This window comes from Arvicanthis niloticus, chromosome 19 (assembly GCF_011762505.2).
Source record: "Arvicanthis niloticus isolate mArvNil1 chromosome 19, mArvNil1.pat.X, whole genome shotgun sequence".
In the NCBI taxonomy this organism is placed as follows: domain Eukaryota; kingdom Metazoa; phylum Chordata; class Mammalia; order Rodentia; family Muridae; genus Arvicanthis; species Arvicanthis niloticus.
In genome coordinates, this window is record NC_047676.1 from 45,251,908 (window position 1) to 45,323,996 (window position 72,089).

At 39.5% G+C, this 72,089-nt stretch overlaps 2 long non-coding RNA genes across 2 annotated transcripts; one reads left to right on the forward strand and one right to left on the reverse strand.

The window, feature by feature from the left end:
• Positions 1 to 2,661: 2,661 nt before the first annotated feature.
• Positions 2,662 to 47,842, reverse strand: LOC143435066 (uncharacterized). Its single transcript, XR_013105029.1, has 3 exons — positions 47,749 to 47,842; positions 3,053 to 3,135; positions 2,662 to 2,754 (listed from the first exon to the last, which is right to left on the reverse strand). It is a non-coding gene; the product is annotated as an uncharacterized LOC143435066 (long non-coding RNA).
• A 115-nt stretch (positions 47,843 to 47,957) lies between these two features.
• Positions 47,958 to 49,449, forward strand: LOC143435136 (uncharacterized). The gene is made up of 3 exons (XR_013105144.1): positions 47,958 to 48,210; positions 48,790 to 48,910; positions 49,134 to 49,449. It is a non-coding gene; the product is annotated as an uncharacterized LOC143435136 (long non-coding RNA).
• Positions 49,450 to 72,089: the final 22,640 nt, after the last annotated feature.

The window sequence follows — 72,089 nt, forward strand, 5'->3', positions numbered from 1 at the left end:
CAGCCTACCTAATACTCTATCTCAAACAATGAAGCAAAACAATGCTTATTCTTCATGCAATTTGTTTTTAAAGGGGGAGGGGCAGAGCTGTGGTTTAGCAGGTAAAGAGCACTTGCAGTACAAGTCTGATGACTTGAGCTTGATCCCCTGAATCCACATAAACGTACAAAGAGAAACAACTCCACACAACTATCTTGTGACCTCCACACATGCACTGCAGTCTGCATGTGTCGTTCTATCATATACACACACATACATACAATAATAATTAATAATGTGTTTCAAAGCAAAAATCAAAAAAGATTTAACTCTATGTAAATAGATTTCACAGGTAAAAAGTACTTAAAAGAAAAATGCCGGAAAGTAAAGAGGAAAATATTTACATTGTAGACAATCCACAAACAGATTTCTACCTGTGTTACTTTTAAAGTCAGTAAAATTAACTAAAAAAATATGCCTCCCAAGAGTAAAATAAACAAAGAACATTAATAGGCAAACCTTGGGAAGCAAAAAATTGCCCAGTCTCACTAACAATTTAAGAAATACAAATGAGTAAGACACTACTTCTGGGTCAAGTCAGCAGAGTTCTTAACTCCTTGAGTTATGGGAAAATACACACCCATCCACATTTCTCATGGAAAAATAAATGAAGGAGAGAAAATATCTGAAGAACAATTTTATAAAAAGCAAGGAACACATAAGTCAGGCTCTGTTTCTAGAAGAGTGTCTAATGGAAAGGATGCCAATCCAACTGCCAGGGACACACAATAATGTTTCACATAGCTAAACGTTTAAATTTGATTGGATACATGAGTGCTCGCTAATCAGAAGAACATTCTATTCTAAAACTTGCATTGGTGGAGAATATTTAATGGGAAGGAAAGACATTCAGACTAGTTTATTAAAAGAGAAAAATGAGTATAAGGTCATACCATTGATCAAGAAAACATAACATAGGTTGGCTGAGATATTAATTTAAATTATCATTCACTTGCATGGATGTAGCCAATAGTGGGCAGACTGTTAGTCGTAGTGGTGACACGCTTAGAAATAACAACAGAAGAAAATACACAGCAACTAAGCAAGCAGCAGTTCGACTCTCGTGTTAATAACAAAATTCAAACAGTTGGGTTTCTGCAAACCTTTCACTGCTGTGAGATGATGGGCCTGGTGACACGCGAGTGTGCGGTAACTCCCTCACTTCAGTGTCTTCCATCCAGTCCTTCTCTCTTCCTACTAAACTCTGACTCAGAGGACACAGGAAGACTGCCTGCCCTTTGACACAGAAAGGAAGAAGGAAGAAAGTGAATCGGCTATGACTACACCCTCCTGAGGACCTCCCAAGTTCTCCGGGAATGACACATACGGAAGAAAATGGGGAAACACTGACCCAGATCTGTGAGCTGGGAGAAGCTATGGTGACAGCCCTGGTATCATTTAACACAGGATACTCAAACACCTTTTAAGTGTCTTCTCTATCTCTTAACTCATGCTGATTACTAAGAATATAAGTTTGTACGAAACAGGGCCAGTGGCAGGCTCTCATTCATTTCCAATACAATGTTTCATCCCCAAAGACCCATACATATGGAGTCTCTGAAGACCTAAAAATAACACATGGGTAAGTTCAACAATCAAAAAAAAAAAAAAAAAAATCATACTACTAAACCATCTAGAACAGCACCTCTGCCGACCTGTATTTTATTCTTATAATTTTTACCTGGTGCTTACAACCAGTGACATTGACACGTATCAATGGGAAAGGCATGTTTCTATTTAACTCATACTTCCAGGTTAGTTGTCTTTGTAATTGTTAATTCCTTTACTCCCACTTTTGTGCTTTCTAAATTGCATTTTCTAAACTGCACACATGAGATCATTGAGAAGTACTAACTCTATACAGAAAGTGATTTAATGGGGGGGAGGGAGGGCAAGAGTGAGATAGCTTTCTGGAATGGGGAGGGGGAGAATGTAAACATCTACACAGGTGACTGTGTGTTTAACAACGGAAGTTATCTCAAAGGTCACAGACTGGGGTAGGAACTGTGCTATTTGCCAATGGTGGAGAAGGAAAAATCCCAAAGATACATAAAGCTCACTCTAAATATTTGCCACTCTATTTTACTTAAGACCAGAGGGCATTAGCAGGGGTGAGCTGAGAACACAGAGGTCTCCAGGCTACAGGATCCAGTTTCCTTAGTCAACAGTGCAGCGCGTAGTTAAGCTAGCAGTGCCTAAGGGTTTCAGAAGAACTACAGGACTCTGCTATATCACTGAGGGGTACCTATATTACTAAGCACAATCCTTTGGGAACATGGATTTTTAATTTATTACACTCTATGCCAGCTCAGTTATTTTAACTGGTTTCCATCATGATTTTGATGGAACAAACATATCATTTGTTTGTGATTTCATTCATAAAACTCACTTGATTCTATTCTGCTGATGTTTATAGTCACTTCAGAGAGAAGAAAATAACAAAAGGTATTTTGTAAAAGAGAGAGAGAGAGAGAGAGAGAGAGAGAGAGAGAGATTATTACCAGTTTCAGAAGCTAATGTTTGATGAAGAAGGCACCGTGCACATTAATTATATCTGACTTTTATTCATACCCAGAAATTCCAAGAACAATTATTTTAAAGCAAAGTAATCCACTTACCAGAATAACACAGAACAAACCATAGTGTTATAAGACCTGTCGGTATCTCTGGGAGCAGAATTATTAGTTCATAAATTTAAGGCAGACACATAGACACCTAATCCAAAAAAAAAAAAAAAAAAAAAAAAAAAAAAACCATTCATTTTTCTCTACAAAGGGAAAAAAAACCTTCAATCCTATTTTGACAACACACGCGCACGCGCGCGCACACACACACACACACACATCTTTGCAACTACATCGGTCAGAGGCTTAGCCTGTATGAGCAGGTTTTTATATATTCAGACCAAAAGAAAAAAAAAAACCATACACTTTCATCCTGAGGATGCTCGCTGGGTCTCTCCCACCCTCCAGCGACAAACATACTTCCCTCCTGCACATCTTCTCTTGCTTACCTTGAGCAGAAAAATCTGGAAAGGGAGACCTGCTTCTGTGAGCCAGCATCAGAATGTGGCCAAGGGAAATGAAATCTCAGTTCCTGCCAACAAAAGAAATCTTCGACATTCGATAGCAGGAAAATACAGGGAGCTGACACCCCATCTAATCTCAGAGCTTTCATACCAGATATTTTAACGAAAACAATTCAAGCCCCTGACGCAACAGAAGGTGGCCTTTGCATAATATTTAGTTTCTAGTGTCTCCAAAACATATCTGATATTTATTTATGATCCAAGTATATTAAGCCTGAAATGGAAAAGCTTCTAAAATTTCCAAAGTGCTTACATAAAACTGCCTGTGTAATTATTAGCAAGGAAGTTATCAGAAAACATATTTAAGTGCAACTTACGTGTCTGGTTATTGTGTGCCTTCCCCACACTTACCCCTGCATCATGAAAGTTTCTTGAAAGTTTTTAATGCAGAAACCATGAATGTATCTGTCAAAAATCTCTCTGGATCCAGTTTTTTTTTTTTAATGTCTGAAAAGAATCCTAGGAAAGTCTGTGCAATGTTTCAGATTTAAAAACAGATAATTCAAGATCGAAGATCCCATGTGACAGTCATTAAGGGGGCTTTATTGGTGCACAAAAAAGCAGGTTCCTTGTAATTGAGATTGAAAAGTGAGAAGCCATTATTATTAACACCAATTATAATAAATGAACAAAGCTTCTAGTACCCAAACAGTGTTGGGTGCACAATTAGATGTACAATTGAGTTGTTGACCAAAAGGGTCCCATGGAAATCTCCAAACAATGCAGAGAGCTGTCAAGCCAATAGACTGCTCTATGCAAATGAACAGCAAGGCACCATTGTTGACAACAGCACCCACAGGACTCATGGAACATGGAGTTGTCAAGCTAGTACCTCCAAAAAATCATCACTCTCTTTTCTACTGTCATTGGTCTGGGAAGGTTCTGTGCAGTCCACCAAAAAAGGAACATAAATGCTAACCCAGCCACAAAACCTTTGATCTACAATGATGTCCTGTCTGCAAAATATACTAGGGAAATGATGGCACAAACATGGGGAGTAACCAATCAATGTATGATTAGACTTAAGGCCCACTCAGTGAACTAAAACCCATACCTGGCACTGCTTGAGTGGCCAAGAACCAGAGGCTAGGTAGCCCAGAGACCTGGGGTAAAACCAAATATTTCTGGTTAAAAACAAAAGTGACAATAAAATGACTTCTGATAATATTCTGCTATACATAGATCATAGATTCATCTATGAATAGCAGAATATTCTCATCATCAGAGAAGCCTTTTCCTGCAGCAGATAAAAACAAATACAGAGACCTATCTATGGCCAGTTATTACTCAGAGAGAAATCTTGGAACACGCAGATCTAAATGGGTTGTCTCCATCAAATCCCTCCCATTAGAGCTCAAGAAATCCCACAGAAGATGATGTGGGAAGACTGTAAGAGACAGAGGGGATGGAAGACACCAGAACAAGGCCCTCTAAATCAACTGAGCAAACCTTATACGAACTCAGAGACTGGAGCAAGAAGCATAGGGCTGAGAGGGGTCTATACCAGGTTCTCTGCATTTAGTTTTGTTTAGTATTTTCATGGGACTCCTGAATCTGTGAACCTGTGGTCCCTGATTCTACTGCCTTCTCTTGGGGCTCTTTTCCTTCTGTTGGTTTGCATTGTTCAACTCTGGTGTATTGCTCTTTATTTTATCCTTTTTTGTTGTTGTTGTTGTTCATTTTGTTATGTTTGGTTGCTGTCTCTCAGAAGCCCGTGTTTTTTGTTCTTTTCACCCATGACAGACAGAAAAGATATGGATCTGGATGGGAGGGTAGCTGGGGAGGAACTGAGGGGAGTAGAGGGACGGAACCGTAAGCAATCAGGATATATTGTATGAGAAAAGAATCGATGTTTTTAATTAAGGAGGAAAATAAAAATAAAATAATAACATTCTATTGAAGTGGACTCTAAACAATTGTTCCATATACCATAAAATTATCATATTCATCCTGGCAAATTGACACAACATTACTTTTGTGTGTATCGAAACATTTTTACACTGTGTTCAAGGCTGCTAAAACAATATTAATTGTATTTTACTGTTTTTCTAATTCTTTTAAAGGTATTTTTACCAAAATTTCATATAAGGTCTGATCCAAGTTAATTGTGGTATATAATTATGTAATTAATACATCCCTAGACTATTTTGCGCAAAGTGAATCTCATAACAAGATAATGAGGGTCATTTAATTTATATGGCAGGGAAGGGAAGAATGGGAAGTCTGAGTGAGCTGTTTAAAAGGATAAATTTAAAATTCAGTTACTTTGTGGTGTGATTAAATAAAAACACAGGTTGAGGCCAGAAAACTACATCTAAAACTGGAATCACACATACCAAAACAAAAACAAACAAACAAACAAAAAAAGGTAAAAGAACTTGACTCCAGTTTTATCTAATGTCTCCTTACACTGATTTTATTTCCTACACTACAAAATTACAATGTAACTATAAAGTTTATTGACCTGGTACAGCTGAGCTATGAAAAGACGGCCATATGCATAATATCGATCGTCATCTGCAGACTATTGATCTGACTGTGCTATATAGATAACGTACTTCTCATGTTCCTCAATAACTAGAGAACTTTAGCCTTTAGCAAGTCATGAGAGATCTCTTACATCATCAATCCCCAGGAGGAATGAAAAGGTTAATTTGACTAAACTGTCCTGGTGTTAATGCTGTTGAAACCACTCTACTCCTAAAAAGGCAAAACTTCCAAAATAAATAGAGCTCAGTTGCAGATGCCAAAAGAAAAGTTCTCTTTTATCTCTAATTCTACTGAACCCTCCGCTGGACTCTCTACAGAGCCAAAAGGGGAGACACAATCAAATGCACTCTTAGTTTTGTAATGTTCTGCGGCATCACCGATAAAAGCATCCTTTAAAATGATAGTTTTATTATTTCTTTGAGAATGGCATACAATGCATTTTGATCTTACTTTCTTCCCTTCCACAACCCCAACTTGTTCCAGATCCACCTCCCTAACCAACCAACTTCATCACTCCTTCCTTCCCTCCCTCCCTCCCTCCCTCCCTCCTGCCCTTTCTCCCTCCTGCCCTTTCTCCCTCCTTCCTTCCTTCCATCCCTCCATCTCCTCCTGCTCTTCTCCCTCCCCCTTCCCGACTCTCTCCATAAAATCCAATTTGTGTTGCCCCAAAACTTTTAAGAGTCGGGCTTGACCCTGGAGCTTGGCCTACAAGGAGTCACACTCTTAAATTAACTCTTGTTCTCCCAGTAGTTATTAAACACCAATAGCTCCTTGCCCATGGGAGGGACTTCATGCTTTCCTGCCTCCCTCGTGGTAGGATTTTGTCAAGCTTGATCTTTCACAAGTCTTGCACATGTTGTCACAATGATCGTTAGTTTGCATATGCAACGACCCTGCTGTGTCCAGAGCAGTTTCCTTGTAGTTATCTACCAACTCTAGCTCTTACGGGTGCTCTCTTCCTTGAAGTTCCCTGAGCTTGTGAGGAAGGATGTGATAAAGACATCCTATTTAAAACTAAGCATTCCACAGTCTCTTATTCTCTGCATGTGAAGCAATTTTGACTTCCTATGTTAATTCTCATTTATTGCCAGAACTAACTTCTCTGATCACTATTGAGAGACACACTGATCTCTGGGTATAGCAATAGGTCATTGTGAGTTATTTTGTCGGTATGTCCATTTAGTAAAATAATATTGGTAGGTTTTCCTCTAAGACCAATGACATATCTAGGGACATGTTCTTGGCCTCATTGACAGTATAAGGTATGAGTTCCATCTCATGGAACAGGACTTAAACCCAATCAGAGAACAGTCACTCTCCTAATGTTCTGCCACTGTTGCATTAGTGGGTATGTCTTGCCAAGACAGTCATCATTGTCTCTCACATGGTTAGCAGCTGATTAATGTGAAAGATTCCTTTCATCCTCCAATAGCATGCATAACACCTTCCAGCATTATGAATGTTAACAAATAGAGATAAAGCTTCCAGGTTCCACCTGATTTCTCTATTTGACTCAAGAATGTAGTATCTCGTTTGCTGTGAAATTATGTCTTCCAGTAACTTCAGAAGCTATACCTATAAAGTCTGTCCAACATGATTTCTCAAATGGAAGCTGAACAAGGCTGATACCAATGGACTCGGAAAACCAGACTGGAGGAAGCCCACCAAGCCTTGATGCTACACACAAGGAACTATAGACAACGAAGGATAGCTGGGAGTGGAGAGGTGCTCTTTCCCAGGGAAGAGCACACCAATTGGTTGTCTAATGTTAAGTGATCAGCCTTGAAGAAAACATTCATATAAGTAACGTTTTATGGAGCAAACAGTTTATATTTAGAAAATATAATATATGTATATGCATGAAATAACAATTAGTGGAAAAGAGGTTATGACTTCAAAGGATTTCAGGGTAGGTTTTGGAGAAAGAAAAGAGGGAAATATAAATATATTATAATCTCAAAAAGGAAAAAGAAAACAATGTAGTGTCTTCAGCAATATTGTCTTAATGTCAAGATCTAGAGGGTAATAAAGAGAATGGCAACAGCCTACAGTGTTTAGGAATCTATGGGAACCCACCGGCCAATAACTCAAAAAGAGGAAATCTACTCCTGATACTGGGACTTTATTTGCTAGCATTTGGTATCTGGTTTGAGTATTCTCCCCCCAGTATTACTGACCAGGACACATAGGTAATGTTTTGCTTGTTGAAATTAATGTTGCATTAAAGCAAGATGAAACTGCTATTATTGTAAAATACAGATTACAATAACCAGGAATTTCTCTAAACAACATCAAAATCCTAGAAGGGTGACCAAACAGAGTTTGGGAGGAGTACTTATTAAGGCCAAAAGAGAGTTTAAACAATTACATTATAAAAGTTCAACAGTAAAATTCATAGTTGTGTTTCTTATCTCTACTCTTAAAAAGGCTAACAAGCAGTTAATTGAGAAAGAAGAAGAAATAACCTCAGAATATGGATGCAATATAATAATGAATACTCAGCTCCTGGGTTTTTATACATACCTAAGAAAATAAAAAATGCTACTTGTTCAAAAGCCCAGAATTCTCTTCTTCTTAATTAACTAAGTGCCCTCTCATCTTCAATGCACTCAATCACACTGAGTAACATTTTCAACCAAACTTGGAGGGGAACAAAAAGGCTAAAGCACAGATTCTTGATTGCACTCAATCCGTACTCTAAGAACCAACTGCAGAGCCTTTTCCCTGCATCCATGGATGGGTGTGGCCAGCCAGTCCACTAGCCAGCAACAGGCAGACACATATTTGCTCAACCTCAAAGAGCAGTGCATATTTTCCTACATTCCCCGACTCCACAAATATCCCATCAACCAAATGAAAAGCCTAGCTAAAGAAGACTGACTTTGTCATTGGAGAGTTTAAATTTTGGTATGGAAGAAATATTTGCGCACCAAATTTCTATAACGTAAAAAAATGCAGTGACTACTATAAATCTGGTTAGAAGAAAAGCCACACATCCATACAATTCCAGAGGCAACAGCTACATCATGAAAGAAGATTTGTGAATGTTTTAATAATCACTCTTGGAAATATTCCAGATTTTAAACAGATCTGAGAAAAACAAAGCATTATAGCTAAAGGTGGAAAAAAAATCAACATTTAAAATAATGAATTTAAACTAATCTTGTTGTTTTACTTTATGCAACCCCCAAAAATCCACAAGAAAGAGCCAAATTTCATGAATAAAACATTGTCTTAACTCTGTAAGAGAGGCAATTTTCCAAAACCAATAACCTTTAGATGAAAAGTTGAAGGGAAGAAATATCACTTTATTAGATGTGGACACTCTCAAATTACCCTAAAGATTCAAAGTCACATTTTATTTTTTTTAATTAACACTCTAAACATGCATGGTGAGGTGTCTCCTACCTTTGCTGTTTAATGATCCATCTCACTGAAGCTCAATCCTGTTACAGCCAAATCGGGAGAAAATGAGGCATCTGTTCTAAACCACATATAGCTTGTCTCTTCAAGCAGAAAGTTGACTAAATTCTCCTAGACTAGGAAGAGACTGGCATGTTTGCTCGGGCACATCAGAGGATTTAATTGCAAAGCTGGGAATTATTCCACAGATGTGAATAGATATCTAATTTATGTCACAAAGGAGAGATTATACTCTCAGGAGCGGTTATTTACATAGTCATTTCCCTAACTAGATTTCCACACACATGAGGATTTCAAGTAAGGAAAGTGTTGCCAAAAATGCCTCACCACGCCAACCAAGAGGAGAACATAAATGTCTTGTTAGCTGTAAATAATGAAAAAAGAGATCTTTGGGAATATAATTACAGCTGGCTTATCCTGGAGTTTTAAGTATATATTAGCCCAAGTAAATGGCAGCATATTAATCTTAATTAGTCAAATAAGATAGGTTTGTTGTGCATGTTTCTATAAATTTCAAAAGAAGTAATAAGTGAAGACGAGGGGGAAGATCACTTCTCTTTTTCTTTCCAATTTCATTTTCCTACTGTAAAATCCACAAAGCATCCTCGTCTGTGTAGGTTAATATATGTACTTCTGTCCTCTCCACACATGCACACTGCTTCACAGTAACTCTTCTGAACTTCTTATATAGAGTGTTCATTAGAAATGTTTATGCTAATCTTCTGACAAAATGGTTTATCAGAAAATTTGCAACATTTTATTTTTCTCCCCTACTCTTTCTATAACTCATGGTAGCTTATTATCTTTATCTATAGTTATTTAGAAGGTATTCTGAAGGCAAAGAGGATTGGACGTGAAGTCAGAAATATGAAGCTGGCCATGGCACTGGGAAGGCTATGTTGTTACTGTAACTATCTGTATCTATCATTTCGGGCTCAAATGAGAAGCACCCTGCTACATGATCAATCACTCTCTAACAAGTCCTAACAAGGCTAAATCTAACTGAAACTTTGGCTTTTAAAAATAGGAATTCACACTTAGATATCACTTGTCACACACACAAAAAAAAAGTTGATCTTTTCCTTGGTAGATATAAAGTCAGAAAACTACAAAGAACACAGACAAGAAGAAAGAGATGGAGGTGGGAAAGACAGAAAGCAGAAAGAGAAGAATGAAGAGAGGAAAACAAGCACCCAGCAGAGTCAGGATGCTAATCAGAAAAAAAAAAGCATTTAAAGAAAGAGAGGAGGCACTCCAGTTTGGGGGCAGAGATCGTAACCATGTCTCTGCTTTGAAAATTGTCTTAACCAGTTTCACTTCCTCCCACTTTGTGTGGGGAACCACAAAGCTGCTTCTCATGATTGTACACTGCTCAGTAGTCTTTCTTTAGATTTGTGGGTCTCAGAACAAGTAGTGACCTTTGATTAGCATCTGAATGTTAATTATTTAATCCTGTACATCAGCTGTTGCAAAGCATGGAAACTGCTGTGATGGGTAATCTGCAGGAAAGCAATATATCGATAACAAGCCCAGTGAGGTCTGGATTGACTAAGTAAAACTACAAAGAGGTTTGAGTCCCCGTGACCTCATCACTCTTACATGTTGTATGCTCCAAATTCTCCCACATTCTTCCAGCCAACCAGTTCTGTCAACGTAAAACTCATGGTCAGGTTTACTATAACAACAGCCTCACTCTACAGTACCAGTTTCTGAATTATTTACTTTTCTTATTGCTTGGATAAAATATATGATGGAAGCAACTTGGAGGGAGGTTTCCTTGGGGTCACATGTTCACAACAATGGAAGCAAAGCCTGAGACTCCATTGGTTGTGGCAAGAGCTTCCAATAAGACCTACCACATTCTAGTAGATTTGGAAGTATAGACTTCATTCAGAACCCACTAGAACCACCCATATATCCCTAAATCTCCCAGTTACCTAGACCCATTGTCCAAAAGTTTCCATAATCTCCAAATACAGCACCACCTTGGGACCCACTGTTCAACCCGAAGGTCTGTGGGGTTGTTTTACATTCATACTCCTGCATCTTAGCCCCTGAATATAGGCTTTTAAGTAATATTTACAAATATTCAAACAGAAAACTTAGAGAGAATTTTTATGTGGTAAAGAAAAGAAGCCTAATAACAATATGGCACAAAAATTGTTTACATGCACCTTTTGCAAACCAACAATAACTGCAAGTGTTTTAATGCTATTTCATCCTGAAAAAAATCAAAATATTGATACAAGAAAATGTTAGCCTTAAATTCTCCGTAAAGATTTACAAAGTGCCAAAATTATTTTCTATTTTGGTTTACTAGGCTGTAGATAGCAACAGTTTAGACAATGGTGTTTTTATCATAGAAAAATTAGATCAAGAGAAAGTCTAGCATTGTTAAGAACAAGGACCGATAGAGTAATAAAGGCTTCTTTTCTTTTTCTTTAAGATGGGGTCTCATTGAATAACCTTGGCTGATCTAGAATTTGTTATATAGATCAGATTGGCCTCAAATACACAGAGATTCACTTACTTCGGCCCCCTCTCCCCCAGTACTAGAATTAAAGGTATGTGCCACCATGCCTGGCCAACAGCTACATTATAAAGAGGTATATAAATCATTTGGAACTTGAAGATCCAGTATCATAAAACAAAAGATGGAAAGAGGGGTAAAATATGACCTGTGAAATCTCTTAAGCTTTGAACATGCATCAAGAATTAATTTCAATAAAAGGTTAAGTAACCATATCTTAGCTAACTATAATACTCATTTTTATTAGAATGCATTCACAAACCTATGGGCTGGTATGCAAGGGAAGAAACTAACTCATAAGAAAACAGAAAATTTCAGAGTCTATGAAAGAATAACAGCAACTGCCAGAGACACAGGAAGCAATTCTCTGGAAAACCATCATACCTCATTCCTACGCTATTGGCATTTACAGAACAATTGCAGTTGTTATCCACCACTGTTCCATGTGTAGACCAGAAGTGGACTTCAATGATCAACTGAAGTCTTACCACTCAGTGTCATGTGCTTCAAAACCCAGAGAAGAGGTTGATTGCTTTAAACATTTCCCCCCTGGAGAGTTTAAAATGTTAGCCCATCCCTGAAATTTCAGAGTCAAGGTCTCCAGGTGGTAGCTCTCACCCTTATCTTGGTTTTAAATTTCAGATCCGTCTTACAATGTAAGTGGAGTTGCAGAAAGTTGTGAGTATAAAATACAAAGTACCACGTATCTACTTCCAAAGAATAAGTGAACACAAATAGTTTAGGAGGCTTTTTGTGACTAAGGCTACAAGACCATGGGGGTCAAGAATGAACTAAAGCCAAAACCCATATTGGACAGTAAGCCTTCCCTTTCATTCTCCACTCTTGTAACACATCATATTGAGAGGAATTGTTCCCATATTAACATAAATCTACCCGATTAACAAAAATGTTCTGTGCTGTTCTCTCTTCATACCGCCAATATTTTTCTTATATTGTTGTACTTATATCTAATGAGGATCAATTATCTAGTAGAATAAACAATCTGCCATTTACCAATAGACTATTAAATATCATCAGCAAAACTGATCACCTATCCAAGTTAATTAACACCGTAAACAGGCCCTCTTGAGAACACACCATTCTTTGACTTCTAGAAAAACCTTCAACAGAACACACAATGATTTTGAAAATGGGGCCACCCTAACAGTGATATTCTAGCTTCTTGAAATACCACATGTATATTATACAGGTACCGGACACCCCATTGGGAAGCCACTATCTTTGAACAAAGTACAAGAAATTTATAAAATAAAGAAAAAGCTTGAGCTAACATATCCCCAGCACAGGTCAACAGACAGACTAAAAAGAAGTAAAACTACATTACCTCAAGGATTCAATCAGATAGCAAGACCTCTCCCTTCTGGTTTCTCTCATAGTTATAGAAGCCTCATCCTGCCATAAGCTTTCCAGAGAACATCAATTAAAAGACAGAAGACTTGACCTAAATATCAAAAGAAATCACTTGAAAAACCTTAACTATCAACCCATCCTTCTCTGTTTCCTCCAGAACATGCGCCTCTTAAAGGCTCCTTGGAAGTGGATGAAGTGGTAGTTTTATCTCAGTCTAACAATTGATGGTGACTCTGGGTCAGTACTTCCAGATGCTTTTGCACATTAGTCTGGCCTGTAACATCAAAAAAGCAGGTAACCCTTGAAATCCAAGAAAGAATCCCAGGCTCCAAGGTAGAAAGAGTGAGTTCCATAGTAATACATCCTGGTCCTAATATTCAGTTTACAGGAAAACATGGCTTAGCTATCCTTTATACCTAAATAGCGCCTGCAAAGTGGGATTTCTTTCAGAAATTAACACATCAAACTGGGAATGGGAAACTGTGTTATACAGTGGTGCTCAACAGTTACAAATGCTGTGAATGTCCATGAAAAAGAATTTCCTACTTAGAACCTCTCAGGACAATCCACTTGTTTATTCTGCTAAAATATTTAACTGTACATTGAATGTGCACCAAGCCGCTCCATGAACACTTGTAGGAACCATGGAAGCTATGCACTGTCTGGTCACTACTGGATTTTCTTTCTTTTCAAATCACCTCTCTTCTAGAGCAGTTTCCTTTTGGAAAATAGTTAAGAATATGTGTCATGTTTGCCTGCTTAAACTGTAACTACTCAGAGCATTTTGGAATGAAGCCCATTACTCCCTAGGCTTCATTACACATAAAAATTCCCACAGTTGGTGTTCTTTCAAGATGCAGCAGTCAGCACAGTCTCCAAGAAATGTTCTCTTTAGCTTTGATAAAAGAGAATTAAAATATATCTGGACTTCCTCAAGCCTGGCTTCAGGCTCTTATGGGAGGCTGCAGTTGGTAGAAAGAAATTAAATTATTAAAAAGGGAAGTTTCCAGTGGCCAAAGGAGAGATGTAGCCATGAGATTTACATAAAGATCATGAGTATAAACACACACCTGGACCCCTATGATGTCTGTTCTGCAATATATATGCACCTTTCCTTATTCTGTGGCCACTGAAAACCAGAATATCTAAATAGTGGTTCTGCTCAACTGAGCCCCTTGCTGCCATGAAATAAAGGCAGAGTAAGTTTATGTGAAGTTTGAAAGCACAGAGTATTTTACTTGTAGATAATTAATCACTCCCAAGGAGTTTGGGTTGATGCAATTTTTATTGGTTACAAATGAGCAATAATGTGAGCATTTGCAGGATTCTATTTACATTAATCTTGGGCAGTCACATATTTAAACTACCAACTAGAATGGAAGAATTGTAGCTTTTCATACAAGCAGTTGTGGTTTAAATACTAAATCTGTTACCTTGCAAAAAGGAGGCTCACTGGCTTTTTAAGACTGGGTCCCCAGCTGATGGATTCAATCTTTGAGAATCGATTGGATCATGAGGGCTCTGACATAGCAAATAAGTTAATTCTATGGTGGATCCATAATTGGATAGCATTATTGAGAAGTGGTGGTGACTTTCAGAGTTGAGACAGAGCTTGGTAAAAGTCACTGGGGAGCTTGTCCTTAGGACATCTTGTCCTGAGCTTCTGCCCACCCCACTCTGCTTTCTGGTTGTCGTGAGGTAAATGCTTTTTTTCCAGCATCATGTACCACCCTACCACATGCTTGGAAACACTGATCAAAGTAACCATAAACTGAAACCATGAGCCAAAGTAAACCTGTCCTCTTTTGACTTAACGTTCCTAGGTATTTTGCCACAGTGATGGAATCCAACGAATAAAAATTCCAATAACATAAGCTGACAAAGTGTTTAAACATGATGATATGCTCACTGGAAAATTGTTGGCTATACATGTTTGGTTCTACATGTCCCCAGTAGTTTCTCCTTGTTTAGATCCACATTAATATCCAAAAATAAAATGGCAGAGAAATGTAGAAATAGCATAATTTTCAAGTGATGAGATGCACAGGAGGAGACCAGACTGCTGAGGAGCTATGCATTGCAGGAGGACCCACATGCATATGGAGGGCTACTGCTCTTCTACATGATCCATGGATATGCGCTGGAAAACTTTATCTCTAGGACTGTATAGTATCCAGTCTGGGTGTGATACACCTCATAACGCTATCTTCTGGAAAGTGCTCCAAACTGGGAAACACCATGTTGCCTTTGAGCTAGTTCAATGCTAAGAAACTATAAGAAAAGAAAAAGCATCTAACTGTCTTGATAATTATTTAAGAAGTACTGTAAATAGGTGTAGACATATCTGAGACATTGAAAGATTTAATTCTGTAATGACAGACAGGAATGTTTTTCCATTTGGTTGATCTTCAGGCAAATGAAACCACAGGTGGAAATGCTTGATCAATCTTCCTGTCTCCACACCCACACATCTGGTGGAGCATATCAACAAGGAAAAAATGCTTCATCAAATTTCTATCAGTGAAATATACTGAGGAGAGATGCCTCCCCTTTGTCAGACTTTTACACATTAAGCCTCATCATTTACTTTATTTTTAATCTAAGCAATAACCTAAAGTTGTCCTTTATGAACAAGATGCCTAGACATTGAGTAAAAAACTTCTAGAAGACCTCAACCACATGACCAACCACTATCTATGGGTAAAGTATTCTTATCTAAATACTATAAAATGCCATGGTGGTAAGCATAGGATGCTTAAGATTGTACTCGAAGCAGGATCTCTGAACAATATGAATATAAAGAACAAGACCACTCTGGGTCCAAGAAACCTTAATTAGAATATGGTGATTTCCAGTCTCTCCTTTTTGCTCAAGCCAAGCCTTCAAATGGGGTCAGCACTCTATTTACAATATAGAATGACATACCTATAGTGACATCTTTTCCCCTAGGTGATTCCTAGGCACTCATGATTTTTGTATGATGGTTTGTATATGCTTGGCACGGGGAGTATCACTATTTGGAGGTGTGACCTTGTGTGTCACTGTGGGTGTGGGCCTTTACACCCTAGTCCTAGCTACCTGGAAGCCAATCTTCCACTAGGAGCTTTCAGATGAAGATGTAGAACGCTTGGCTCCTTCTGCACCATGCCTGCCTAGAGGCTGCCATACTCCTACCTTGATGATAATGGACTGAACCTCTGAACCTTTAAGCCAACCCCAATTAAAGGTTATCCTTTATAAGATTTGACTTGGACATGGTGTCTGTTCTCAGCAGTAAAGCCCTAACTAAGACATTTTGAAATTCTATGCTTCAAATGCATGGGCTCAAACAGTCTCTGTGTGTGTGTGTGTGTGTGTGTGTGTGTGTGTGTGTGTGTGTGTGTGTGTGTGTGTGTTCTCTCTATGAGCAGCCCACTACACAGCCAGAATACATGTTCCAGTCATAAGGTGTGGCCATGAAGGACTGTGGATATGGGTAAAGCACAAATAATCAAGCTGGTATATCCATAGAGACTCCCTGGATACAGTGGAGTCAGGGCAGGAAAAGGAAGATTAAAGCTAAGGGATTCATGTATTGTTCTACAGGTATTAGGATAGCCTCAATTTGGTTAAATCAGACAATAAAATAAATGTTATTTAGGGTCTTAAAGAAAAGTCTCCTCCCCACCCCAACTCTCTCTCTCATGCTTCTCTTACCAAACCATGGCTCTATTGGACATGAATGAACCTAAACTAGATGAATGAATGACAGCTCAAAAGATAAAACCAAGACAGACCTGAAAATTGGGTTATAAGTGTAATCTATCAACACCAAACTATAGCCAGCCCTCCCTTGAAATGAGTCCCCACTGACACTGAACCCAGAGCTCCATGAAGAATTGCCATCCATTGCCAGGCAGCCTTTTTTTTTTCCTCCCTATTAAATTTTCTCCCTCATTAGACAATGTTATGCACGATATACCCAAGAGGTAAATAAAACATCACTCTTTCCAAGTATAGTGGTGCCTTGGTCTATAACAAAAATCATCACATCTTTGCAGTTTCTGTGTGGTTCTGTAAGGGTTCATCTGTTAACGCGGTAGGATAGCATCCCAAGTAAAAGTATACAAGATGTGAGAAACCTAAAGAAACCAGAGAATCATCAGGAAGTCTTACAAATACTCCATAGAGGACTGGAGGATGAATTCCCAAAATAGAAAAGAATCAAAAACAAATAGTAAGCAGAAGTTTATAGAAAAACATTGTAGATGACCTTCCTGGAGCCATGCCTGCCCTGGCCTCTGAATACAGGATTTAATCAGAACCAGATGGTACTTTGCAGAAGTACACACCCTAAAGGAGGGGGTTTCTGAGAAAGCCTAAGGCCATATCTTCAGTACCTGGCTAATATGTCTTCCATGCTGCTCCTAGTTGAATTCCAGTAGACAGACTTCATCCCACAGAAGCTACATGGTACACCATGACAGAAATACACAATGCTTCTAAGCTGTACCATTGTGGACCACTGTTTACTCCAACCGTTCTCAAACCCAACTGTCTATCACAATGGCTCTGGGAGCATCGCTAACACAGAGATTCCCAAACAGCATCCACACAGAGCCTGAATCAGGATGTCCCAAATAATGATGAGACAGTCCCACTCTTAGTAAATAATCAAGATAATTGTGAAAGCAAAGTCATTCAAGCCCGGCAGAACTCTGTCAGACCAGGATGCTGTCACATCCTCACACTCTGCCTTTTCCCCCAGTGGAGTGTTATTAGAAGCATCTGAAGATGCTCTGCCCACCATTATGGCAGTGAAGCAGCACAATAAACGACCACCCTTTCCAAGTCCTGGCTAGGCTCCAAATGACTGCCAATTTCAACACATCCTGGAAGGTCTCTCTCTTCACTCTCACTCATGGAAATGACTTGAGCTTTATTTTATTAAAAAAAAAAAATACAAAAAAGTAAAGTAAAAAAAATAAAACTAAATATTTACTATGCAAGCATGAGGGCCAGTGTTCGGATCTCTAGCACCCACAGAAAATATTTGTATCCCAAGTGCTATAGGAGAAGTAGGGATAGGTGGATCCCAGGAGCTTGTTGGCCAGCCCCCCTTACCAACCGGTGAATTCTGAGTTTAGTGAGATATTGTCTGAAAATTTAAAGTGGAAAAGAGTAAAAAAATATCATACATCAACCTCTAGCCTCCATAGCCTCCCACACAGACAAGCAACACATATACAAGTGCAGGCATGTGCGCACACACATGTAGATACACACATATTTTAAAAACATAAATTACATACATGCAACAACATAAAATTTTCAGCATTACTGACAGCTGTCATTCATAGTCTATTGACAAAAGCATTTTTGTGAATTTGTAACCCATTTTTATCCTTCCCCTTCCCCCTCCTTATCCCACTAGCAGACATACTGCAGTCCATGATATATATTTTTATAAAGTAATGATTATCAATGAACTGGTGTACTATACTTCTAGAAGAATAGGCTTCTAGAATGATAATACCTCCAGGAAACCAATAAATTTTCTATTTCTGAATATGAACTGAGTGTTTTCAGGGTTGAGGAATAATTGCTTCCTTTGTTATAGGATTCAGCAGGGAGGAAATTACAGCAATCAATCAGCCTAAATTTTGTGTTTAACTGATAATGTACCACAGTCATAAATAACTTTAAACATGCATATTGCTGTCTTCAGAGAATGGCTGAAATAAGTAAAATTAGGGAAATATGACCAGGTTAAAGACCCTCCTTGTTTCTGAAAGGCAGACCATGGGAAGCTAGGCATCATTTAGGCTAGCAAACTGAGGATGAGTGAGCTGTTGACAACGCACAGGTTAAAGAGCCCAACACTCCCAGCATCCTTCTGAGGTTTAGTGGTACCCAGCTTAGAAAGGTAGTCAGTACACTGATGGACACTTCCCCCCAGGAGCAGTCACTACCTGTGCCTCTGGATCTCCTACAGATCTCAGGGATAGAGCCTTTCTGTGAATGCCCCCTGACCTTGACAGTCTAAAATCTCAACACTGTGTGATAATGATCCCGCCTGTTGAAGGAACAAGTCAATGTTCTAAGCATGCTATACTGGCTCACACGCAGAGTGCTAACATGGCTTCAGATGCCAGGGAAATGGAAAAGTAAAGCAAACAGATCAGAATCAAGGGTGGGCACTGTACCCATTCACTTCCAAGGGAATGGCTGTGCTCAGGAAGCATCTCACTGGAATGCTGTCCTCACACTGCTTCTCTGCTGATGTATGTCTCGTCTCTCTTTATTGTTCTTTTGTGCTAAGCTTCACACGGTTTTCCAGGATAATTTTTTTAAATGAAGCTAAGTGTTCTCCTTTTTTCGATTACATGTAAACTGTGTATAATTCCATCAATGCATACATTAAGTCATCATGAAATCACTTGAAACCAGTTTTAACAAAATGCATAACACTCACATTGGTCAGCTTGAGGTGGTCAAATATTTTTCTTCCTGCTACTCATCACTCTATTTCAAATACTACCTGTGCGCTGGTAGACCTTTAAAACAAGGTAGAGGTGGGAAATTCTAAAGTTATTTAACCAATGGAAACAATCTACACCAGCTAGTATTTCAAAAATTTAAGAGTAAATAAGTAACATTGGACTTTTGACCACATCACTTCTTTTAATGACCCTGTCTGCTGTTCATGTTCTTTTTCATTGCTAAGCTCCACCCACTGCGATGAATAAAAATCTATATCAGCAGCATTACTTTAAAACACGGAAATAAGATAGGCACAAATGATAGCTTACTGTCCTGAAATAGCCACAAATTCCACAAATCACCTCAGCATTGTTGAAGACAGACATCTTCACAGCCAAAGTAAATAAAGACTTCTATCAATGAATTGAAAATGTGTTTCTAAAAACCCCTTAGTGTCACAGATGACATTTCAATTGCATAGGTCTTCCTGTGTCTACCCTTAATGGTGACTACATAGCAAGTGGCAGACATTAGATGTATCCCCTAAGAGGATTTAAATTGGCTCTATTAATCTCTGCCTCTTACACCAAGACAATGCTGAAAAATTAATGCCTGGCTTAATATCTTACAAATACTCCCTTTGAAATATTAATTTTTCTTCTGTTTCCCTCAAGAGAAAAATCTGGCATTGAGGATCTAAAAGAAAACAACTCAATGAATTTAAACTTACTCTAGACAGCCTCTGTCTCCATCACTCAGATGTCTTCCTGATGCTGCTTTTGAGGGTCCTGACACATGGAGCTATCTCAATTTCAAGCTGACATTTTGACATGCCCCTTTGTCTACAGCCTCAATATGTCTACTGCACCTATTCTTTCCCACCCATGCCCTATGTTGTCCTCTCCCTGTGATCCTGTTCCTTCTTTGCTTTCCTCTCATTGTTTATTAAATAGGAATACAGAACCCCACCCTCAACCCCATACCATCTGCCCTTATCATGGAAAAACTAGGTATGCATTTTTTTAGGTATTTGTTTTATCAAGACCCTAGTACTTTATTTAAATTAAAATAAAATAAATATGTAATGATATTTTAAATCCTTTACAAGTAAAAATTAAGACACTGGAAGTTTTAGAGTTCTAATACACTACCTTGAGCCACACTCCCTTACCTCAAAGACAAGCTTTCTCTCTCTTTCTGCTGCTATTACTATTTTGAAAGAAAAATTCAGGGAGCATTAACACAGTCTGCACAGCCTCCTCTTGTCTTTGTAGTCTACAGCTAACCATTTCCAACCAAACTCTCCATGACTTCTGAGATTTCTCAGTATTGTTGATCTTCTTTCTAAAGCTCTTAGTTAGCCTAATTCAACCCATTTCTTCTGCACAAATTCCAAGTTAACACCAGAGAAACAGCCAATGGAACCACACAAAGCACTTCTCCACTTCTAAGTGCAGGCCATGCCCAAATTATCTCTAACCAGTCTCAAATATATTTGTGTTGCAGTAAACAACTTTATCCTTTACTTCCCAGGGATTGGGATAAGTTTAAATAAATTAGCAGTGATGTGCCTAAAGAAATGTTCTTTCCTATGTATTTTTATTTAAGTTTTTGACGTCTTCTTTCTCTTTCCCCACCTTCCCCCAGATTCTTCCTGCCCTCCATATCCATGCAACTTTGGAAACCAAGTTGGTTTCTCAAACAACTGAGAATAGTTCAACCTCATGAAAGACCCACCTCTACCAATCCTGGGCATATATCCAAAAGGTGCTCCACCATTCCACGAAGACACTTGCTCAACCTTGTTCATAACAGCTTTATTGAGAATAGCTAGAAACTCAAAACAACATAGAAGTCCCTCAACTGAAGAATGGATAAAGAAAATGCGCTGCATCTACACAATGGAATATTACTCAGCTGTTAAAGACATCATGAATTTTGCAGGCAACTGGATGGATCTTGAGAATATCATTTTGAGTGAGGTAACCCAGCCTCAAAAGGATATGCATGGTATGTACTAACTTATCAGTGGATATTAGCCATAAAATACAAGATACCCATGCTAAAATCCACAGACCCAAAAAAGCTAAAGAAGAAGGAAGGCACAAGTGAGGATGCTTGAATCTCACTTAGAAGAGGAAATACAATAGTCATAACGGGCAGATAATGGGAGGAAGCTAAGTGGGAAAGGGTATGGGGAGAGGAGTGGGAGGGTTCAGGATCAGGTGTGGAGAGGGACAGGAGGGATGGCCAGATGGTCATGAAAATGAATGGAAATCTGCAACTGATGGGAGTGGGGAGTTATGGGATATCTCCAGGAAGAGACACAAACTTGGGATAAATAAGAGAGAAGCATAAGAATCAATGGGAGTGTCCTTAACTGTGACACACAGTGTTGAGGATATAGAACCTGAAGAGACCACCTCCTGTACCCAGGCAGGAACCCCAATGGTGTAACAGGGACACCAACCCACCCACAGAACTTTTGACCCAAAATTTATCCTGTCTGTGAGAAATGCAGGGATGGGGAATGGAGCATTGACTGAGAGAACAGGCAGTCAATAACCAGCCCAACTTGAGATGCATCCCATGGGCTAGCACCAATCCCTGACTTTGTTATGCTTGCAGACAGGAGTCTAGCATGGCTGTCCTCTGAGAAGCTCCACCCAGCAGCTGACTCAGATAAATGCAAATACCCACAGCCAAACAATGGATGGAACTTTGAGACTCTTATGGAAGAACAGGCGAAAAAATTACAGCCTCTGGGGGATAGGAACTCCACAGGAAGACCAACAGAAGACCGACAGAGTCAACTAACCAGAACATCGGGGCTCTCGATTGAGATTGAACCACCAACCAAAGAGCAAACACAGGCTGGGCCTAGACCTCCCTACACATATGTAGGAGTTGTGAAGCCTGGTTTTCATGTGGGTCCTGAACAACTGGAACAAAGTCTATTCCAAAAGCTGTTGCCTGTATGTGGGAAACATTCTTCTAGCTGGGCTGCCTTGTCTGGCTTCAGTGAAAGAGGAAGTACCTAGCCTAGCAGAGACTTGAAGTGCCAGGGTGGGAGGGGAAACCCAGGGGAGCGCCCACCATCTCGGAGGAGAAGGGGAGGAGAAAAGGGGGGAAGGATTTTGAGAGGGAGGCAGTGAGCAGGATGTAAAGTGAATAAGTAAAGAAAAAAATGAAAACCCATTCATTTCCCCTTTGCCATCAGACACCAATTGCAAATAGCTTCTTGGTTGGGGGAAGGGACCCCAGATGTCAATAAGTATATCAGCCACCTTCGAGGCCAGTCCTCATGCTCAAGAGTAGTTGGCCAACACAAAGGACTTCCATAGTTTTGTTTGGTTGTTTTTGTTTTGCGTTTCGGGGTGTGTGTGTGTGTGTGTGTGTGTGTGTGTGTGTGCCCACTTTGTCTTGTCTTGGCATTTTTTTATCTTTTGCTAGTTTATTTTGATTTTCATTTTTGTGTTTTTATGAGTTTTATTTGTATCTTTTTTTTCAATTTTTTTGTTTTGTTTTGATAGAGAAAGAGAGAGAGAGAGAGAGAGAAAGAGAGAGAGAGAGAGAGAAACAACATTAAGCTGAGTGAGTTAGGAGTTACGAGGGGATCTATGAGGAGCTGGAAGTAGGGAAGGGACGTGACCAAAATATATAAAAAATTAATTTTAATTAAAATAAATAAATAGCCCAAATTAAATAAGCAAAAAGCACAAAATAAAACCAAGTTCATTTGTGTTACCTAACTACTCTTGAGCATGGGACCTGCCCTGGAATGCAGGTGATATGCCCAGTGTCACTCTCTCGATGAAGACTGATTTTTCCCTTTCCCAGAGACGATCTATTGTAAATAGCTGCCTGGTTAGGGGAGAGGCTTTGTTCTCACTTCCCTTTCTCCATGCTGGGATTTTGTGTGACTCATGTTTGTGTTGGTCACGTGCACACTGTCACAGTCTCTGTGAATTCATGTTGCATCAGCCCTGTTGTGATAGGAAAATTCTGTTTTGAATTCAAGATTTGAATTTTGAAGTTGTCCATCATCATCTTTGACTTCTGCCCCCCTCTTCTATATCCTTCTATATCCTTGATCCTAGAAGGGAGGAATATAATAAAGACGTCCCATTTAGGGCTGGTATTTTAAAGTCTCTCACTCTAAATGCTGCTGAGTGGTGGGTCTCTGATGAGAGCTGCTCTGATCTATGTGTATGTGGAATTGAGAGTCACCATATTGCTATGCTCCTTTAGACAAATAATAATAGTAGGCATTCCCCTAGGGCAAATGGCCTAAATAATCTCAGGTTCTTGGCCTCATTAACAATGTCAGGCATGGGTTTCATTTCATGAGATACCCCTTTAAGAACCCCTTTTAAAAAGTGGTTGCTTTCTCATGACATTTGTGCCACTGTTGTATTGATGTGCATATCTTGCAGGCAAGTCACTATGTAATTCCAAAGGTTTGTAGCTAGGCAATATTGATCACTTTTCTCATCCAGTAGTGTGTAGAGTATCTTCAAGTTCTATGAATACTATTCAGTAGTAGGAATGAAACTTCCAGCTGAGTAACAGTTAGATTTCTCTGTGTCCTCTATGTGGTGTCTTCAACAATAGGTAATCTTAACTAGCTTACTATCAGGTTGTGGAAGGTAACTAATAGTTTTCACAATAGCCTCTAATAGTTGGGAAATTGGGGAAGATCTGTTGGACCTCATGACCAAAGAAGACTCAAAGCTATTATCCTTTCAATGTGCTCTTCCAAGTCTTTCCTACTGCTTTTTGTGTCCTCAGGCCTTGGCCTTTCCCTGCTGCATGACACAGGAAATCACTTTCATCAGACAAGGATTCTTTCTTTACTCATCTTCTTCCAAAGCTTTCCATACTCTTCCTCCATAGTGTCTTCAAAGAAGTACTAACTCCTCAGGAAAGCTTGCTTCTCTTTCTTTTCCCTCCCCAGGCCAGTGAAAATAGGACTCTGCCTTCAACAGTGACAAGGGTCTCATTAAGGTCTCTAGTAAGCCCTCTCATCACGTGTAGGTCTCAACTCTGACTGTGTCTTCCTCCAATTCCTCCAAAAATAACTTACAAAAGGGCCCTCTCTTCCTGTCCTTGCTGTCAATCCTGTTTGGTCCCCCAGTTCCATGGCTTTTCCTACGCAGCTTCTTCCACCTGTTCTTCTTTATCTTCCCATTTCACAGGCAATCGTTTGTGGTATTCAGTGTCACATATGGCCTCTTCCTTAGCAAACCCACACATTCCTATCTTCAATTATTTTTTTACGTAGAAGACTTTTGACGCTGGGGCCTCTAGCCTCCAGCCTATTAAGGAGTTACTATCTCATCTCTATTGTCTGGGTGGTACCCTCAAGTAGAAAGCCTGAAGAATAGTGTTTTCTATGTCAACAGCTAGAGGGCTTTGGGCAACCCACTTGACATCTGAGACCTAACTTGGAATAGTAATAATACTTACTTCATAAAGTTAATGATAAAGATACAGTATATAAGAATAGGAAAGCCATTTACTTATGTTGATTTGTCAAACACCTATAACACTATATGTGGAGGAGGCTTGCAGTACAGCAGATTGCCAATTATACCTCCTTTGATCTTCACAAGAGCCCTGCAAGGCAAGCTGTTTTTATTATCCTCATTTCACACATGGAGAAACTAGATCACAGCTACCTTCCCTGAATTTCACAGTTAATAAATAGCAAAACCTTAATCCAACCAATGTGGGGTTGCTGCACCCTGAACCACTGCTCCAAGTTGCCTCCAACTGCACTGCATTTCTGACTGTAAAACCACTATAGAAATCTCAGTATCATTATTAAATGAAAAACCAGGAACATGAGAGCATCCTCGTCTTTCTGGTTTCCATTCTCGTTATCAGCTTGACTTTGCCTCTTATCCCCAGCTTGTAGTATTGCCAAGTCCTATGAAAAGACACCCTTGTTCCCTAGGTCTCCTTCTCCTCTCCTTCTCCAAGGCATATCTTGTTCCCATAGCTGATGTTTCTATTTGAGCCCTTTTCATGATGTCAATAAAGAAAGAGAGAAGAGGCATAGAGGCAGAAACAGGGAGGAAGGGAGAAATACATGGAGGGGGAAAAAGGAATGAAGAGCCTTCTGTCATTGGGAAAGTTCATAGTATTTGAATAAGGTCTTCAACTCAGATAACACTTATAAAATAATACTAAAGTTTCTGATTCTTATAATTGCTTCCAAGTTATACAAGGGAAAACTTGCTTTTAGCTTTTAGGAAACATTTAGAGGTAAAAGCACCATTGTATTTGTGACTCACTCTCAGATGCTCTAGAGCAGTGGTTCTCAGCTTGTGGGTTGCAATCACTTTGGTACCAAAATACTCTTTCCACAGGGGTCACATGTCAGATATTCTGCATACCAGATGTTTACATTATGATTCATAAGTGTAGCAAAATTACAGTTATAAAGTAACAATGAAATAATTTTATAGATGGGGGGTCACCACAACGTGAAGAACTGTACTAAAGGGCAGTAGCATTAAGACAGTTGACAACCATGACTCTAGAGGAAAAAAAAAAATATATATATATATATGTATATATATATATGAAATTATATATAAATATATATTTATATATAAATATATATTTATATATATGAAATTATATATAAATATATATATATATATATTAGAGAGAGAGAATAACAAAGAAACATAGAAAAACATTAGCAAGTACCAGATCCAGCTGAGAAATACTGTAACACTACTGAGTGATTCCTACAAGTCCTTTTTCTAAACACAAGATACTTCAGAATAAAATTGTTTTTAAAAGTTAGCCAATCTCCTTGCCCATGGGCTCATAAGACATCCTCATAGCCCTTGGCTGCTACCATGTTCTCCAGACTCAACTGAGCGTCTTCCCACAGCCACTGTGCTTAGAGAAGGCTCTTCTGTTACATGTGCTGGGGCCTGCTATCTTCTTGAAGACCAATACCAATTTCAAATTTTTCCTCCAAGATCTGCCTGGAATCCTACTTCTTCTGAAAGGCTTCCAAGATCAATTTCACTTAGAATTTACTCACTTCACTCTGTCAGAGCAAATACAGGCGGCTGCGTTTGGCTCACAGTTTTAGTGTGTTTGAGATACTGTAACAAAACAGCCTATAGTAGATAATTAATTTTTAAAAACGCTATTGCTCAAAGTTCTGGAGGCTAGGGAGTTCTAGATGGTTATTAAATGAAAAATCTATAACATAAACACGTTCTTACATTTCTGCTCTCTGGCTTAAATTTCTTACTGGTTAATACCAGTACATTCAGTGTCTAGGAAGAGCCTATGTCTAACAGTTATTAATTTCTATGCATTTTAATATAGAACAAGGGTAAAAGGTATTAGTTATTCTCTCTCTTTCTCTCTCTCTCTCTCTCTCTCTCTCTCTCTCTCTCTCTCTCTCTCTCTCTCTCTCCATCATCATCTATTGGTCATCTAACACATTATAAACCCAGGGCTATTATATATTATCTCATTTAAAACCTTCCAATGAACTGACATATACTTTCCCCATTCAACAAAGCAAGATACCCAAGTCCACACTCTAAGTGACTTTTCGAAGATTACCCAACCAACAAGATCTACTGGCACAGTGACTTGGTAGCTCTCATTTAAATTACATGGTGGTGTGTTTTACACTTTCTTAAAATGTATGTTTCTAGTTGAAATTGAATTACAGCAGTTCCTCAGGTTGTGGTTAGCCCCAACCATTAAAAAAATATTCTTATCGATACTTCATAGCTGTCATTGTGCTACAGTTATGAATCATAATGTAGATACATTTTGGAGAGAGAGAGACTTGTCAAAGGGCTCATGACCCACGGGTTAAGAACCGCTGAATGAAGCTCTGTCCCTGCTCTCCACAGCTCCTGTCTCAACAAGGCAAGGCCAGGGAGAATATCCAGGCTCACACCTACCCTAGAAGTGTGCTCTTTTTTAGGATATTCCTGCTGCATTCCTGGAACCTCCTCTTCCAATCACTTGAGCTCCTCTTGTTCTGTCTGTTTGTCACTCCCCTGCAGGCTCTGCACACAAGAGCTCGTGTTTCAAGACTCTCTACTGAGTGGTAATGCAAGGACTTGACTGGACTTTTACAACTTGGTCCTTTCTTCCTTTATTTGTCTTTCTATCTCTCTTTTTTTCTCATATGTCTTTCTCTTCCTCTTTTCTTCCCCCTTTTCTTCTCCTTTTCCTTCTCCTACTCCTTCTCCTACTCCTTTTCCTTCTTCTTCTTCATCCTCTTCCTCCTCTTCCTCCTCCTTCTTCCTTCCCTCCCTCCCCACCCCCCTTTCTCTCTCTCTCTGTGTATGTGTGCATGTCTGATACAAGGGATCAACCCCAGGGCTTTGCACATGCTAGGTATGAATTCAATCATTGAGTTCTATCTCCAGTCCCTAATATGTTAGGGAAAAAAAAACTATGTAAGCCTTTAAAATATTTTTTAAAAAGTATGTCATTACAAAGTAAATCACTTCCAGGTGTCCTTAGGTCCTTTTACACACATAGCTGCTTTCCCTGAGCGCCTGGTCCCTCAACCTCCACTGTGCATGGGGGGTCAGGTTCCTCATCAGTCTCCTTCTGACACTGACAGAGGCTGAAGCTCAAAGGAAAGTCAGTCATGTGTTTGGGGATACCTTGCCTTAGAGTGGCTTCAAAGTTGTCAGTGACGTCATCCCTCTCCAACTAGAGTTTAGGATGCAAGTCAGAGGTTTCAAAGTTGCACATCCAGACAGAAGAGAAGCTAAACTGTAACCAAGACCTGGACACACATGAAACATGTAATTAGGAAGGAAAGTAAGTCACTTGGAAGTCCCCACATATGGCCTCTTCCCTGAGACTCCAGGCCATTGCCTCATAAAGTACCCTGCTATGAGGAAAACAAACACCCAGGCCCCCACAGATAAGGAGATCAGTTTCTCTCATCTCTTTAACAAGTTTGTCCACATGCAGGAAGTACTCGAGGTCTTGAAGATACATTGCTCTGAAAACCAGATTAAGACCTTATTTCCAGAAGAGTCACCAGACCAACATATCACTCTTGCAATCTCACCATATCTGAGAACCCAGAAGACACTTATTTAGAACAAGGTCTTATTCTCTGTGAGTGACTTCTCTAATCTCTTCATCATCATCATCATCATCATCATCATTATTATTATTATTATTATTATTATTATTAATTCACTTCACATCCTGATCACTGTCTCCCCTCCTGGTCCCCTCTCCTCCACACGGTCCCTCTCCCATCCCCTTCTCCCCTGAGAGAATGAGCCGCCCCCACCCCCATATTCCCTTATCCTGGCACATCAAGTCTCTATAGGGCTAGATGCATCTTCTCCCACTGAAGCCAGACTCTTAAAGACAAAATGCTAAGGTTCTACCACTCACATCTCACAGAGTTATAGTGAGGCTGAGTAAGGTATCATCTAATATGGAGCCTACAATTCAATAAATAATGAATAAAGCCTAATTTCTAACAATTCTCCCATGGTATAAAACCACCTGAATTATCGCTTTCCCTAGGAAGTGAGCCTTATCAATGGTCCCAGCAGTATCTCCACTCCAGACAGCCAAGGTGTCTCCTAATTTTTACTACGTCTACCACAGACTCAATACTTCATACTTACTACAAATAAAAAACTGAAACCATGGGGTTTACATGCAAGTCTTAAGTTTCCTAATGAACAGCAAATTCCTAAGTAGCCGTTAAAATGTAGAAATCCATTCATGTGACAGAGTACCTAAAATTAACTCAGATGTCGCCGGATGTATGCTGGGTCTGCTTTGGGAAACACTCTCCATATGCTCAGCTTTGCAGAGCTGATCATGGCCTCTAAATTTAGATTATTTAAATGAAACACATTTCAAAGAATCTGCCCTCCTCTCACAGCCTCCACTCCTACTCGCCCAACAGCCCCCTCAGTATATCTCTCTAACACAACTATCACAGGCTCCCAGCTTCAAAGCTTGACTCCCTACAGTAGCCTATTCACACAGCAGCCAGACATCAGATCATATCTCTCCCCTGCCCCTGACAGGACCTACAGATTGCCTCGGAACTCAGAGTCTAAATGCAAAGACTTTGCTCTTCAAAAAGGCGCTGCATGATCTGGAGCCTGTTTGTCTGCTCACCGTGTTCCTTGCCCGTCTTTCCATTGCAAGTCCCAGCAGCCTTTGCACTTGCTAATTTCTTTGCTGAAAACACTTTGTCCAGCTTCTTACAGCTCACCCCCTCACTTCAGAGGCCTTCCCCGAATACCCAACCTAAACTCAACCTCCACTATGACTCCATCTGTACACCACTTCATTTTCTCCACCACAGGTAGTGCTGCCAGACATTAATTTACATATTCAAGCGTTTGTTTAACACCAGTTAGGCCGAGCAAATGGTAGGCTTTTAAGAGACCTACATTTTGTCTATTTTTACACAACGGTACTATTCACAATTGAAATGGTATGAAAGTCATTCAGCAGGCTCCCATTCGAGGGTGTTAGCCACGGAGAAAAGGCAGACAATGAGTATTCCTTGCAACATGCTCATTTGAGGTTTCTCTAGGACACATGCGGTGGGCAGTAATAAATGCAAACATGGAATTTGGGACAGAGGAAAGTGAAAGAATTATACATGAAACCAAGAATAAAACCATGGATTTCCTCCCCAAAGGCTGCTCAAATACAGGCCGCTAAATACTGGAACTGCGTAGCATAGACTAGAACTTAGAATCAGGTACAGCCAGAATGGAAAAGACCTTTGGAATTAGAGAATGTGGACCATTTGATACATGTAAATGGGAGTGGGCCCACAATTAAACCAAGAGTTTTTTGTTCCATGACAGACTAACCCCCTTAACAAGCATTGGGAACAAGCAGTGAGAAATAACTAGGTAGAGAGGTTTTTATTCTTTTGTTTTGTTTGTATTTTACCAAGACTTTAGAAGATACCATAGAACAAAACATCGGGAAAAACAGAAGCTTTATGAGCATCAGGGAGCTGGGAGAGAGAAGAGAGAGAGAGAGAGAGAGAGAGAGAGAGAGAGAGAGAGAGAGAGACTCTCTTTAAGTATGTTTTCCTCCTGTGTGGTGTCTGTTTTGTTACTTCACTTCTTTAACATGGAAGCCGCTGCTTTCCTAGGAGCTCCTGGGACGTATGCAAGATAAAGGAAAAAAGAAGCTGAAGTGGCTTTTGGTACACTGAATGTGCACCAAGTCCCAACTGCTTTGTATATGCACTGCAACTCACAGCTGTGTATTCCTTTCCTAAGAATCTTAGATCTACCACGTCCTGTGGGGTGCTAGCAAATGGGATACCAAAAAGTGTGTGTGTGTGTGTGTGTGTGTGTGTGTGTGTGTGTGTGTGGTGTGTGTGTGTGTGTTTGTGTGTGTGTGTGTGTGTGTGTGTGTGTGTTGCTACCTAGCCTCTTTATGTAATTAGACCTGCCTGCTCATAGACCCCGAACACCCTTTTTGAGAGCATATCTAGGCTAGTCTGCTGGAGAGACGTTAGAAATATATGGAGTACTGGATTCCCCAATCAAGGCATGCTTAGACTGTCAGTTAATAATCGCAGCTTGGTTTACACAAGTAGAACATCCAAGCTGATTGGTAGCTCAGGAAAACAATCCTGGTCGACATTTTAAGATCTAGGCTCAGGGAAATTTGTTTCAGAGACATAGGTAAAGAACAGAACTTAGATAATTATCCTCCAAATAACCAAGAGATTAAAAGCAGAGGTCGGGGCCTCTCTAAATTCAAATTCATGACCAGAATTTAAAGCATTGTCTCTAAATTAAACTGGTAAGTTATTTATGCAAAGAGGAGTAAATGCTCACACTAAGGTTTTTCCAAATCAGACGAAAACAATGTGAATACAAGAAAATGTATCTCATGTGATTACAATTCAAAGCAGTGATCTCTTAGAAGCAAGAATGTCTTAACTGAGCAAAATGTTGATTTTCTTTGTGCAGTTCAGTACAAACAAAATGGAGTCACATATGTTACCCTCACCCGTCGAAACTTCATAGGGGAGACTTCTCATGGCTACCAACTAGAGTCTATTTTTGTTAAAAGGAACCATTCCTTCCTTTATCTTTAAGAAGTTAACAACTTTACTGGCTACATGACAGATTCACGTAAAGGAACTGATTTAAAATAAATCAGCAGGATTTGCTTCTCTTCTGTCTTTTGCCTTGGTAGAAACACTGTCATCTTGCCTTTATCTTGCACATGGTCCAAGAGCTCCCCAGGAAAGCAGCAGCTTCCATGTTAAAGAAGTAACAAAGCAGGCACCACACAGGAGGAAAACATACTTAAAGAGTCTGTCTTGCCCAGCTCCCTGATGCTCACAAACCCATAACCCACCCAGCACAGCTGACAATTTTAGTTCATGATGTGTACGTTTACATCTATTCCATACCACACAGCCCTGTGCGAGAAGAAACCAGGTCACTCTGAAAATTGTTAAAGACACGAGAAAAAGCATGCATTATTGTCTTCTATATGCCATACCACTGATTTCCCCTTTCGTGGAAAACAGAGCTGGGATTTTCACCTCTGTTTCACATGCTAGGAAAACAAGGATGGTGTTGCCAATACAACTTCTGGTAGCTTTCTCTTTCGTAAAACAAAGGAATCTGAATTCATTCATGTGCACTGTGCTCCTGTATAATACAGTGTTGGTGGAGGTGTATTTCATGGGAAAGAACAGAAAGATACTTCTGAAGAAAAAGAATAGAACAATATGAAATAAAGTCTACAGAAGCATGTACATTTCCTTTGAATAATTATGTAAAATAATCATCCGCCACTGGTAACATTTCGAAGGCAACATTCTGCAGAATGCAACAGCGTGCTATAGAACCTGACGTGATGTTATGTGCCAATAGCAGTAGAGCAACGGATGCCAAAGTGAAGATTCCCACACAGATGTCACCTCCCATTGACATCCTGTCTCTCAGTAAAAATCCCTTATATGTGTTGTTGTGGGCTGTTTGTTCCAAACTCAATGATGACCACCGAAATAAATTCTTATCTATCTAAAATACATTTCAGGGGTGCAATACCTATTACAAATCATTGAATGGGTAGAGTGGAATGTGGCCCACACATAGTTAATCAACTTTTACTCTAAAATATAACCTTCACACAGAAGGAACAGGTACCTCCATGTTCTTATTCACACTCGGGAAGAGTGACTATTTTAAGTGACACCTATTCTTTCATTTTATTCAAGAGTTTTAGAAACAAGGCTATTTGGGGGTGGGGAGCCTGCTGGTATGGTTCAGTGGGTAAAGCCATTTGGGCACGTATGAGACCTGAGTTCAAATGTCCAGAACAGAGGTAAATGCGAATGTGTAAGACAGCTGACTGCAAGCCAAATGCCCTTTGGATAAGAAACAGAGATGGGAGACTTCCTGGAAGAGCATAAGCCAGCTATTTCTGCAGTCTGTAGTAGAAAAACAATTTAGAAATAAAAGGCCCTGTCCCCAAAAGGTAGAATGTGAAGACTATCATCCAAGGCTGTCCTCTGATTTCTACACAAGCAGCAAAGCATGTGCGTACTTTTACACAGAAAAATGTGCGTGCACATACACATGCAATTACAACATACATACATGTGCACAAGTATATGTGCACACACACAGACAAATGAAGACAAGGCTATTTTCTTACTTACATCAAAGCAGAAATTTTAAATGAGTATTGTTAGTATAAGCCAGAGTAGTGAGGACCAAAATCCTTTTGAACATAATCAGAGGATTGAAACAGTAATCTTAGCCAATGAGTATGGAGGAAAGACTGGACCTCTCAGTGTCCACCAGGCAACACTGCGTTACCTACTCAATAAGTAATAGCTTTGGTGCACAATGATGCTTCTGCAACTTGATGATGGAATCAACAAGGGAAAAATTCCATTTAATCTCCCTGAAACAGAGCCACACAGAGCTATGTGGGATCCATCTGGAAAAGCCCAGAGAAACGAACTCCTTCTGGTTTTGAAACTAGCTGAATTAACTTCAGTCAACACACTAAGTGAAAGAACTAGTTCCTGAGATAATACCAGCAAGACAACAAACATTTACAAAGAAGTTCGTATGAGATACACATCATTCCAAGTGCTTTATGGATATCCACATAAAGTACTTAGGTACTCTTAACTATTCTATTTTTTTAAGAAAATAAGGACATGAAGGCACCTTAACGAGATTAAACAAGTTTCCAGAGTAACAAGCTACTAAGTGGCAGAACTGGGGTCTAAACCAAGACAGTCTGATTCCCAAGACATGTATTTAAAACTGATACTGTGTTAAAATATTGTCTTAAATCAAGATGATGACACCCTACTTTACAGACTAAGATGATAAAATACCCCAGACACAGGAAGAGAAATTCTTCATGTTCTGTCTCCTATGTGGATGCTAGCACCAAATCTTTAGACTTACATAATTGATTTAAATTATCTGTCAAAACTAGAAAACTAGAAAAGAGCCATACGGTAACAGGAGAGACATTTTAAGGGAGGGGTCCTAGGAGCATGAAAACAGTATTCAAGAGAAAGGAAAATGATGGGATTGGAAAGTTCAAGTAGAGAGGGGATGGGAAAGAAGGGGAGGGGAGGGAAAGGAAGGGAGAGGAAGAGAAGGGGAAGAAAGGAAGGGGAGGGAGTATAGGGAAGGGAAGGAAGGAGAGGAGAGGGAAAGGAATGAAGGGGAAGGGAGAGAAAGGGAAGGGAAAGAAAGGAAGGGGAGAGAATGTGGGGAGGGGAAGGAAAAAGAGGGGAGGGAAAGGAAGGGAGAGGAGGGGGAGAGGAAGGAAAGGGAAAGGAAGGGGAGAAGAGGAGGGGAGGAGAAGGGAGGGGAGGGTGAAGTACGGGAGGAGAAGGGAGGGGGATGGAACAGATTGAGGGGGGTTAACTAAGGTATAAAAGCCATATAGAAATCCATTAGTTTATGTTTTTTATATTAGAGAGAGAGAGAGAGAGAGAGAGAGAGAGAGAGAGAGAGAGAGAGAGAGACTTTAAATAAAGCTAATCTGTAAGGGAGAAGGATGTTTCTCCAAGATGTGAACAAAACAAGAAGAAAAGCAGTGTCAAGTGTGGAATACAAGTGTTAAGCAGGGTAAGGGCAGATCCACCGAAACATGACAGGCTGTTGCCATTGCTCTTGGTCACCCACAGTAACTCCATAGTAAAACCCTATTGTGGTGACTATCATACACTTCAGTCATAAGATGTGAAGAGCTAATACAAGGCTTAGACCCAGTCCTTCTTTAACTTTTTTAATGGATTTGAGATGGACAGCCTGTGAGTTAAGGGACTATAGCAAATTCATGGCTTGGAGTTTATTGTTAGGGTGTTTCCTGTTTTCTTTAGAGATAGCTGAGTGGAGTTAACAGACAACAGTCCAGACTACCTTACATGGATAGTTGGTTTTCAAAACATCAGCAATCCACAGAATTGACGTGACAAACATTTCTGTATTAATGTTCATTTTGATTAGAGACCTGTCTGCTCCTGACAGCTTCCTGTATTGAATTCTAAGAAGAAATTGAGCATCTTTGGAGTTACTCCAGTTGTGGTGAGACAGCCACTAGACAAGAATTGCCTCTTCCCATCTACAGACAAATTACTGTCCAAAAAAGGACACACTTGCAGAATAGTCGACTGATTATATCTGCCTAGACAGAGTAATCAGCCCTTAATAATTCTGCAGCACTAAGGTCTGTCAGATGATCCTGGGCTAGAAGGCGGAAGAACAGATGCTCCAATGTTTGGAAGTAGAGGGAGTGTCCAGGTGTTCAGAGGTCTCTATAAATTGGCTAAGTTTTAGAAGCTATGCTTTGTGCTTCCCACAATTATAGTTAACTCAGTCATTCTGGATTTCTGACGGGGTTGGAAACTTATAGCCTCATAGCCAATCCTGGCTATTTACCTTGAGAGAAAAGATTTGAGTGGATGGTCGTCAGCTGACATTCATCCTAAAGCCAGGTTCAAAACTAAATGTTTTAGTAAGGATAGATGACAGAGGTGCTGGTTATTCAACAAAATGATGGACTGGGTATTAGGACTATCTTGTACCTCATGGGTACAAATCGGCATAATTATGCTCTAATTGTATTTTGAGAGAAAAGTTTCATTTTAACAGGAAGGGTGATATGTAGGAGGAGCTAAGGTGAGAGGAGTACTGAGAGGAAGAGAAGGAGTAAGAAGAGGAGGAGAAGAAGGAGAGGAGAAGCTAGGTGATGAAAGAGAGAAAGAGGGGGGAGACAGGGAGGCAGATATTCATGTATCTCCACCAGTCAAAGATAGTTGATATATCTAGGTTGGGTAGTGGGTTACACCTCTGATTGAACAATACCAAACTTATAAAGCCTATGATTAACATTTTTTTTAAATGTATAAATGCAAAAAGGAAAAGGGGGCATGGGATAGGGGCTTTCTAAGGGGGGGGGGAAATGGGGAAAGGGGATGGCATCTGAAGTGTAAATAAAATATCTAATAAAAAATTAGAAAAAAAAAAGATGTGAAGAGCTGCTACACTCCCTACTGGCTAATCTTAACAGTTTGGAAAGGAGCTACGCAGATTTCTAGGGAAGAAAAATCATTAAGTCTGACCCTGCTGTGAACTCTGAAAGGTATCATAACAACCATCCTGGCAAACTGTGCCCAGTGCTGCAGTGATGGCATTCACATTATGAGTAACAATGGCTTTCTGTTTAAACGTACAGCCTGTTCCACAGGAGGAAAGTTGTACCTGGTACTGTAACTTGGCCAAGAACCCATGCCTGGAAAGGTTTTACATCTTAGGAGAGAAGACCCTATTATTAGTTTGCTAAATCAGCACAGTATTAAACTGCCTTCTCAATGTTTATCTCTGTCCCCATAGATTAGTACAGCTCTCAGTCCACAGACGTTTCTCAGTCTAAGAAGTTCCTTTCTGCACTGGGTAGTGTTGACAACAAAGAGTCACAACTAACAGAGGACCAGAGAACGAGAGACTATGGAGAGCTCTTCCCAGATGGAACATAGCTATCACACTCCTCCCTGTTAAAGCTCAGCAAACATTGTAGAAGCCAGGACAGAAAGATGGTAAGAACCAGAGGCTAGGGAGAGCTACTGGAAAATTGTGTCATCTGGACATAACAGAAGCCAGTCAATATTTCAGGATGAATTAGAAGGGCACATGAAGTCCCGCCCCTACCTATTGAGTTGTCAGTTGGGGTTGTTACAACAGGGTTATAGAGTTTTCTTCAGGAATGTGGCTCCTGGTAGGATTGCCTATGCTCTTCATAGCCCTACAGTCATGAGCATATGGGCAGAGACAAATGGACGGATTGGTGCATTTTACTTTTAATAAGGGGCACAGAGTTGGGATGGAGATATGGGGGTAAGTCTAGAGAGAGTTGGGGGGGTATGATCAAAATACATTGTATGTATGCATGAAATTCTCAAGACATACTTTTAAAAGAAATATATGTGATTAAAGTCTTTATTAAATATAACTTATTCTTCGGATTCTCAGATTTGAATTTTGAGTCATGTCAGTATTTTTTCAGGGCTTCGGGGTAAAGATTCTAAGTGTCTTTTGTTTTCTTCTTCTTGGTGTTTGCTTTTTTTGTTTGCTTGTTTTTCCTTTTTTTTTTTTTTTTTTTTGTAGCTCTGACAAAAATAAAAAGATTGCTTGAATGGGTTGAGATCGTCCTCTTTTGCAGTGATGCACTTAAAATGTTTTTGGAATGAGCCAAGAAAATAAACAAGTATCTGGAGTGATGGGAAAATTCTTTCCAGGCACTCTCGGTTCAATCAGATAAATGTGAGGACGTTAAAATGAACCAGTTCTTCGGTTTTCTAGGTCAGGATATAAAGCTTAAAGGGATTTTTATTTATCATCTTTATTTCTTAAATAGCCTGGTTGTAAATTTGCTTTATAGGGAAGAAAAGTAATTTGGTTTTTAGAACAGCTGAAGTTATGATTGGCTTAACACCCAACAAAATATCTGAAACTGTTACAACCAAGAGAAGGGATGAATTCAGTTTGTGGAATTTTATTGAATGAAAATTAAAAGGTTCTAGGGAGACTTTTATTATATATATTTATCAGATATATATATGTATATATATATATATATACGTATATATATATATGTATATATATATACATATATATATATACGTATATATATATATACGTATATATATATATGTATATATATATATGTATAGTTTTTTAAGACAGGGTTTCTCTGTGTAGCCCTGGCTGTCCTGGAACTCACTCTGTAGACCAGGCTGGCCTTGAACTCAGAAATCCACCTGCCTCTGCCTCCCAAGTTCTGGGATTAAAGACATGTTCCACCACTGCCTGGCTAGGGGGATTTTTAAAAGCAAGTATTTGAAAACTATTTTTTTATTCACTGAGTAGATATCTATGTGCTTTTATATTTGTGATACGGATATGTTTGTTAGACCCTGGGATTTTAGAGTAGAGACAAGCTTTAGCTTCCAGAAAACGGAAAGGCTTTGAACCAAATTTGTGTTAGTTATAACACTGGCTGAAGCCAATGCAAAAAAAAAAAAAAAAAAAAAAAAAAAGTCGGGGTATGGACAAGAACTTTGTAGATAATCCCCAGCAAAAACTGAGCAGTTTCTGCCAGTAAGAATTTATACCAAGTCTATAAAATACTCAGAAAATCATAGAGCATGGCTTCATTTTGATAAGCCATTTTAAAATTGTTAATTTAGACCAAACTCTTTTTTTAGACAACAAAGTAAGACATTGAAATAACCAGACCCATGGAAGGGAAAGGTAGGGAGAAAGAAACATCCCAGAAGCACTTTTCACAAAAGGACAGGTTTCTTAAGTGTTTCTTAAGTTTCTTAGGTAGCAATTTTTGTAATCATAGAGTTGAGTTATTTTTACTGCCCTTTGAAAGAGATATAGCATATGGATAAAAAACTTAAATGTTAAATTATACCTCTGATTTTTTTTCTAAAGAACAAATATGATCTTTCTCATTTAAATATTTATATAAGAGCTATATTCTATGAAGCTATAATAAACAATTAGGAATAAAAAAATTTAAAAATAAAAATGAAGGTACGATAGAAATGTGTCAGTTGATGACTGCTGTGAATTGAATGTTTATTTCTCCCAGAATTCATGTTGCCATCTAATGCCTAATGTGATGGCATCTGGAGATGAGACTTTTAAGAGGTAATTACTTCATAAGGCAGAGCTCCCCTAAAGGGCATTGCCTTATTGGAATCCAGAGAGTTGGCTTTCTCTTTTAAAGCTGGGACGACACAACAATGTGTCATCCATCTGCAGCCTAGAAGGTGGCCCTTGCCAGAACCCATGCTTGCACCCTTCTCACAGAAAAGTGAGAAGAGACAAATTTCTGTTGCATACAAGCCACCTAGTAGCTCTGATACATTGGTACCTTGATATAACCATTCCAACTTAAAGAAAACACCACATCAACTTACTTTTCCTTCCTGCCACAAATGAGCTCATGGCTATAGTCTCCCATCCACTAGGTGAGACAGGTGACCAAGCTCAGGAGGCTGCTTCCTTGCCGGAGCATAGCACATGAGAGCTGGCGGTGACATGGGCTGAAAGTGGCATCACGAGAGCATCATTTGAATAAATGAGAGAAATCTACTCAAGTAGCTGCATTTCATGGAGGAGTGGATAGTACAGGTGGAAGATGTAAATGAGGAGAAGGGCAGGGGCAAGAGAAAGTGTGGGCATGGCAGGGAGAACCAGACGAAACAGAAATGCATGGAAAAGCTATATAGGAACCGACTACTTTAGAAGCTAATCAAAAGACTATGGAAGGAGGTTGAACAGAACTCTCCAGGATTCACAGATAATATTGCTTCTAGAAGTAGTAATTCAGGATGGGGGATTCATGGAGGGGAGACTGGGAAGGGGGTTAGTATTTGAAATGTAAATAAATAAAATTATTTAAGAAGAAAAAGTAGTAAGTCTTTAAACAAAAACCCCATTGTCAAGTATAAGATATCTCCCTATGAGTTGTTGGTCAGGAAATCCCCAGAGGCCCCCGAGACAATAGACTGCTGCCTTGCTTTTTATGGCTCACCAGAATTAGACAGTAGTTCTGAAATTACTGAAAACGCTGAAAACAATACATACATTAGATACAGAGAATTCAGCTGTGACTAAGCTAGAGGCTCACGTTCATAGTGATACAAGTTCTAAAGGAGAAAGGTCATCAAAAATGGAATCCAACTTTGGACCCCCATGTTCTACAATACCAACCAGTCAGTCAGATATGCCCACAGGCACAAAAGTGACATGATTGCCCCCAGGACAACCAAACACTTCTAGAGTAGATCTGAAGCCATGAGAGGGAATACTTGACGGGCTTTGTGCACCTGGTCAAAGGCTAGTGATGCTACACAGTGGCATCTATTTCTGATGTTTCACTGAATGGATGTGCAATTAAACTGCCTTTGAAATGCTTATACTTATACCACACGGTGGTGGAAGCCTCGGTCTTAGAGAAGTCTCTTTTGGCAGCATGCTTAAAGCACAGACTTAGAACTCATCCGTGCTGGGAATATACTGCTGAGTTCTCAGACCCCAAAGAGACATCTGTATCATATGCTTGAAGGCTAGATACCACAGAAGAGATGGAGTGTCTATTGTTGCCATCCTCATCATCATCATCATCATCAAAGGCAGTATTTAAATTTAAATAAATATTAATGGAGTATCTTCAAGAGCCAGAGAATAGGGAAGGAGTAGCACAAGGTGGAGTCTTCTGGAGACAACATGATTATTGCAATCACAAACACTAAGCCTGCATAAAACTTTCACACATGGGTGTACACACACATACAAACACATGCACCACACACACGTGCCCATACACATATATATGCACACACAAACATACAGTGTTTGTGACGGCCTGCATGAAACTTTCATGAACAAACACATGCATCACATATACACACATGTCCATCCACATGTACATGCATACACATGTACATACACACATGTACGCATGTGTTTTCTCCCACATGTACACATATGAGCATATGTACCTTGTACTCAGACATGTGTGCATAAACATGTGTGCATATATGCACATACTCAGTTGCATACACATGCACAAATACATACAAATAAACCCATTCACCCACACATGTGCACACATGTCTAATCACACAAATACATACATATACATGTACTCATACACCCATGCTCACACACACTAACATGCACATACATACACACCAAACACACATGCCCAATCACACACATGAATGTACACATGTACACATATACACACACATATGCACACAAGCACACAACTAATGTGGACATCACACACCTACACATTCATACACAGATGCACACACACCTCACACACGCACACACACAAGCACACACACTTGCATGTATGTGTACACATGCTCCCACACATTCACACACATAAGAGTACATGCTCACACATGCATTTGCATGCACACACTCACATATTCATATACACATCTGCATACACAAACCCATGCATGCTCATGCACACACCAACACATGAAAAGAGGAGAAATAGCTGAGACATAAAAGGTAATGAATGCTTGCGCAGAGGAATGACAAAAGACAAAAGCTAATAGTTAAGAAGAATATGGCTCTTTTTTTGTTTGTTTTGTTTTTTGAGATAATTGGATATTAGCCCAAAAGCTCGAAATATCCAAGATACAACTCACAGACCACATGAGGCTCATGAACAAGGAAGACCAAAGTGTGGGTGCTTTGGCCCTTCTTAGAAGAAGTAACAAAATACTCATGGGAGCAAATATGGAGACAAAGTGTGGGACAGAAACTGAAGGAGGGGCCTTCCAGAGACTGCCTCACCTGGGTATCCATCCCTTGTGCAGTCACCAAAGGTAGATATTGATGTGGATGCCAGGAAGTACATGCTGACAGGAGCCTGATATAGCTGTCTCCTGAGAGACTCTGCCAGAGCTTGACATATATAGAAGTGGATGCTCACAGCTAAACATTGAACTGATCAAGGGGTTCCCAATGGAGAAGTTAGAGAGAAGACTGAAGGAGCTGAAAGGGTTTGTGACCCCATGAGGAGAGCAACAATACCAACCAACCAGAGCTCCCAGGGTCTAAACCACCAGCCTGGGAGCACATAGGGAGGAACCCATGGCTCCAGCTGTATATGTAGGGGAGGATGATAGTGTCAGGCATAAGTGGGTGAGGAAGTCCTTGGTCCAGTGAAGGCTGGATGCCCAAGTGTGGGGAAAATCATGGTTGGGGAGGTGGAAGTGGGAAGGTAGGTAGGGGCATATCCTCATAGAAGCAGGAGGAGGGGGGATGAGATAGGAAGTTCCTGGGTGGGTGGGTGGGGGGATGGGGAAAGGGGATTACATATGAAATATAAATAAAATATCCAATAAAAAAGAAGAATATGGCCACAATACACTGCACACAAGTAAGAAACCATCAAAATTAAATTAAATCCTTACAAAGATACAATGTGGAAAGGGTGATACCCACTTTGTGATTTAGAGGAATGAGAAACTTCTGGGCAAAGCTACTGAGATTTCAAATATTATAGTAACTAATGTTACCATAGTTGGCATGCAGAAACTTCACATTTCAATAATAAAAATGGGATTTTCTGGAATGATAACATTTTATTCTTTTCCTGTTAATTTATAGATCATTATTAAATATCTTACATTTTATTCACTCTTTTCTATTAAATAACATGCTCACAAATGGTTATCATAGCTTTAAAAGATACAAATGCAGCTTTATGCAGTAAGTCTATTGTCTGGTATGTGAGATCCTAAATCAAGGCAAGAGATCAGGGTTATGGTCTCGGGTATAATGAATAATCCCTCCCCGTGTCCATAAGAGACACACTATATCTCTATGACACCTGGATGCCAGACACTAAATAGATGTCAAGCCTTACTGGACACTGTTGTTTTTTAATATACATACATGCTAAAGTATAACACCATTTTGGTCTTTATTAAACATCTGTTATGTATGGTGACTATAACTTTTCCAGTCTGAGGTGTGACTACAAACACAGTACAATTTCATTTCTTCGTAATTTCACAGATTAGTTCATTTGTTCTTTGTGAATACCTCAGCGGCCTCAACATGCCATTGGCTTATTTAATTAGATAACAAACATTTACCTTTTCACATTAAGGGAGCACTTTATGGCTTCTCTTTGGTATATCCAAATTTCTAACAACACTTTTCTTTAATTTTGAGACCAATACTAGGTCAAATAGATATTATTTGAACAGAAGCATTATAACAACTGCACAGATGTTCTAAAAGTAGGTGGAGTGCTTACTGGCTGGCTGCTGGGAAGGACACACATCCAGCATGAGGAACTAGACATAGGATAATCACATCCTGGGGCAGAGCAAACCATGATACCATGCTATTTGGTCTGTGTGCAATTTACAGTTTATGAACTGTGTATTTATGGAAATTTCATTCAACACTTTCAGATCATGTTCGGCCATCAGTAAATGGAAATCATAGAAACTGAAAGCAGGGGTAAAGAGAAAATTATTGTACTTTAGACTCTGTGATACATTCTAATGTGTGTGAAAATTAAACAAACCCAATGACATGTTGGAGCTGCCATTCCTTGGACTAAAAAAAACCATAGTAACAGGACTAGCTCTTGAAAAAACATAATTTTATAATGTATTTCTATACAGCATTACAGCCACACTAAACACTTAGGCAAAGAACAATAAATTCAAAGACACCACCTCTTAGAGTTACCTGGAAGTTCTGCAAACACGAAATAAATGTCTACTGGGTGATGCTGCTTGAGAAATCCATGTCTTACTCATTTTTCTATTCCTAGCATGTAACTACTGATCATTGCTAAACTAAATGTTCCTGAAAAGTCAGTACTTTTTTATTTACTTTACTAAACTTTTTAATTAATAATAATAAACCTCATCTCATCATCAAGGAAATAAGAAAGTCAAAGCAATGTGACCCCAGGTCCACTTTTCAAACTACTATTAATAAGATCTCTCCATTTCTAGAGAGTTTCTTACACCACTGAAACGTAGGACACAGCTACAGCTGCTGTTGGAAAAAGAACGGTAACGTTCCAAAGTCAAACCAACTAAAAATTGGGGGTTCAAACCTGCTGACTGAGCTTTCTAAATCAGTTAGTTAAAATAAAAGGAGCCAGAAATAAATCTTGCCTTAAGACCTACATGAGCATTCTATTGGAGAAATGTAATAAAGATCCAAAATGGGAATTTAAAAAAGAAAAGAAATCCAAGAACATTCGTCATTCTGAGTTCTCAGGCTCAGTTTTTCCTGTGAGGAAATGATGGCCTCTCAGACTACGTCATTGACAGCTCTAAGCTCAGGCTGCAAGGGAATGTTTTCCCACATGCTGCCATGTGGAAATCCATCCTGTTCGAGAGACATAAGCATAGCATAGAAAGTTAATCAATAAGTGATGTATCTGAGAATTTCCCTTTTAAAGGTGATAAATTATGAATTGCTTCTATTGACATACTATTAATCGCTGCAATGGGTGACATTTGTGTGGTACCGTATTAAGTATGTTTGCACACTGTGCTCACATTTACTTAGCACAGCAAAGTCACTTGTGTTTTTAATACTCAGGTGGTGGACAGATAAGGACTAAAACCCCAAAGCCTTTATAACTTTTCAATACCAAAGGAAGCCTTGTTTTGCCCTGACAGTAGCCCTCATTCCTGAGACTATGCTTTCAGGAGGAAAGGACACTGACCCTGGCGTGACGAGACGCTGTAATAATAACCGCATGCAGTTGTGCTGTGCATTGCTAATGATGTGCTACAATGTTCTCTCATAAGCACTTTCTCGTTGCCCTGTTGAAATTCAACAATCCATTCCCATTCCAGAACACTTATCCTATTTGGATTTTCACAGGCGGGGACTGAGGCTTAGAAGTAGTTCATGACCTATGTGTGATTCCACTGATACCAAGACTTCGCTCCTTGAAATTAGAGGGATGCAGTTTGGGCTGCTTGGTCATCAGTATAACTGGAAACTGTGTCACCTGCTGATATCATAAAGGTGGGTTGACCGGTCATCAAGAAGTTAAGTGATAGCTCCTCTTAGACTAGTGGGTAGCAAATGAGGGGGCAGGAGTGGAATGGCACAGGTCTGAAGTATTTAACATTTGACCCCTGTGCACTGTATTTGTCTTGCTCTGCTTTCTTTAATGCATGCCCAAGATGGGATGTGGCAACTCTTAGAAACATTCACTAGAAATCATTGAATCCTCATACAGAGCAAGCAATCAGAGGAGCCCTCTGTATACCACGGGGTGGGGGGAGGGGGAGACATAGGGAAGAGCAAGATTTTCCAAAGACAACGTTTTAAATAACACTGGGAAAAAATGTAGTTCAATCAAGAAATGATATTTTTTTTCAACGTGAATTTATGTCATTGCACTAGTAGGTAGTGTTAATAGTTTCCAAATGCCACTTAGCAAGTTCATGATGCAATACATTCCTTCTTGGATACATCTTTTGTCAAATCCATCTGTCTGTGGCAGACATGCATCGTTTTACAGAAACCTCTCTGCAACAGAAGTTCCAGAGTCAGCCAAGAGCAGGGCGGGGGGTTGGGGGGGGGGGGAGGAAGACTTCAGAAAAGAGAAAAAAACACAGTGAAAAAATATCAATTGCTGCTTTTGGAGAGATATTTTATTTTTCCCACAGCCCACTGTCCCCTGGGCCCCTGGCAACTCCGAATTCCTTTTGTTAATCTCTTGCCCTTTACAAAAGGGCAGGCTGGGACCCAGACATGCCCAGGAGAACTAAAAACATGAGAGTCCTAGAATCTAGTACCTAGAAGTTCCAACACAAGATGCAGATGCACCATTTAGACCCACCCGAAACTCTGTGATTCCTGGTTTTAAACACTCTGTATGATGTATAAAGAACAAAGCAGTGTTTAATAATTAATCATAAGTTATATGATTTATCCTAGCAAGCTCCCAAACAAGGTAATATAAAGAATGAAGGCAAGGAAGGTAAGAACCCCAAAGTTGCCATAATTTTCTGTAATGCTCTCTTGTCTGTTGCCAAGTACCCAGAGAAGAGCTCTCCAATTGAGTCTCCAAGAACACCAAATGCTCTGCCTTGAAAATAAACCCTCAACTAACATTACACAAACTGAACAAGTTACATACATTCAGGGACAGACAGACAGACAGACAGACAGACAGACAGACATGCATGCATGTAACAACAATAAATATAAAAAGAGGGTACATAGAACGGATTGTAGTGAGGAAAGAGAAGAGGGAGATGATGCAATTATAATCTTTAAAACAAAACAAATGTCTTTTAAAGGCTGCTATAAAGGATATTCTGAGAGCCTAGGCTGAGAAGGGAGCTGTACCGACAGTCAGAAGCCAGTTCCATTGGGGTAGCTCTCACCCACCACTTCCATTCTCAGATGGCCACAAGTGCCTGGGGAAGGGATGGCGTCTGTCCTAGACATTAATCTTACCTTGTCCCACTGACACACTTGATTAGGAATGAATAACCAAACGTGAGTCAACCATCTTTCCTAGCATCCCTGGCTATTTTAATAAATGAACTCTCTAATGTTCCACAATAAAGGATCTCATTATAGCATTTCTTCACAAAGTAAGTGCATTTATAAGGACTATATTAGTTTTCCATTTTTTTAAAAAACAACTGTCGTATGTACATCTGGTTGATACTGACAAGAATTCTATGTTGAAAAACTTGTCTTTTGATGAATTTTTGTCCCCTGGTTTGATCTAAAATGGTTGGCAGTTCAGATATCAAATATAAGTAACAAATTTAATCTAAACTTAAAAAATTTTGAAACCACAATGAATATGTCTCTCTTATAGGCTAATCATGCCAGCTGTTTAGATAGATAGAAGCAAAATTAAACTGCTTTGAGTCTGTAAATGCTATTTGTATAGGACTTGGCAAGTAATTGCTGTAGTTATTAGGAGTTTTTATTTGCCATGGGAACTCGGGGTGTTAAAACTCTTCAAATTATTGGTGCTTAAGACATATGTAGCATAAATAGTATCATAAATACATGAATTTGAATCTACAATTCAAAAGAGGAAAAATTGGATGAAAAGCAATCTGGAAAGCCACCCAAAACTGCAAGAAATATTCTTGCTTTGAGCTGTACTCACAATATATATATATATATATATATATATATATATATATATATATATATATTCCATAAGCAAAGCTCTGTTATCGCATTTTTTTGTGTGTTAAATGCCAGGAGAGATCAATAGTGATTTACAAGTAAAACATGAACTGCTTGTTTACATTTACCAGTTCACACTCAGTGTGATTTCAGTGGCCAAGTATATACTGCAGGAGACAACAGAGGCTGAAGTCTCCTGGTTTCTCGTGTCAATCTGCTCCAGCTTTATCCTAAACCCTGTTAACAACAAAAATTACCCCAGTAACTACAAAAAAAAAAAAAAAAAAAAAAAAAAACAAGAAAAATAAAAAACAAAAAAAACAAAAAAAAACAAAAACAAACAAAAAAAAAAAAAACGAGCAAAGGCTTCCTAGGATAATTTGATCTGCTCCAACCACAAATTCCAATCCACAGAGTTTCCAAATCCTTAGGGTTCTGTGTGTGTTTAATCTGCTTCTCACATAGCGTTTTGAAAATAGGCTTGTAGTTTCCCATTCAGCCTTCTACCAAATAAACAGACCCAGCAAAGCATCTTTCCACATATATAATTCTGTTAGTTACTCATGGTGTACGTCTTAAATTAACTTCGGATTACAGAGTAAAAACCACTCCAGCCACGGTTTTCCGTTTCCCCTCTCTCCTTTCCGGCGCTCTAACTGCACCTATGACCCCAGAGGAGGGGGTTCCTTGCGGCTCCCAGTTTTGAACAGGGTGAGTAGGAAACCCTGCAACTTGCCTGCCTCGGGTCTCTCTGAGCCTCTGCTTTGAGATCACTGCCTTCTGTTTCAACCTGATGGTACTGGACTTTATCACTTTATAGACCCCCATAAAACAAGCAAGGTTAACAAATGCCTTCAAATGCAGCTTGGCTGTGACTCGAGGTGGGAAAAAGCAGGACTAACCCTGCCAGGTCCTAGAAGCTTTCAGATTCATCGCGTTGAATTTGATACATACAGCAAAGCACCTTGAAAATGAATCATCTGTATTTTCTCCTTACAATCACTCCCTCCCGGGGCATGTAATTAATTTCCTGAGCTTTGGAAAAAAAAAAAAATTGGATTACTCACTCGGTCTTGAAGATGCAATGTCAGCTATTTAGGCCGTGCTAGGACTCAATTACAACAACATATGCATTAAGACAGGAACTGGCAAGCCTCGGGACTACAGCAACTACAGGGCTGGTGCTTCCCAACCGCCGGGCTATAATCTATGAAACTGAGCCCAGATCCAGCCAATCAGTTAGCTCCTCATAACAGGTCTAACTGGCTCTGGACAGCTGAAGGGCCGTGCTGGAGCACAGCAGAGGAGTTACTCTACACAACACTGCATGACTATAGTCACTTTGCCCGCAAAAGCCAGAGGGGATAAAAAAAAAAAATCATAGCTTCATCGTCTCGGGAGGCAGGACAGGTGATCTGGCACAGACCAAGTCTGAAGCTGGAGCAAGATCTCCTGCCGTGGCAGTCCCAGCAAGTACAGACCAGAGCCACCCCAGACACCAAAGGGCGAGCCTGCAGCCAAACCCTGAGGTAACTAACCTTCAGCTTCCCTTTTATTGTTAGCAGGAATCGTGAGGAAAGGAAATGATACCCACTAAGTTGCTTGAGCAACTAAAAAAGCTTCTATTTGATTTTAGGTTTTTCCCTATGTCCCATGCTTTTCATAGGTCATTTGTTATTGAGTCCAGGGAGGTTTATGTTCCTGAAAATAACTTGCTCTAGGGTAGGAAAATAGGTAATTTTCCAGAACAGCTTCACAGCCTGTTCATGTACTGCTGAGAACACGGGATAACCGGGCAGACCGGGAGGGGAGAGAGCTGGCTGCATGCTTCTGCAACAGAGGAAATATCTGTGCACAGGCTGAGCCGGGAAGATAAACTGTTGCCTGGCTCCTCCGGCCTCTGACTCTTGGGACACAAGAATGTTCCATGGAGAGAGGACTGAAGCTGAGAATATTCAGAATCAGAATCAGGGGACGTTGCTATGCTCCCAGAGGCAGGGTTTTACCCTCTCCTTCTACAACACCTGCCTTATTTACCACTAAATCCCAGCGACTAATTACACCTGATATTTACTATGCTATATATCTGTATTTTTTATTTATTAAAGATCCTATGAAAATATTTGAAGATGAACAAAAATGTAAATTCAAAAAAGAAGAAGAGAGAAAAAAAGAAAAAACAAAGTACACATTACCCACATCCTTTAAATACTTAACATCCTTTTCCTGGTAAGAAATGTGAATGTTTCAAAAAATTTATAGCAAATGTAATATTAGCAGCAAAAACAAACAAAACAAAAACAGACACAAAAAAAACCTTTAAAATCATTACAAATGTTCTATTTGTGTTTGGATTTAACAACCTCCTAAAGGGAGAAGAAAATTGCTTCACTGGTGACCAAGTGAAAAGGATACTAATGGGAGATGCTTGCATGGTTTTGGTCTGTTACAGAAAACCAACTGAATTCAACTCGCGATGTGAAAATGGGAAGAAAGGCAGAATACTGAGAACGGAAAGATTTATCCACGGGCAAGTCCTTCCTAGGACTTGTTCTTTGACTTGCCCAATTTGTGACTAGCCAGAAAAGAATATTTTGCTATCTGAATATTTTTTAAAAATATTTAATTAAACTTTTGACAATGTTGCTGCCTCTGGTAAGTACATGAGAATGGGAATTTCTAAGTAGGGGTGTTAAAACTGTCATCCTTTTAAATCAAAGAAAATATAAATTAGTTTGAAATAAAAAAAAAACATACTCTCTTTTGTTGTTGTCATTGGTTCTGTTTTTGTTATTTGAGGAAAGCTTTCTCTGTGTAGTCCTGATTGTCTAGGATCTCCCTGTGCGGACCATGCTGGTCAGGAATACATACAGATTATTATCAACTTAATATTGTTGAATCCTCCATTCAAACTCCCTGATTTTACCTGGTAATAAAAATCTCACTAAATCCCTTAAACTCTGCATTTCAAATTCCCATTTAATCAGACAAGGCCAAGCCTGGTCACCAGGTCTGGTCAACCTTTTGACATTGCTCAAAATTCATACTCAAAAACTACACAATTGAGTTACAAAATAAACTGCCAAAAATCATAAAAACGCTTTGAGTACATTGACTATCTTGTGTTAGGCTCCATGGACAGCTAGCTATCCCAGCGTGCATGCACCCCCACAGGCAACAGGTTGAGCACACCTGGTGGCAAACTGAGACATGGAAGTTAGTGCATGTGTATTTTCACCCAGAAATTTCCAACTGGAAGAGCTCACTGCCTTCAAGTCAGCAGAACATGGTCTGACCAGCCAAGACAGTAGCCAACAGCCATACAGCGAGTCCAGGAGGAGTGGAGTTTTTCCAGGTGTTGTATACTCTACTCTGTCAACATACAACTAACCCCTGCCCTCACAGACATTACAAGCATTGACTGACTTACTTCCAAGTGTCTCATTGATTGGTAATTAATGCTCATCCCAAAGACACTAGTGTTAAGGGCTTTCAGAACTATCCCCACAGCTTCCCCACTCCCAGAACTGTAATAGTCATGATAACCTTGAGATGGTTCCTACAACAGAAGATTTTTCTGGAGATTTAAAAGTGTTATAGTTAGGGGACTCAACATCAAACAACACAAGAGATGTCTTGGTATGAAGTATGAGTCAATTTGAGCTGATTGTATAATCACAATCATTTTCCTGTATCCTATTAAAGACAAATCAGGGAAGAAAATAATACATGTATCAGTACTATCATTTTCCTTTACCTAAAATTGTTAGTCAGAGTCGGCTATCTCAAGCATCACTCTCAAGGCAGCAGGCCTTGTATTAGTGGGCTCTGGCTTGAAAGACTGGCTTGATGACCCTGTCACCGCCATCAATTCATGTCTGGTGGCTATTGCACCTGGTATTGGGTAACCAAGGGTCACTCAGACAGCTGAACTCAGTTTTGGTTCATATTTCATTGATCTGAACTCTAGAGACAGTGATGAAGACAATCCCAACACCTGAAGATCAGGGACATAAATTCTCTTCTGACCCAAGAGCGTCAGCAAATCTCAAATATCAGAGCTATGGCTAGCTGAAAAATGTCCCAAAACTTGGGCCAAGAATGATTTATGGGCTCATGAACTAACTATCTAGCACTGTAGTTTATACAGACAAAGAAATTACTCTCAAGTGACTAATACATTCAGATCCACCATGTTGGCTCAACAAACTAATTAAAACCAGTAGGACATTAACTCCATTCTACGTGACAGGGACAAACAGCCATATAGTTATCATAATGCTAACCTCATTACCAAGAAACCTAGATATCAGAACCCATTCCCTCGTAGGGAATTTATATCATATGGTGATATAATATAATAATATAATATATCGTAGGGAATTTATATCATATGGTGCTGACAACCAGCACCATATGATATAAATACAAAGGAAAAATTTACTTGAAAAAAAAAATGTCAATAAGACTTACCTTGCCATAACAAGAAATGTGATTTAAAAGTATGAACACGGAAGATACAAGTCTGTGGTCACTTTGGGGACCAACATGTCCTTGAATACTGTAACACTTTACCTAGGCACGGAGATTTCAAATCAAATGTACACTCACTCTATGGGGAGACTTTTGAACGGGGGCTTTGATTTATTGTTTATCTTTGTTTTCTCCATTTATTATATTCTCTTGTAGAGACAGTGATCCATACCCCGTACTAGGCAAACACTACTCCTGAGCCACAGGCCCAGCCCTAATGTTGATTTTTAATTCATTCTCTCCTAAGAGCTTAAGTGTATGGATCACACCAATAATCTAGGTGACAAATTTCTAAAATTCATTACAGTTAAGCTTAACAAAATGATTTTTAATTCAGTCTTTTCTAAAAATGTGAACATATGGAATTACAGTAATAATGTATGTGAAAGGGATTTCAAAATATATTACATGATAGATCACACATAAGCTTAATGAAAACTGCCATCTTTATATACTTAAACATGAATTCATGGTAAGTCGAGAATTCTTCCTCTGCATAAGACCTAGCAAGAAGGAGAGAAATTTACTTTTCTGTGGCCCTCCATGTTCTTTCTGCCTCTCTGAAGTGTTATGTAATGAGATATGCAAAGACAGAAGATTTAGTAAGAGAAAATGTTGGGGGTGCATTACTAACATTGCTTCCGGCAAGGCCTCAAACACTACCACACAGACGGAGAAGGCATAAACACTGGTGCCAGACTATCTAGGTTCGAATTCCAGCTCTGGTCTTTCACTGAGAGTTTGAGCACAACACCTAACAGCACTTTAAAAAAAAAAAAGAATTATTTTACTGTTTTTTCAAGATCATTGTAGTGCTGTGTGCAATATACAAAATGAAGGTGAATTAGTCATCTCCAGGTGCTTAGGTATGAGGCTACTATTACCACATATTGCATCTGAGGTAAATTTATAAATACAATGTTTGTCTGGATGTCTCTGAGATGGAAGTTCAGTGAGATTCCAGTTGCTACTGTCAGTTTTCTACCGGTTGTCACATAAACTTTGAAACCGACCCTGCATTTGGTGCATCTCCTAAGAACACCTACCCAGGTCATGATAAAGGAGGGGTAACTGAAGAGACTTGATTCATAGAAGAGTTAGTACAAACTTCAAACATGTTTAAAAAAAAACAGTCTTGCAAGAAGAGAAAATAATAACGGTGTTCTTAATCTTCATTCATGCCATTCTAACCAAAAAAAGATTTGAATGGGGGTGGGAGAATGTCTATCCTGAACAGCTGTGCTGATTATCCAAAACACGTAAGTCATGTCTCAATTCACACTGAATTCCCAACTTAAATATGAGAGAGCATTGAAGCTAATTATTCCATTCCTCCCTCTGATGAGAGATTTCTCAAAGCAAGAGACTATTAACTACGGTTTTAATATACTCAGTGAGAAACTGAAGGAGAGCAGGTCAGTCAATTTGAAAGAGGGACAGCCTCCCTCAGGAAAAGCAGGGACTTCGTTCATTCATTGGTTCACTCATTCATAGTAAACCTTCACACTTACCTCTCTCTACTTCCATATGAATACCCACCAGTCGTATCTACCCCCTTCTATTTCCTGAGATGAGCTTCTGGAAACAGTGATCCCTCTACATATCCCGCCAGCAAGATAAATGACAATGAACTCCTTCACCACGAGCCCACACCTGTTCACTTCTTTATGGAAGGTGGTTGGTTATTTCGTGCTTGTAAATTAAGGGATCAGCACTTCTCCCCCAGAATTTAATTCAAAAAAAAGTGAACTTGGGAAAGTGGGGGCCATTTTTAACTTAGGAGAAAAAAAAAACTTCAAAAAGAATACAGAGAAATGCCAGAATCAAAGTGAAATCAATAGACCTACTGGCAAATCCTAGTCTTTCTCACGTTGATAAGGAAATGCCAGGAAGCTCAGTATATTTTCTAGAAATGATTACATGTTTAAAGTTTTGTGAGGAGCCTGGCAAAGAGTAGAATAAGCTAAGCTAAATCTCATTCATTCTTATTATCCTGCTCCTGGCAGAACACACTGGAAGGTCAGAGGTGGCTAGGACTTAGAAGCAAGCAATTGGTTCCTACTTCCCCTCTGTTGGTTCAGCTGACATAAAGCAAAAAGTATCTCCTTCTGAAAGCCCACTTGTGACCCTGAGGGATTGCCATCTGAATGGTAATATTGTTATACTCCACAGACATAAACTACCTGCACTGGATACTCATTGAAGGAGAGGATTGTGTGAACAGCTAGAATTTTCTAAGAATTGGGTACAGTGGAGAACAACCTCTACAGGTTAGATGAGTTTTCCCCAGGAGTCCATATAGAATACCTTAGTCACCAAGGCAGCAGTATTTGGAGGTACTAAGGGCATTAAAAACATTCAGTAGAAGTTTCTTGTGTGTAACCAAAGTGGATTGTGCACTTTCTTTCTGCGACTGCATGATCTTGAACTCAAATGTTAAAAAATGTAAGTGAAAATATGTCTCCCTTTACTAACTAAAGAACTTGTGTCAGATACAAAAGTAATACAGAAATCCCATGATTAGAACCCAAGTGAAAATTGTCTTAGAAACCTCTCCTGATCAATTTATTCCCTGAAAGCATAACCTCCCTATGTGACCGTCCCTCCACCAAAAGAGCCCACAAAGGGGCTTCTCTGGTCCTCTCATCAACTGAATCAATATGTGCCCATCCCCAGAGCAGTAGAGAAAGCCATCCTGGAAAAACACAATGGAATGCTCCTGCTAACTTCCAACTTTCATTTTAATAGGGTCGGGAATGACAAGAAGATACAAAAGGTAGGCAGGACTTTCTGAGACTGAGAATCACATTGCAACATCAGAAACTTTCTCTTAAGAGCAAATCTGCACTGTATTCAGAGCTCTGGACCAGGGAAAATGTCTAATTTTCACCTCTCCATGCAGGGCCACCTCAGAGAGCCCTGCATAGCTCTGCTCTGCCCCTGTGGCCTGTGAGTCTTCCTCTCCATAGTGAAAATCACCATCCAGCAAGAACAGATTTCTCAGTCCTAGAACAAAATCAGGTACCCTATGCATTCCCTAAGAGGTAACTTCACTGTAAAAACACATTCGCAAGCATAAGCAACTGAAGGGGATGTGGTCTGATCCCTATCTAACACTTCATGAGAGTTTATTTTTATGTCTTTAGGGTAGTTGAAATGTAAGCACAGAAAACAGAAAACTGGAAAGGAAAAAAAAAAAAACAGACTACATTTGAATCACATGTATACTAGAAAATAATAACAGGAGCCTTTAAACTTCATGTGCATATGGATGTAACAAGCACCAAGGTATTTGTTAAAATGGAAAATCCCTGGTTCCCACTACAGGATGCCAAGACCACAAGTCTAGAGAACAAGCATGAGGAGCCGTGCTTGTAAAGTTTGCCATTTCTGGACTACCCTTGAGATATATCAAGGCCATGGATCACAAAGTCTGAATATGTTCTTAATACTGACTAGTGATCACTACTCAGAATCAGAAGTAATTCCAGATTCACAGGTTCACCTTAAACTTGTCCTATTGCTAAACAAAAATTACACATGGGGGTGGTGGTAAGGAAACAAGCCAGGGGTTGTTTTGTGAAGGAGCGAGGAACAAGAGGAAGAATATAGGACACCGACCATCTAATTCGTGCTCGTCTAATGACTCTTTAGCCACTGGTGAAAAGCCTTGAGTCCCAATTATTCCTCACTCTACCCTATCAACAATTCCAAAAAGATTGTGCAAAATTGCCTAAAGTAATTATTCACAGACCCGAACTTTTCAAAGTGAAAACATACACTATATTACCATTTCATTTTCAACCTCAGACACAGAAGGAAAAAAAAGGCAGTTACTAGTTGATTGTTCTTTAGAGCTAAATGGACCCAAGGAGAGCTTCCAATTGGCTGAGCCCACTAACTCCAGCACAATAGGACAGAACTGAGTCCTACCCTGGTTGGCTCCTGTGAGTTTGCCCATCTCCCTTTGTGGATGATGTAGGCCCGCTGCAGGTGGTTGAAGGCACTTGGAAGAGCTCTTTCTATTAGGCAGGATGACCTGTGAGGATGTCTTTGTTTTATGTGCTCCTTGGCATAGGATAAAGCTCTGTTGTGTAAGAGTATGAAAACAAAAGCTTGGTTCTTCAAAAACCAAGAGGAGAACAGCAGATCTATGCAAAATCGCTTGGTCCTGAAGTGCCTAAGGATGGCAAGAATGCAATATTATTTTAGGCTGTCCATCAGCGCCAGTCATTCAATTGCCTCTCTTGGCTCCAGAAAACAATGATTCAATATGGCTATTTTCTGGCAGGCTGTAGCATTAGGAAAATACTAGTTCACATACTTGGAACCAGGGCTCTTCCTACATTAAAATTAATGGAAGCTTTTCAAACCCCACTTAGCTTTCTCCCTTTGAATCTTGAGCATAAGAACACAGCTGTTTGTACTTCCATAAACGAAAAAAAAAAAAAATTGAAACTCTGAATGAATGGGAAATCAAAGTACTTTTTATTTACTCCCTCCCAAGTGCTTGACATGTGTTTTATTCCCTGATTCACACAGTAAACCTCAAAGAGAATGGTTTTATTGTCTTCTTTTTCACTAAGAATAAGAGAGTTTATGTAAGCCTCCCTCAGGACAGAGAGGGTAAGGCACACAGTTGGAAGTTAAGTTGGAAACCAAGTACAGGCACTCCAGTTGTTCCTGTTGAGATTTAAGTGGACCTGTCACGTTTCTACTAACATCAACTTAGAAGAGTGGGAGCATGTGATTCTGCTTAACACCCTGCTCTACATCACCAAATATTTTCCATGGCACTACCTAAAGTGCTACCCTATGGTTCTGTTGACCACATGGGATTTTTCAGTAGATATTGGCTGCACTGTATTTATTATACTAATTCCCTATTGATAAACACTGCTTCTGCTTTTCCTCCATGAATGCATTTCTATAGCCACATTGTGTATTGTACTTTTTTGTACATATACTGTGTAGTTTTCTCCTATGGATAAGTCCTAAACTAAGAAATGTTGAGCAAAGAAGCTATATACTTTACAATCAAAAAGACTGTACATGGAAGCTGCCCCCCCCCCAAAAAAATCTAATTTCCTCAGACTGAGAGACAGTACAGCATGTTTGGTCAACATTTACATTCCCGGAAAAAAAAAAAAAAAAGGATGGGGGAGGGTGACACCATTTAGCTATGTTGTACCTTTATTTGTAATTCTCTGATAATTAAAGAGGGTGGGGCATCTTTTCCTGTGCATTGACCACTCCCAATGATTTCCCCAATTCATGATCCTTGTTCTTTTTCTACCTTTATATCAGACTCTAAAGCCAAAATTCCTTACACATACTTTCTCTGGCTCCTTACTGAGCCCTTACTGTCTGGGTTCTCAGAGTTCATGTGCTGGAATAGTAGAGACTTTGATCTACAGCCAAAACAACTTGGGAAACATATTGTCAGGGTGATTAGTCAGGTTCCATAAAATAAATTCCAAGAAGAAAAACTGGTTACATCTGAAGAGCACAGAGCCAAAACTCCTCCTTGTCTGCTTCAGAAGTAGGTAATCCCCTGCCTTTATCAGCTGCTGTTTATTTCACAAGAAACAATGACCCATTCAAACCTAATCTTCTCTTTATGCACAGAGAAATATGAATAGGAAGAGAGGTCAACAAGTTTGAACAAACATCTCTAGAAGTGGGGAGCTGGAGCAGAACAGGGACACACACAAATGCATACAAGCATGCATGCATGCACACAAACATGCACATACACACTTATACCCCATACAGAGGTAAATAAGAAACTTACCTGAGATACCCTCACTCTGAGGATGATGAAGGCAACATTCATTAAGTAACCTGTCTAAAATCAGCTGGCAGAACATAATTAATTCCCTGACTCCCTGAGCAAGGCTCATTCTACCAAATGAAACCAGCCAGAGATAAAGCAGAGCTCAAGTTGAGTCTCCAAAAATTAAGATCCAAGTGCCTCCCAAGTGTGAGGGTTTATAAATTTGAAAAAAAAATGGTGTTATGTGAGGAATACCTTTACTCTTGAACCAGGAATCTGCACAAAGATTGGCAAGCCATACAACAAGCATTTTCATTTCTAAGGTATGACACAGTTCTGACTAGCTATGGAAAGAAAGATTGAGGGACAATGTAAGGTTGCCTCTTTGAACCTTTACTCAAAATCAGTGACCAAATACACATAGTCAAGTAGGGAAGATACCCATCATTTTCTTTGTAAATGTCACTTCCGTTATTAGTTTTGTTTAGTCTAGCTTGTCTGTTAAGGTTCAACCAAATTCAAGCTCGGAGTAGAGAAGGAAAGCTGAGCTTGGTTATACAGCAGGTCCTTCCAGAGAGTCTCCTGCCTTTGATCATGGACAGAAGTGTGGCCGATTCCATGACAGAAGAACTGAACAAAGCTGCACTATCCCATCTCACCAACAATTTTTTAAAAAAAAATATGACTGAGTGGCTCCAACATTCACACAACCAAAGAGACTCAAAATAATTATCAAGTCAGCTACCAGTGTCATTATCTCTCACTCGGTTAAGAATCATGCTGGCATCATGATTTTTCAGGCAAACAGATGGGTCTGGAGAATATCATCCTGAGTGAGGTAACTCAGTACCAAAAGAACATGCATGGTATGTACTCACTGATAAGTGAATATTAGCCATAAAATACAGGATATCCCTGTTACACTCCACAGACACAAGAAGGCTAGATAGGAAGGAGGGCACAGGCAAGGATGCTTAAGTCTCACTTGGAAGGAGAATGGAATGGTCATGGAAGGTAGATGGAGGGAGGGAATTGGGTTGGAAAGGGGATTGGGAAGGGAGTTGAAAAAGTTCTGGGTCCTGTGTGGGAAGGGGCAGGGAGGATGGCCAAGATGGCCATGAGGATGATTGGAAATCTGCAACTTTTCGGGGATCAGGTAGTAGGAGACATCTCCAGGAAGACACAGAGACCTAGGTTGGGGTGGCACCCAAGAATCAATGCAGGTATCCTTAGCTGTGACTCGTAGCATTAGGGATACAGAGCCTGGGGAGGCTGCCTCCTGTGGCCAGGCAGAAACCCTGGTGGAGTCATAAGGACACCAACCTACCCACAAAACTTTCTACACAAAACTTACCCTATCTAAAAAAAAAAAAAAAAAAAAAAAAAAAAAAAAAAAAAAAAAAAATTCAGGGACAGGGCATGGAGCAGAGACTGAAGGAATGGCCAACCAATAACAGGCCCAATTTGAGACCCATCCCATGGGCAAGCACCAAACCCTGACATTATTAATGATACTCTGTTATGCTTACAGACAGGAGTCTAGCATTGCTGTCCTCCGAGAGGCTCCACCTACCAACTGACTCTGAGGGATGCAGACACCCACAACCCAACAATGAATGGAGCTTGGGGACTCTTATGGAAGAATAGAAAGGACTGCAGCCCCAAAGGGGATAGGAACTTCACAGGAAGACCAACAGAATCAACTAACCTGGACCCTTGGGGCTCTCAGAGACTGAACCACCAATCCAAGAACATACATAGGCTGGACTTAGGCCTCCCCACACATACATGGCAGTTATGCAGCTTGGTCTATATGTGGGTCCCAAACAACTGGAGCAGGGGTTATCCCAAAGCTGTTGCCTGTCTATGGGATATGTTCTAGCTGGGCTGCCTTGTTTGGCCTCAGTGGGAGAGGAAGCACCTAGCCTCCCAGAAACTTGAAATGGTATGATTGGGGGTGGGGGTGGTACCAAGAAGAACTTCTACCTGTTTTGAGAAAAAGAGAAAGGGAGATGGGGAAAGGATTATGGAAGGGGCTGAGCATGAGGGGGACAGTGAGCAGGATATAAAGTGAATAAGTATAAACAAATAACTAAATAAATACATAAATAAATTAAATAAATAAATAAATAAATCATGTTGGTCCCAACATGTATCTCTTAAAAACCATACACAAAACTATATTCCATCCATTAAACATGTTTGATAAAGCCTAGAAGATCAAATGTCCTCCACCTTTCCTCAAAATGCAAAAATGCATTTTCTTTTGATCTCTTTAAATATCTACACGGGCCCGCAGAATAGAACACACAAGTTTTCAAGAACAACTGGAAGGTATATTCAGAAACAAAAGGGCTTTGATTGGGTAGTGGGAATTGGTCTATGCCAGAAGATGAACATGTGTTGTGTGTAGCTTCAGTCTCACAACTCCTTCCTCTTTTTATCTGAATCTTAAGCACGGGAAGCAAAGTACAACTCACTTCTGGGCTCAGCTGATCCCTGTGTAGAGCTTTATTGACTTTCACTGACACATTAGGAGATCTTGGAAAACACAAAGGGAAAAGCCTTTCTTGAATGTTACCCTGTCATGGAGATTAACTCCTGGCTCCTTGATATCCTGACTCCTCCTCGGTAAGAAACACAAAGAGATATCTTATGCTGGTGCCTCTCTGTGGAAACAGGATGCTTCCTGAAAGAGAAAATTGTTTTTCCAAACGTTGGTGCTTATTTTAGGGACATTCTGTGGATTCCCAGCTGTCTTCACACAGGAAGTTTTATGCCTCTGAACCAAGGGTAAGCCTTTCAAGTAAGTTTTTAACAATCCTGTTGGTCATTATAGACTCTAAAAAACAAACAGCCAAGAGCTAGATGTAGGGGCCATGTTAAACTGTTGGTCATTAGCATAGATAATGAATGAACCTTCAGCAGATGGACGCTGGTTTGTAAAACATTTCTCTGGTCTCCTCTGAAGTTTTTGTAACAACATTCATGTTTTCAGGACTGTTACATGAAGGCTGGGTTATATGCGATGGTTTTTATTTCTTAAAACTTTAAGTCAATTTTGATTAGTAAATTTGCTTCATTATTCCTTTCCTCTAAAAACAGTGAACTAGAAATGGATGCCTGATCCTAAGAATGGCAGAGACTTTTACTTGAGTATATTTTAAATTTCCATATAATATAGCTTATATTATATATATATATATATATATATATATATATATATATATATATATATATGTTAGGGGAAATCCCTCACTTCATAGATTACTTAAAACCTGGCTCAAGGTTAAGTATTTATTGTAAGAAACTCAATGAAGACACACTACCTAATTCACATCCATCAGTAGCAACATATACTTTCAGAAAGCTTGGAGGTTTTCAAAATGTTCTCATGTGTGATTCTTTTTAAACGACTTTCAAAGTTCCATGGAGTGGTTACTGAAGTAGTCTGAGCCCTGGCTTCCATGGCTGTAGAACATGGATGACAATACTATTCCAGTCACGCAGAACAGATGAGAAACTTAAGATACTGCATACCGAAAGCTCAGCAAGTAGCTGACATGGGCTGGGCATTTGGAGATGGGAAAGATCACCATTCTAAGACATGGCGGATATCATTTTCCCTTCCTACAGCTACAGTAACTGAGGGTGGAAAAGATGAAATGATTTGCCCAGACACTGTGGCCACTCTTGCCCTGGCTGGAATTCTGTCTCCACTCTCACATGGGAAAAGTTCCCTGCAATACTTGAAACTGGGCAATGGAAAGAGAACGATTGTCACAGATCAGGGGTTAATTCCTGGATCTTGGGGAGAGAAAAAGTTGATCATGCTTTTGGCAGCAAGAGACAAGACTCTGCTTCTACAACATCGTTTTCAACGGGAACGTTATTTAACTAGAAAGAATCTCTCTTCTCACTTGGGGACAGCCAAAGCCTTCTGAGGATTTCACAAGTATTTACCTCACACCTTATCACTCAAACCTTTTGCAGCCTGCTCTCAAAGTTTTACTAATACTGGAATGTCTTAGTAGGTGGATCATCTACCCTCCATTTCTAAACAAAACAGATGCTTAAGAAAAATTCAACCCTCTGAGACAAAGGAGACCCATCTCCCTGGGGTGTCAGGCAGGAAATAAACAATGTTAAAAAGTCACTGTTAATGATGTCTATATTTAAATATCTTTGTAAATTTGTTTCCTTAAATTAAGCTAAGATTCTGGGACAGGGCCAATTTGCCATCCTAACTGACAGCTTCATTGAGTGAACACGTTCACTGACTGACCTACCAGCTAAGCTACCTTCACGACAGCACCAATCACATTAAAGACTCCCCCACAGATGCCTCGTGAAAGCTACATGACAACCACAGCTGCCTGCTGCTAAGCTTTGCTTCCTAAGTTGCACACCGCTTAAATCACAATGTTCTCAAACAGATTGTCCTTGACTTGACACCTTCACAAGTCTCAGTGATACCTAGGTGATCGTGCAACTGTTTCTTCACAGGTCAGAAAAATAGCACCTCTTGTGGCCTAGCAGAAGACATCTGTGAGTGATGCAGAGAGAATGACCCCATGACCACCAGTATGAATACAGTCCTTCATTCGAATGGAGGTCTTCTAAGAGTGACGTAAACACCCCTTTTCCAGCTATAAACGCAGGTTCACTGTGAGCATACTAGGAGACACACTGTGCAAAGCACCATCCTCATCCTGATATTGTAACACTGGTGCCAATAGAAAGACTTCTCTTGGGTTATCTCTTATACCTCCTTTGATTATCATCAGTAGAGTTAGATGTAACATGAAGGAGGATGCAACCGTAGCCATGGAGATGACAGAGATGGTAATAGGAATGATGTAGTTGCAACTACAGCAGCAACAAGTAGGTATCAAGGCAAAGTTAGTAGAGGGTCAGAAACAACAATTGGAGGCAGAGGAAGCAACCTCAAAACCAGTAGCAGCCACCATCAGGATGGGGGTGGTAGTGACAAGGGCAGCAGTGAATGGAGGGAGCTGAAGAGTCCAGAGAATGCCCAGGGCAGAAATAACAAGAAACAGAGGAGATACTGTAGGCTGGAAAGCTGTGATAGGATCTGCTGTCAATGTCTAGGAAACACAGCTTCCTAGACCTCTGTCAGAGCTGCAGTGTTAGTCGCAATAGAGCTAAGAATTAAGCACCCCAGAAGCCTGCACCCAGTAACACCCAGAGAAGGCAGCAAGCTATCAGCCACTGCCTTTCTGCTGCCAGAAATTAATGATGAAGAGACTGGTGGGTATCAGGACTGTCTCTTCATCTACCCGTAATTCCCACTTGAAGCAAACAAAAGACCCACAGTTGATTGGTAACACAGCCAGATGTTAGAGGAGGTCGCAGTTCAAGTGTCATTTCATACCTGCAGTCCATTACCCCAAAGCAGCAGACTTTTGATGGCCTGTGACATGAGATGAGCAGAACATTTCCATGTGCATTTTTCCAGTTCTACAGAAAGTATAAATTCTGTAACATGGGACATTCTGTTTAGAACTTTTTAAATAGTCATTCATGTATATAATAAGTTTTTATCAAATCTACCCATCTATAATTTCTCTCCTATCTTTCCTACTGTTTCCCCCTCTTACTTTATGTGCTCTTTATGTGTACTCACTGAATGATGATGATATGAACATGATTATGGACCACCTAGGCATGGGCAGCCTATCAGGGTGTGCTCCCTGAAGAAAATTGTCTCTCCAAGAAGCCATCATGTACCAATAGTTCTTTAGATAAGGGCAAGACTTCAGCCTCTTAGCCATCTATGCTGGGATTTAGGTTGGCTGCATCTTGTATCAGTCTTATGCATGAAGTGGCAATTACTATGAGTTCAAGTGTTCAACAGGAACTTGCTTATACGTTATCAGCTCCATTGACAATCATTTTAGATCTGAAGCCTCAGGTTAGAGCCTTAGATAAGTACAATGTAATGTCACTCCCCACAGCAAGCATCTTGTGATTTTTCTGAAATCACTGAAATGAAAATGGGTCTTATGCTTCCATACCTTTTGTTCATATAGATACAGCATATGAAACAAAGAAATGCCTATCAGTACTCACATTCCTAGTGAATGAAAATGAGAAAAGGAAGGGTATGTGAGAAGCCAGTTGACTCCCCACCACCACCACCAACCCGGTTCACATGGTAGAGAACAAGTCAAAGCACGCCGTAATCTATAGACAGCTACAAGTACGCCAACACTGTAAATATTTATTTGATTCTCTGCCGGGTGTGCTATTTATTCAGTAACCATTCCCAGTTGTCAGTAAATTCTCTTCCCATTTCCTTAATCTTAGCTGTTCTCATTGTCTTTCTTTGGAACTGTTGCTTTTATATCTGTATTTCATTGCTATTCCTTTTACCCATCTGTCCTTTGTTACATGACAAAGAATCAAGAATCTATAGAAATGTAAGGCTATGGTATCATTTCTGTTATCAGTGTTACTACTCATGTCAAGACAGAGCTAAATGCCCTCTCCATTCATACTCTCATATTTACAAATTTCCTCCTGCTTCTTGTCTTAGCTGGGCTTCCATAGCTTTATCAGAATATACCACATAAATAGTCATCATAGAAGCAGAAATGAAATTTTTTTCATTAATGCTTGTTAAAGTTTTTAAAAATATTATCGTGTAAATTTATGTATATCACTCCTCCCTACCTTAAACCCCTCCTGTCCCCTCTTCCAAATTTATGATTTTCTTTTTCAATAATCACTGTTACACGTATGTACACACACACATATGTGCCCTACTGAGTTCATTTAACATTGTCCATATGCACATGTGTTCAGTACTGGCCACTTGGGACTTAAAATCCTAAGTGGGAGCTCCTTCCTGATAGAAACTAATTCTCCCTCTCTCTGCAACACTGGCCCCTTTTTACATTTCATCTAGGGATGAGACCATGTGGGATTTCCTGTGTTCACATTAGCATGTCAACTGGTATTGTCATTATGCTGGTCTTGTTCCTGCAATCATACTACTGACAGGTTCATGGGTGCATTTTCCAGGTCACGTCTACAGACACTATCAGGCAGCAGGCATCCTGGGCCTCTGGCTCTTACACAACTTTTCTGCCCAGTCTTCTGCAATTTTCCCCCAGTCTTTACTATGAAGGTTGTATCACACATATGTCAGTTGGAGTTGGGCACCTCACACTCACTTATTCATATTTTCTGCATTTTGACCAGTTCTAGGTTTCTGTAATGGTCTCCATCTGCTATAAAAAGGAAGTCTTTCTAAAGAAGGGTGAGAACTACAGTTATCATTAAATAGATAGATAGATAGATAGATAGATAGATAGATACATACATACATACATAGATACATAGATAGATACATAGATACATAGACAGACAGATAATAGATAATAGAGCAATCAACAGATGGATAATAGGATATATATTATATATGTGTGTGTATATATATATTATATATGTATTGCTATATATACACATATGTATCTAATATATAGTCTATCTATCTATAATAATATGTGTGAGAATATATATGTGTGTATATATGTATATGATTATATATACCCATTGTGTGTGTGTGTATGTATCAGGGATTATATACACCCATTGTGTGTGTGTGTGTGTAATAAATCAGTATGTATATTTGTATTTGGAATACAGAGAAAAAGGTTTTAATCTGGAAGTATTCAGGGAGTCAAGCAACATTCATTAAACTTCATCTGTAAATACCATGATTTTAGGGAAAAAATTCCAAAAACTTATCTTTTTACCTAAGAAAGCTTACCATCTAGTCAGAGTGACAAGCCACACAATGAGGAGTGGAAGGGACATCACCATGGTGCAGAGATAATCTCTGTTCAGAAAGAGAAACAAGTCTGGGGCAAGTAGGTAAGGATTTCTTAGAGTCTGAAAAGGAAAGAAATATTGGAAAGTTGAAGGGACTAGGGGCACTCTAGCTAGTCCAGTGATGGTAGTCAACCATTTCCCATAGCTTCCACATTACCTCAGGGACTACTGTGTTCTCTGATGGCTTTTTCATTTCCATTTTTAATATATCATTGTAAGCACCTCTGAAACTTAAGAAATGCCTAATTCATCTTCCTTTGAACATTTTTTTTTTTTTTTGCTTCTATGACCTTGCATATTGATTTGGTATAATGACAACCTACTTCTCTAGTTCTTTCATAGGTTTCAGGTGGGGGTTGTTTCCTTTAGTTTGGTTGTTTGGGTTTTGGTTTGATTTGGTTTGCTTTTTGGTCCTTATTTAGGTATGTGGATTTAGCAAGGCCTACGAAAGACAACTTTTTAAAGGCCGTTCTGTTCTATCTACCTTTGAGACCTTGTTTCCTCCCAGGCCAAGGCTGCGTTCACTCTTTCTGCAGAGATCAGGTTATAAAACAGATTCCTCCATACAGAAGTTAGAAAGCCAAAGGGAAATCATCTAGATGAACTTTGAGTCTACTGGATACTTGATCAATACGCTCCAGTCCTAAAATACAGTCACTCTCCCCATCTTGTCCAACAATTTCTCATCTTCTTTTTCACATTTGTCTGACATTGAAGTTGATAAAGTGGCTGTTATAGTTTGTATATGCTTGGCCCAGTGAGGGGCACTATTAGAAGGTGTGGCCCTTATGGAGTAGGTGTGTCACTGAAGGGGTGGACTTTAAGATCCTTATCCTAGCTGCCTGGAAGTCAGTATTCTGCTAACAGCCTTCGGATGAAGATATAGAACTCTGAGCTCTGTCTGCACCATGCCTGCCTAGATGCTGCCATGTTCTACCTTGATGATAATGGACTGAACCTCTGAGCCTGTAAGACAGCCCCAAACTAAATGTTGTTCTTTTTAAGAGTTGCCTTGGTCATGGTGTCTGTTTACTGTAGTAAAATCCTAATTAAGACAGTGACTGTTGTGTAAAAATTAGAATTCATCTTGGAAAGAAAGATCACGTTTTTAAACAAGAAGCCATATCTCCACTAGCAAATGAGTTTCTTTCTATTTGTTTTGTTTTCTTTATGCTAGTTACTGGTTGAAGAAGAGGCTATACATGCAAAGCCCCCATCCCAAGTCCTGCCATGTCCACACAGTGTTCCACACACCTGCCCGTCGAAGACATCCAAAATCCAAGTTCAACTGTAAATGGAATAATATCAATGTTATATCTCACTAGTGTATGTTTGAATGATCCTTCCCCAAAAGACTTCTCGGCAAAGGGACCAGTGGTAACTGGAAGGAGAAGAAGAGAGAGCAGACAGTAAGATGACAAACAACAGAAAGAGAGGAGCAGCCAAGGGACTACCCAATGGGAGAAAGAAGAGAAGACAGACAGTAAGATGACGAACAATGAAAAGAGAGAAGCAACCAAGGATGACTCAGTGGTTTTATAATATTAGAGCCCAATCATGGCCTGAACCACTCTCAGAGTATTGACATGGTGCATCCTCCTGAAGCTCAAGAGCCACCCCCACACCTTTGCCTGATGGCTTCTACCAGGACAGCTTTATGAAGCACATATTTGATGTCACTTTGAAGTTTAAGAAAATAACTAAGAGTGACACTTCCATCTAGGTGGTTATATTTCTATCTGCTCATTTTCGTGCTCTGAGTAGCGAATGAAAGGCTCTCAGCCACAGAAAGCCCATAGGCATACATTTTTCTTCACTGTGGAGCCGCTGAACTCGGCACTATAAAACAGTCATGGGTGTCTGCCCACTGCAAGCCAGTGTCATATTTGTCTTGTGCTTTTCATCATACCTTTTACTCAGCAGTCCGATTTTCAAGGCTCAGTGCTGATGGAAATGCCTTGGAGCCAACTTCAAAGACAGACCTTAGAGTTATGAAAATAAAATAAGCATGGTTCTTCAATTATACATATCTACTTTGAATCCCAGCGAACACTCAAAACTATGCATCCTGTAAATCCTACTATTGTACTATTGATTTTTTTTTTTTTTTTTTGATCCAGAGTCTCCTGATTTGGCCTTTAGCATTTTCTTCAGGGTGACATTTTAATGCAGTCGGCATTCATACATATAGCATATGAATGGACTTACACCGCCATCTAATATATGCCTCTTGTCTGTTAAATGGCAGGCTTTGGAGGAGATTAAATGTCACCCGCCTATCTTTGGCCCAGCTGGAAAGCTCACAGTGACTACTCAATTTACATCATCTTCATCAAAATTTCAAACTGTAGTTGCTAGCTTGCAGATTTATCATCCATGCATGATGCAGTCTGAGGCCCTGACAGCATTCTCTGAAAGTGGAATAAAAAGACAAGTGAGGGCAGTGAGCCTGACTGAGTGCCTGCTCCCGCAGAGTAGATAAGATATGAAGTGCCCAACCTAAAAGAACCAGAACATGTGTTTACATACACTGATATATGTGTGCACATACACATACACCAACATTAACTCACACACATTATATTGTTCACATATGTATATTCATACATGCATACATAAGTGGACATATTCATGTTTCTAATGTAGGTAAATACAATGAGAAATAAGTAATGAAATCCAGAAGGGGACAAAAAAATTGTAAAATTAATCCATGTGTATTACCAAGGCTCTGCAGATTAGAGGAAGTTTTTTATGAATACTTCCTCTACAAAATAAAGGTGCATTATATTGAAACAAGAACCAGTGTGGTTATCTGCAAAATCAAACCGTGCAAACCATATCCAGACTGTGAAAGAGAACATGCCAATGCCATACCATTTAAAAGCAGACAGGAACTGGGTTTCAGAAAAATGAAATGACTAAAAGGAAAAGCAGCCGGGTGCAAAGGGTTAAGCTGACCCAATGCTAGGGGAAGAAAAGGAGCTTTGTGATGAGTGTGAAATAACACAGCTCATCTTATATGAAGAACAAGATGTTTTGAAATGTAGACACTAATTAACAGGGGTCACCACACAATGGAGGAGACAAGGCACAATTGAGACATTTTGTGCCCCCAAGTAAAACCTCTGGTGCTAGGAATGGGTTGCTACCTTGGTTAAGTTGTTGGCCAAAGTGGTACCATAGGCTCTCTCCCCAGAATTATCCACGCCGTTGGTGTTACCCTTCACTGACTGACAGTGATATACTACTGCTAAAGACATCACTTACTTATGTTACTGACCATGAGGATGGAGCTAGGGCCCAACTAGAAGCTTTACCCCTACTTCTGGCATCCATGATACTAAAAGGTACTTTGCATGCCATTGGAGAAAAAAAAAAAAAAAAAAAAAAAAAAAAAAAAACATTGATTTTACCTAGTTACAAACCCTCCTGACTATACCAGTAGCCTACCTGCAAGATATACTGGTGTAGTAGTTGCATAAATAGTATGGGGGCACCCAACCACTATTTAATTGGATTCAAGGGCCACCCAATGAGACAGAACTATACCTGACAGTGCTAAAGTGGTCAAGAACCTGAGGCTATGTAGGCCACTGGCCATAGGGTGAACCTACTACTATTATTTTACTAAAGGAACATAGCACTACGATAACTTCTGATGACATAGTGCTATATCCATAGATCAGTGCACTGCTCAGCACTCACCAGGGAAGCCAGTAGATGGAAATTAAAAGAGACCCACAACTGGAGAATGTGCAGAGATGAAAGACTCCAGAGCATTCAGCCCTAATGGGATCTCACCATCAAACCCTTCCCATAAAAGTTCAGGAACTGATGTGGAAGAGGGAACAGAAAGACTGCAAAAGCCAAAGGTGATGGATAACTTCAAGGAGACAGCCCTTTCCAAGCTCAACAGGGATGATAAACATATGAATTCACGAAAACTGTGACAGCATGCATAAAGGTATAAAAGCTCAAGCCAGATAAAATCTGAACATGGTGAAGGGGGAGTGGGAACAAAATCCCATTCCTAATCAATAAACCATTTTCAATTGATAGCTGCACAGAGAAGGGAAATCACTTTCTTCAATGGAATAACACTATGTATATCAACCACACTTCAGGGCAGGACCCATGCCAAGGGGTTTTGTCGTGTTTGTCTAATGTTTTTTGTCATATGGGTTTTTGTTTGTTTTTATTTTAATTTTTTGTTGGTATTTTGTCTTAGAGAGAGAGAGAGAGAGAATAAAGAAGAGATGGGGTGGTAAGGGTTTGAGAGGAGCTGGGAGATGGGAAAGAATACAATAAAATATATTATATAAAAAATAATAAGATTTTTAAAAAGTATAAACAAATTTTCCTCTAGATAAGTGTTAATTCCAGTGAGATACAGTATGGTTCACCATTTTTCTGATTACAAAAATGTATGATTATCATTCTTGTTCCAACCATGTTTAAACAGCACTGTTGATAAGGCTTCATGGGTGCAGCTGCTGACATTTTTAGGAGACGCAATCTTGGAGCAAGCTGCCTCATCCTCTGGCTCTTACAATCTTTCTACCCCCTTTTCTTCAAGATTCCTGAGCCTTAGGTGCAAGAGCTGTGTGTAGGTGTGTCAGCTGAGGCTGGGCTCCACACCTCTGCATTTTGATTGGATGTAGTTTTCTGTAATAGTCTCTGTTGTGAAGAAAAGTTTCCTTGGTGAGGGGTGAGGACTACACTTACCTGTGGGCATAGGGACAAGTAGTTAGAATTTAGTCACAGATTATTATTGTTTAGTAAAGTGGCAGTCATGCTAATAGACATGCCTGTATGGGAGAGGTAAAGCTCAGGACGTCTCAGCCACAGACAAAGTACCACAGGTAGCTAAGGAATGCTGAGAGCCAGAGAAATAGTCTTCTCCAAAGTCCACATCAATTGGGTATCCATTACCTAATGGATGGTCAGCCCTGAAAAACATATACATACAAGTAACATAGTAACAGTAAACAGACTAACAAAGTTGGATTTGTGTATTTAGCAATACACACACATACACACACACAGATACATACATAGAGACACACACACAGATATACACACCCTACTACCACCATCACCATCACCAACAACAGCAGCAATTAAAGAAAAAGAGGCCATGAAGGCCATGCATTTGAAATGAGAGCTAGCATGGGAAGCTTTGGAGTGAGAAAATGAAAGAGGCAAATGATGTGATTATAATGCAATCTCAAAACAGGTATTTTAAAATATATACGGTCACACTAGATGATTTAAAAATTAAAAGAAGAAAAAGAATAAAAAAAGAAATATCCATGGTCTCATTAACAAAAGCTAAGCAATCTTTAAAAACTATACTTTATATCAATTCCCAATTTTTACGTTACAATGAAAGTCCTGTATCTTTCTACATAATATTCAATTTCTCCATATTTCTAATTACCTTGTAATCATTTCCTTGGAATATATCTTCAGAGGGCAAATTTTGTATCTGATTTTTAAAAACTTTTCTTTCAACACTCCTTTGGCTTTATGTTTTTTTTTTAAGTCCTCTGCTAGATTATGTACAAAATACTTCATTACCCTGAATCCACTCTCCTATATGCAACACAAAGTGACCTTCTGAACATGCACAGATATTTGTTTCTTTTTGGAGTTATGAGTTCCTTGGAGAATCACATAAAATGTATGAATGTCTTCCTGGTAAAATATTCATAAATGAAAACACAGACTGTTGGAGCCCATCATGGAACAAATCAGACTGGCATTTCCACATCAGTCGGTGAAATTCGGGAACATGATCTCATATGTAAGCAGAGGCGCTAATAGTAAGCTCAAGCATTAAGGCATCAATCACAGGTTGATGGAAAGATTCAGGGTGGAGCGCTACATTTGCTTTCCAGTTCCAGTGCTACATCTCAACAGGCTTCGTTCTCCCTCCTTGCAGGACCTCTGAAAATCCTTCCTTCTGCAAATCCCTGGAGTTCTTGGATAACTCAGCCTTGACAGGTATGATATACTTCCCTGTCCTATGGAAACTGTACACTTACTTCCTTTATTCACACTGTATTCTTGGATGCCCAAGAATGATTAGGACCTTCACCAACTCTGTCTGTTTAATATCTGCTCCAGAATACAAGTGACTTTCAATATACTTTACTGAACATGCCTCCCATCTTATATCATAGATTAGGAATGCTTTAAGAGCATAAACTTTGTAACTCAAATATGCCCAATTTATTCAACGTATTTATCAAAAAAAATCTGCTAAAATGCACTAGAATTCTAAACAAAAAAAAAAATTTGTTCAGAATTTTGTTCTCAATAGAGAACAGTGTGTTTTTAATTAAATAAAAGATCAGCATTGCTTGAGTTGACTATTACTCCACAAATTATCTACACACACATTATGCTTTGGCCATCATTTCAGCGTAAATAAAACATTTACAGAGCTGACTCATATTTACAGTGGTTTATATATGCTAAAAATTGCTAAGAATTCTAAATTAGCAAACACTGGTCCATTGTTTCCAGTAGAAACATAAAGTTAGCTTCATGAGAGCCTCTGATCTCAAGACTTTCATCAATAAATCCACAACTTGGGCCGAATTCCTGTGGCTTTCTGTTTAAAGATACTTTATTTAACATACTTAGATAAATTTGTTAATGTTGAAACTCTAGAGACAGTTCCTTCACTCACAGCTGAAAGAAACTTGTTCAGAACACACATTTTTTCTAAAGGGACACACTAACCTTTTTGTGCTTAGGGATACTTCAGCACTGGGCATGAAAGCCATCAGATGGAACCAATCACCAGCAAAAAACAAAAGATTCAATAGCACAGCACCAAAAGTACCATGAAAATGACAGTTTCTCATACATAGTAAAATAGTGGAATGCAGAATCTGCACATCACCTCATTCAGTCACAGCTGGGGCTATGTTTTACAACTCAAAGTTTTCATGGCTCTTATCCATGAATGACTGCAAAATCCTGGCAGTGCTACCTTTTGGTGTTATAAACAAACTTTTGCAAATAGATACATTCGCAAATATGGAATCTGTGAATAAGAAATGACTGGGGCTTCTAGGTAAAGTGGCAGATTAGAAATTTCTATGTATCTCTGTCAGTCAGAAAAGTTGTGGAGACAGGAAACAACTTCACTCTAAACCCAGAGAGAAAGAACACCAAGAATGAAGACATCAGTCACAGGGAAGCTAAGAAGGACAAAGAAACAGTGAT